The sequence below is a fragment of the Diospyros lotus genome, chromosome 4 (genome assembly GCF_014633365.1).
Source record: "Diospyros lotus cultivar Yz01 chromosome 4, ASM1463336v1, whole genome shotgun sequence".
Taxonomy (NCBI): domain Eukaryota; kingdom Viridiplantae; phylum Streptophyta; class Magnoliopsida; order Ericales; family Ebenaceae; genus Diospyros; species Diospyros lotus.
Window position 1 is genome coordinate 8,221,007 of NC_068341.1, and position 72,089 is coordinate 8,293,095.

The 72,089-nt window shown below is 35.4% G+C and overlaps 5 protein-coding genes across 6 annotated transcripts in view; 2 read left to right on the forward strand and 3 right to left on the reverse strand.

Annotated features, from left to right (window-relative positions):
* Window positions 1-14,950: 14,950 nt before the first annotated feature.
* Window positions 14,951-15,918, reverse strand: LOC127799034 (ethylene-responsive transcription factor ERF021-like). Its single transcript, XM_052332729.1, has one exon. The coding sequence runs from the start codon at window positions 15,647-15,649 to the stop codon at window positions 15,095-15,097; it is 555 nt and encodes a 184-aa protein (XP_052188689.1). The 5' UTR covers window positions 15,650-15,918; the 3' UTR covers window positions 14,951-15,094.
* Window positions 15,919-20,073: 4,155 nt separating this feature from the next.
* Window positions 20,074-23,120, reverse strand: LOC127798813 (pentatricopeptide repeat-containing protein At1g71460, chloroplastic). The gene is made up of 2 exons (XM_052332427.1): window positions 20,909-23,120; window positions 20,074-20,249 (listed from the first exon to the last, which is right to left on the reverse strand). Exons 1-2 carry the CDS (start codon window positions 22,954-22,956, stop codon window positions 20,234-20,236), a joined length of 2,064 nt encoding a protein of 687 aa, XP_052188387.1. The 5' UTR covers window positions 22,957-23,120; the 3' UTR covers window positions 20,074-20,233.
* Window positions 23,121-27,703: 4,583 nt separating this feature from the next.
* LOC127800683 (uncharacterized) lies at window positions 27,704-38,718 on the forward strand. Its single transcript, XM_052335439.1, has 3 exons — window positions 27,704-28,198; window positions 37,899-38,156; window positions 38,349-38,718. The coding sequence occupies exons 1-3, from the start codon at window positions 27,800-27,802 to the stop codon at window positions 38,535-38,537; spliced, it is 846 nt and encodes a 281-aa protein (XP_052191399.1). The 5' UTR covers window positions 27,704-27,799; the 3' UTR covers window positions 38,538-38,718.
* Window positions 38,719-49,970: 11,252 nt separating this feature from the next.
* Window positions 49,971-50,644, forward strand: LOC127800383 (ethylene-responsive transcription factor ERF020). Its single transcript, XM_052334970.1, has one exon. It carries the CDS (start codon window positions 50,002-50,004, stop codon window positions 50,467-50,469), a length of 468 nt encoding a protein of 155 aa, XP_052190930.1. The 5' UTR covers window positions 49,971-50,001; the 3' UTR covers window positions 50,470-50,644.
* A 6,450-nt stretch (window positions 50,645-57,094) lies between these two features.
* Window positions 57,095-72,089, reverse strand: part of LOC127800293 (uncharacterized) — a 25,019-nt gene continuing 10,024 nt past the window's right edge. Inside the window, exons 2-3 of one of the 2 annotated variants that reach the window (XM_052334820.1) lie at window positions 58,552-58,706; window positions 57,095-57,981 (exon numbers count right to left, since the gene is read on the reverse strand). In XM_052334820.1, the coding sequence (XP_052190780.1) occupies window positions 57,331-57,981; window positions 58,552-58,706 (806 nt within the window). In that variant the 3' untranslated portion in view covers window positions 57,095-57,330. Of the gene's footprint in view, window positions 58,009-58,551; window positions 58,707-72,089 lie in introns of both variants that reach the window. The other variant, XM_052334819.1, reaches the window with a different exon arrangement.

The window sequence follows — 72,089 nt, forward strand, 5'->3', positions numbered from 1 at the left end:
TCAGATTTGATTTCTTTTCGCGTCATAAGTCTCGCCTCGAGACGCTCGTCGTTGACATACCTTTTTCCTTAATTATCTAAGCTCTGAGGCGCTCCTTGCTGTTGATTTGGTGATTTATTTTGCTAACAAGCCAATTTTTTTATATTTCGAACTCGTTTAAATTACGTGGTAATCTCACAAAAATATGGGGTATTACAGAGGAGCAAGTCAATGTTGTTGATGACAAGCAAGAAGCTGAAGAGCTCGCTTTGTTGCTAGCACTCAAAGATGACAAGAGAAATGAAAAAAGTTCGTGGTTTTTGAATAATGGGGCAAGCAATCACTTGTGAAGATAAAGGAAACTTTGCGAAGCTTGATGAAAAGATACAATGCGATGTTTCTTTTGGAGATTCTTCTAGGATTCAAATTTGTGGGAAATGTACTATTCTAATTTCTTCAAGAAGTGAAAGCCATATTGTAATGCCCCGCTTTTTCGAGCATTAAATAACCTAGGAATTTTGGAAATATTTTTGTTTTTTATAAATCATTTTCCAACAATCCCGTTCTACCTTCCCAGCATACTAAATAGAAATCAATAAGCTAAGATAGGTAATCATCATAAATGCGGAAGCTTAAAATCGAAACCTGATATGATACATAACTAAATTCACTTAATCATAACATAAGAATCTGTATCATCATATCATCGAATACTTAAATACATGGAGACTTATCGTACAATCTGACTATTCCTCAGAAATATATTAAATCATAATAATTATACATGATATTCAATATAGCATAATCTTCTAAACATGTCCAAAAACATATCCTGAATCCTCACGAAGGAGCATATACCAAAACATCTTACCGAATCCATCAGCCACGTCATCAATCATCCCATTGTCATAGCTATAAATCCTAACTGGAACGTTTGAATGCTCCACGGGCATAACCCAATTAAAAGATAAATCTTTTAGTGAGGGTTTAGAAACATGATACATGAATGTATAATGCAATAACATAAATAATCATATGTCCTAATGTAACTTCTCTGACCCACTAGTCTGGTACGGAACCCTAGGCAGAATCTCAAACCTCTGTAGGATAATCCTAACGTTGTTTCATCATTGCTCTTGGGGAATTACGGCTACACTCTTAGGGCGATATCCCAATCTCATGCACGAGTATCATGTTATTGTACTTTTTGTACATTAGTTTTGATGATAAAGAACATATTTTGTTTAATCCCTAAGTCATGAGTCAAGATTATGGTTTTCAATATAAATCAATTTCAATATCAAGTATTACTTTGTGAGAATAAAAACCAAATGAATTTCAAGTATCGAGATTTCAAAGTCAAAGTCATATTTTTTCTAAGTCTGGAAGATTAGCACCTTATAAGGAGACCTATATGAAAATGTTTTCTTTTTAGAAAACTAACTCCCGCTATTTCAATAGCTAACATTCATTAGTGATAAAATGATTTTTAAAGAATTTTTCAAGAAATAAAAAGTGTATATCTTGTAGGTGGTAAAATCGTAAAATCCTAAGTTTGTACTAAAACCCTTGGTTGACTAACTGTCATGTCTATTTTTGTCTTGGTCGACTAAGTGCCTTGTTGTCTTTATGATTTGGTCGACTAACCTATTTTCTTTGTCGACTAAGCTTGTTATTTTTGCTTGATTCTGTCGACTAACCATTTTCATATGTCGACTAAGTTCTTTTCGTAGAAAGCACAACGACTAGTTTTTTCAAATCCCAATGGTCACAAACGGCTAGTTTCCTCTTCAATCTTCTGGGATGCCTATATATACAACTCATTGATGTCCAAGAAGAAGCTAATGGATGGGAATGAAGTAAAGTGAGCTTAAGGATTATTTCATACTTCTCGACTTACATTTGTGCTTCAATTTTTCTCTCAAAAGGTTTTGTTCTAAGTTTGTTTCATTTGATTCAAGCCTTGTATATTTATTGAGAGTCATTATAACTAAGAGGATATACTCTTAGAAACTCTCTTTTGTATCTTTCTTATTTTTCCTAACTTGTATTGCTAGAGGGCTTGCTTGAAAGCAAGAGGTTGTATATCCTAACTTGGTGCTAGAGGGCCTATCTGAAGTGATATGAGGTTTTAGTGGATTGCTTGCAAAATCCTTAGTGAGGAGCTAAGGTAGTGGATTAGACTTGGGTTAAGCAGAACCACTATAAATCCTTATATTCTTTTGTGCTTGCGTTCTTTGATCTATTTATCTTTCCAAGCATTTCATTATTCCTCACTTAGTTCACTTATTTATCTTTGCAAACTTATATTTGTCATTTTATAAGTTTCACGTTTTTAAATCACGAAAATCTTAATTTGTATCAAAAAGTTTTTCAAATTCAAATAAGTTTTTAAATTATTCAATTCACCCATCTTCTTGGTGTGTGCCATAGCACTTCCCAGTCTAACATATCAATATGTCAATAATATCGTGCTAAGCAAAAATCACGTCTTTCCATGAAATATGATAAAATGATCATAACTTCAATAAACATCATGCATAATGAAGCAAATGTGTCATATATAGATTCTTGGTATAAAACCACTCACCTGATGCCCGAATTTTTGCACGCTTCAAAAAATGTGCATCGTCTCGATTTGCGTGCCCGACCTCGATTTTTGCACAAGTCACTTCAACTTAAGCTTCAAAACACCCTAATCATCATATTTATTTAAATAAGCATTAAAACTTATTTTTCAATAAATTCTTGTATTTTCTTTATTTTTCTCTATTTCTTCTTATTTTTCCTCAATAAATCCAAACTAAATATTTTTCAAATATTTCACTATAAAAATCTATAAAATAACATTCTTGAATTTCTAAATTTTTCTAAAAAATTTTACTCACCTCGACTTAGCCTCTCAGGCTTTCTCAATATGCGTGTCCCAACCTCGAAATATGTGCCCGATTAATTTCTTTGGCTTCGGAACACTTCTCTAGTCCCGAAAAAATTCTCGGAATCATTTTGACATTTTACGAGATTTTTCCACATTTTTTTTCTCTTTTCTTTTTTTTTCTTTTCCTTTTAATTTTCTTTCTTCTCCTACCTCACTTCATTTTCTTCCTCGCGCAGCCCTGCTCGCGCACAGCTTCGCCTCAACCCAGCCACCTTTCCGTGTGCCTCCGCGGGCCACTATAGCCTCGCTGACCGCTGCTCGCACCCTCGCCAACCTCCGTTGCGGTCGCTGTTGGCTGCGCCTACCGTCTTCTTCGGCCTCCTGCTTTGCCGTGGCCTGCTATCACGAGTTCGCGGCCATAGCCGGGCACAACAGCTCGTGCACCTGCTGGCACGAACTAGTCGTCGGTCGCCTCCCACCGCGGTTGCTTCACCTCCCACCGTGGCTGCTTCATTTTCATCGCGGCCGCTTCAAGAGGCTGTCATGGCCGATCGAGCTTGCTACCCACGGCCATGGCCGCTGTCCATTTCCACCCGATTCGGCCAGCATTTCCCTCTCTTTATCTCTCTTTGCTCTCTCCCGATCCCTCGTCGTGGTCTCCCTCTTTCTCATACGACCTCTCTCTGCTTCTTTTTCCCTCTGCATTTCCATTTTCATTCACACACACACACACACACACACATATATATATATATACCCACTTGGAACTACACTTAGGGTGTGTTTGATAGCATGAAAAATGCATGGAAAATGTCCCATCCAAGGAAATGAATTCCATCTTAGGTGTTTGACACACTATATTTTCTATGGAATTGAATTCCATGGTACAACCATTAAAGCATGTTTTTGGCTATTTTCCATGGAAAATTCCATTTAGGGGGAGATGGTTTTTGTTTTCCATGTAAGTTGAAAAACACTTTCCTTTCCACCTAAATGCTATCAAACACACCCTTAGTCATTAATCTTGCCTGACCATCATCTCTTGAATTCCAATTGCACAAACCTCTCGATCTCTCTGCAATCTTTCGGCGAAAGTTTCTCTCAAACGAATAGCCAATCCCATCATGCTTTTGCAATTTCTCATACCAAACTGATTAGTGGTTAATTTTGTAAAATTTTGTTATAATTATAACCCCCGTTTTGATTTTAAATTGGTTTAATTGAATAGTTGTGTAATATATATATAAATATATAATATATTATAATAAATATGTAAATATAATATATATTATAACATAATACATATACTCAATGGAGTGCATACAAGGAGCATTTATATAATATGTAAGTATATAATATATCATATAATATATCATATAAATATATACATAATATATAATTTAATAACACTTAATTGTTTGCTTGTAGGCATGAAGAATGTGGGCTTAGGGACTCAAAATGGATTGAAGAATGAAGAATTAAAGCCTATGAAGAATTAAACTCCATGAAGAATTAAAACCCATGAAGAATTAAACTCCATGAAGAATTAAGGCTCAACTTGAGCAACCCATGGAAGATATCATTTGGAGAAGGCCCAAGTATTATTTTTAATCCTAATGAAGATCAAAAACCTAATTGTAGAATTTTATTTTTAAATATTTGTTTTGTGAGTGCTTTATTATGTGTGTTTTTTAGCTAAAATCCATTTAACTATTAGGTGTGCATTATAGATAAAATCCATTTAACTTTAAGAGTGCTTTATTAGGTGTGTATTTTAGCTAAAATCTATCTAATATTAGGTGTGTATCATAGCTAAAATTCATTTAACTTTAAGTGTGTGAGTGCCCATTAGATATAATTATGTTTAGTTGAATAATTGAAATTGTGTGGTTTGTATTGCATCTTATGGGGTATAAATAGCTCACTTGATTGCATTTGTAAGTATAATTATTATTCTTGAATCAAAGTTTAGTTGTTTGTTTAGAATTATCTCTTTGAGAATTGTTTTTATTTTCTCTATTATTTTCTCTTGTGATCTTACTTTCTTTCTTTCTTCTTTTAAATTATTATGTCATTTATTGTTACTTTATTATTCACAGCCTAAATGGCCGGTTAATTTATACCTTTAAATTTCTGCAATTTTAATTCTTATTTTTTAATTATCCACCGCCTAAATGGCCGGTTAGTTTTTGCTATTTTAATTCCTATCATTTAAATTATGTTATTTAAATTACATCATTTAAATTCCTGTCAATTAACTTTTAAATTGAGATGATTAGCTAAATCTAATCTTAGATTAAGGCAAGGACAATGTCCAATGCCAATGATTCCCAAAAAAACTGCGCTTAAAATGAGTGATATTAATTTAAATTTCAATATAAGTGTGTATTAATTATTGAGAAATCACTAGGTTTGGATTGGAGTGTAAATCTAACTTAGAACTTTCATACCATGTATGGGAGTTACTAGAACTGGAAACGCTATTATACCCAAACTCGGATGATTAATTTAGTTATTTTGTGCATTAATTATAATTGAATTTATGGTAGTTGCTTAAACTAAAATCCCGCATATCATGTATGGGGATTGCTTAAACTAGAACTATCATCATCTCTAATTGCATTTAATAACAAATCCTCATATCTGAAATTAAATTAATGTTGCTAACATTGTCTGCTAAAATTTGGGAATCAACGGGTTAGTGTTGAAATTGTTTTAACCCAAGTACTATCCAATTTCATATTCTCACGTTCAGTATTTATTTCAATATATGTCTTGCTTTATTTCCCAGTATATGTTGGCTAAAAAAAAACCATAAAAAAAATCTTGTTACCAATCCATCTAAATGCGTGTGCGTGTGTGACATTTTTTTTCTTTTGTCATAAATAAATCTCTCAGTAGATGACTTGGACTCATCCAGAAAGTATAAATTTAAATTTGGACTACAACTGCACTCATACACTGACGAGTATAAACCTCTCACCTAAATAAAGAAAAAAATATAAAATTTTTATTGTGTTTTGTTTTGTATTTTAATTGCAAGGTGAGAGTGCAGTCACAAACTCTCAATTGAAGAACCAACCCAGAAATGTTTCCCACGCCTCACACACACATGGATAATTTACACATTAACTCCACTTCTATTCATAAATTTAATTTAGGAATTTTAATAATTGCACTTGGACCCTTCAAATTTTAAACTAATTACCCTTAAACCACTCAAAACCTTGATTTCATCAAAATTAATACTCGACAATTTACTTGATAACGACTGATTTGGCCCTAGTGTCCTCACTGGGTTATAGTTTCATCATGAAACTACTCCACGACACCTTCCGAAAAATTGGAGTCCCTTTAGGGTTAGATTGATTTCTCAGGAATCCCATACGGAAATTCGATTTTTGAGCCTAAATTGTAACTGTATTTTAGTTATACCGAAAATCATTTCTGATCCAATTTCTTTCGATTCCATAAATCTTATCTCGGGATGCTCGTCAATGCCGTATCACTTTTCTTAGATATCTCGGCTCCAGAGCACTCCCTGCAGTTTATTCGATCAATTTTTTGAGCTATTTAGATACCAATCTTCCCCGAAATTTTATTTTTCTAATAAAATGCTTATTCTCCTATAATCCCAATTTCTTGGGTATTACACATATACTTATAACTGATTTATTCTATGTGCCTAGATTAAAAAATAATATTTTGAGTTTGGGGTAACTCCTATGAAATTCATATGAAAGATTGTTATTTTGTCTTAAAGATCAACATGCTAATTTGATTGCTAAGGTGTTTATGTTGAAACATAGAATGTTTATGCTAAATTTGAAGACAATTGTAGTAAAGTGCTTGAAGATGGATGTGAGAGATTAAGCATGGGGTTGGTATATGAAATTTGGGAACTTGAATTTTGAAGAACTCAAAAATTTTGGGAGACAAATACATGGTGAAAGGAATGCTCCCAATCAACCACCAACATCATTTGTTTGAAGCATGTCTACTTGGTAAGCATTCAAGGAGATTTTAGAAAGAAGCTATTTTAAAAGTAACTAAACCACTTCAATTTTCTCATATCAATGAGTGTGAACTGAACAAGCCATTATCATTTGGTAAAAATATGTACTTGTTTTTCATTAATGATTATAATAGAAAGATTTGGGGTTATTTTTTGAAACCAAAATCAGAACCATTTGAAGCATTCAAGAATTTTATGACTCTTGTGGAAATTGAAAGTGGTTACACAATTAAAGCTTTGAGGTCTGATTAAGGAAGTGAATTGACATAAAAAAAAAAACTTTAGTAATTTTTGTGAATCACATGGTATTCATCATCCTTTAATGGTCTTTGGATCACAATAACAAAATGGAGTAATCGAGAAGGAGAATAGAACTATTCTCAACCTAACTCGATATATGTTGAAAACACATAATGCCTAAAGAATTTTAGGTTGAAGCTATTTCTTATGCATTTTTTTTTTTTTTTTTTGACAAACTAGTCTCCAACAAGAAATGTGAAAGACTAAACATCACAAGAGGCATGGAGTGGAAGAAAGCCTAGTGTTGCTCATTTGCAAGTTTTAGCTAAGAAACATTGCATATGTTTATGTGTCACAACAAGAAAGATCCAAGTTAGATTATTGAAGTGTTAAGCATGTCTTCATTGGGTATGATCGAAATTCCAAAGGCTATAAATTGTACAACCCAAGTAATGGCAAGTTTATGATGAGTAGAGATGTTGAGTTTAATAAAGAAGCAATGTGGGATTGGGAGATAAAAAAAGAAAGCACCTATGACTTCTTTTCATAGTTTGAAGATGAAAAGAAAGATATTATAACACCAATTCAAGATACAACTCCACTTCATTCTCTTGCTACTATACCTCATTCTCTTGTTTCTTCTATGCATGTGGAAGGTTCTAGTTGAGGAGCATGAAAATGAGGAGTTTGTATGATATCACTACACAAAAAAAAAAAAAAAAGGCTTTAGCGACAGGAAAAATCTGTCAATGCTCAAAATTCTGTTGCTAATTAGTTAACAATGGAATTATCAATAGATTTATATCTGTCACTAAACAGGTTGTTGCTGATTACTTAGCAACAGATTTTTAAACTCATCGCTAATTAGAGAAGGAAAAGATTCGTTACTAATTAAAGACGGATAAAATTCGTCTCTAAAGCCAAAAATTCCTTCCAAATCCATCTATTACTTGGAAAGAGTGCAATAATATATGCTTCCGGGATTTGGAGGGATTAGCTTTTCAACTAGCACATAAGATTCATTGCGCTGTGTGGGCCCGTCTTGTGACGATTCGGTTTCGGCCTTCTTTCCAGAGTAGTGCTCTACGACATTTTTGGAGGCTGTCGTTTGATCAATCATCTCTTCTTCGTTGAGATGTTCTGCCCCGTCTTGAGGATTCTGCTTGATGTTTTATTTTTAGAGTGTTATGTTGTTATCTTTAGTGATTTTTTGTTCATTTGATGTGCTATCGGATTGCTGTGTTGTGGAGTCTTCTTCTCTCTTGCTAGGAGGAGTGAGTATTGTTCTGATAATGTTTATCGACTTGTTTAGGTGGTCATGTTTTGGTTGTTTTCCCTCTTATCATTTTATTTATTTATTATTTTTTTTATCTTGTATATATTTTCTTTTTTTTTTTTGTTTTTTGGCACAGAAGGTGTTTGTGGTTGTTTATTCACTCTTGGTTTTTACTGGTGTAGGGTTTGCCTTGGTCTTTGTTTGTAGCCGCTTCGGTGTGTTTTTTTGTTTTATGAAATTCTTATTTATAAAAAAACAAAAATTAAATGGGTCATAGAATCAATCACATTTCTGGTTTGAGGAAAAAAAAGCCCTAGAAAAGGAAAAATAGCGACCGAATTAATTCCCTTATGACTCGAACCCAAAACTTGGCATGACTAAAGGTCCTAACATGACTTGCTTGGCCATAGGGCTATAAACTCAATCAATTCCTTATTCGTCCCAATTTATATTTAAACTATTATTTCCTACTTTTTATCATAAAATCTCAACTTTCGATCTGACTCTTGGTCCTTCTAAATTATCATACGCGAAAATATCAATTATTTTATTATAAAATAAAAAAGTCTTAATATAGAGTTTAGAAGCAGAATTTTTCCGTCTCTGAACTCTAATACTTCTACATATGCTAGAATATAAATATTGTTTATATTTCTATTCTGAAAATATAAATACTAATTATTTTATATTCTAAAATTCTAATTATTTTATTACTTTATTATAAAATAAAAAATCCTTAAGATAGAGTTTAGAAATGAAAATTTTTCTATCTCTGAACTTAGATACTTCCACATATGCTAGAATATAAATATTGTTTATATTTATATTTTAAAACATAAATACTAATTATTTTATATTCTAAAATATCAATTATTATCGTGTGCATGCCTTATGTTCTAAAATACCAATTGTTTACATTCTAAAATACCAATTATTTTATTATTGTGCGTATGCTTTCACTTTTGATTATTTTTATTTTATGTTCTTTAATTTGTACGAACAGAAACAGAATTAAGTCTGTCTCTAAGTTAAGGGCGGCGAGGGTAGGGACAGAATTAATTAGTTCCGTCTTTGAGTTGAGGGTAGAGACGGAATTAGTTTTGTCTCTAAGCTAAAGGCAAGAGCAAAAAAAATTTGTCTCTAGTTAGGGAAAAACATATAAAGACGAAAATTTTTCGTCTCTAAATCCATCTCTAAGAAAAAAAAAAAAAAAATAGAGACAAAAAAGATTCGTCTCTGATTCCTCTCTAAATCAAAGACAATTGATTTTCGCCTCTAAATTTGTTTCTAAAACTATTTTTCTAAATTCGTCTCTAAATCCGTATTTATTAGAGACGAAAAAAAAATTTCTCTCTAAAATTATTATTTTTTTGGTAGTGTATTTATGATAAAACTGAAGAAATCATTGATTATAATGTGAATAATTTGTTTTGTCTTTTTGTAGATAGCAAGCCTTTAAACTTTGAGGAGGATGTGAAAGACAAAGGATGTGGAGGCAACCTTTGGAGGAAGAAATCAAAGCAATTGAGAAAAACAACACTACTTTTTCCATTGGTCATAAAGATATTGGAGTCAAATTGGTTTATAAGGCAAAGATGAATACATATGGAGATGTGGCCAGATATAAAGCAAGGGTTGTGGTTGTACTCTCATCCTATAATTAAAACATAATAAAATTTTTATATATATATTTTTATTTTGGTGAGAGATTTATACTCGTCAGTGTACGAGTGCAGTTGTAATCCAAATTTAAATTTGTATTTTCTAGATGAGTCCAGGTCGTCCACTGAGAGATTTATTTATGGCAAAAGAAAAAGAATGTCACACACACACATTTGAATGAATTGGCAACAGGATTTTTTATGGATTTTCAAATAACATATGCTAAAAAATAAAGTAAGGCAGAAGTTAAAATAAAAGTTAAAATAAACACTAATTGTGAGAATATGAAATTGGATAATACTTGAGTTAAGACAATTTCAGCACCAACCCGCTGATCCCCAATTTTTAGCATAAAAGATTAGCAACATTAATTTAATTTCAGATATGAGAGTTTGTTATTAAATGCAATTAGAGATAATGATAATTCTAGTTTAAGCAATCCCCATACATGATATGCGAGATTCTAGTTTAAGCAACTACCATAAATTCAATTGTAATTAATACACAAAATAACTAAATTAATTATCCGGGTTTGGGTATGATAGCGTTTTCAGTTCTAGTAACTCCCATACATGGCATGAAAGTTATAACTTAAGCTTACGTTCCAATCCAAACCTAATGATTTTTCAATAATTAATACACACTCATATTGACATTTAAATTAATGTCACTCATTTAAATCATAGCTTTCTTTAGGAATCATTGACGTTGGACACTGTCCTTGCCTTAATCCAAGATTGGATTTAGCTACTCATCTTTATTACAGAAATTAACCGATCATTTAGGTGGTGGATAATAAAGTAATAATAAATAACATGAGAATTCAAAAGAAGAAAAAAAAAAAAAAAAAAGAAAGATCATAAGAGAGAAAAAAAAAAAAGAACAATAGCAATTCTCAAAGAAAAACTCTAAGAACACAACTAAGTTTGCATTCAAGAATAATAATCATTTTCACAAATGCACCCAAGTGAACTATTTATAGCCCACAAGATGCAATACAAACCACATTATTTAAATTTATTCAACTAGACATAATTATATCTAATGGGCACTCACAAAATATTCATCTAACTAGTGGAAGAAAATTAACTAAAAGACAAAAAATACAAAAGACTTTAGGTGGTGGAATACTCATAAGAATACAAAAGACTTTAAGTGGTAAATCACTCATAAAAATATAAAACAAAGAAAAGTCTTCTACAAGTTGGGCTTTTGTTAGGCCTTTGGTTGGTTTTGGGCATTTCTTATGTTGGATTCCATTTGATAGTTGGGCCAAGTGCACTTGAAACATCCTCTACACTCCATAATTGGCCCTTAAATTTGAGCAACAATAATGAGTAATCCAACGTCTTCGATTTATGCCCCTAATTAATTGTAGAAATCAACTTCCTTGTTTCATCCTAAAATTATTATACTGAAATAATATGTAATACGAATAATTATTTATTTTAAGCATAAATATAAAGCCAAAATAGGGATATAATTCATTAGGATTTAGGAAATATTGACCCTTATCAGGTTGTTGTTAAAGGCTATAAGCAAAAGCATGGAGTAGACTATGAAGAAATGTTTCCACCTATTGTTCGTATGGAGATGATTCGTTTGCTGATTTCTTTGGCAACTCAAATAAAGTGGAAGATTTGACAATTTGATGTAAAGTCGGCTTTTCTAAATGGCTTTCTTGAAGGTGAGGTTTATGTAGAGCAACCAATTGGTTTTGTAGCAAAGGTTATAAAGATAAAGTTTTGAGAATAAGAAAGCATTGTATGGATTAAAGTAAGCACCAGAGGTATGGAATACCCGCATCGACAAGTACTTCCAAGACAATGAGTTTGTTTGTTGCTCTTATGAATACGCTTTTGTGTTAAATCATACAAAAATGGAGATATTTTGCTTTTTTGCCTTTATGTGGATGATCATATCTTTGTTGGCAATAATACAAGATTGTTTGAAGAATTCAAGAAAGCTGTCACTAGGGTTTGAGATGACAGACATAGGACTTGTGTCATACTATTTGGGCTTAGAGGTGAAGCAAATGAAGGATGGAATTTTTATTTCAAAGAAGGCTATGGAAGAGAGAATGATTGAAAAAGTTCAAAATGCTTAATTTCAACCCTACGAACACACCCATGGAATGTGGAATAAATTTGTCAAAGTTCAATGATGGATATAAGGAAGATCCCATTGCATCCAAAAGTCTTGTGGGAAGCACGAGATACTTGACATGTATAAGGCCAAATATTCTCTTTGTGGTTGTGGTGGTAAGTAAACTCCTACTTTTACCCACATAAAGCTACTAAGAGAATTCTCTGATACCTCAAAGGTAATTGACTATATATGGATTGCTTTATTCTTCATCCATTGATTTCAGACTTGTAGGATTTTTTGATAGTGATTTTGCGAGAGATGTTGACGATAGAAAAAACACTAATGGTTTGGTGTTTTTCATGGGAGATTGTGCTATTACATGGAGATCAAAGAAGCAATCAATTGTTAATTCTTTCAACTTGTGAATCTGGATATGTGGTTGAAACTTCTTGCACTTGTAATGCTATTTAGCTTAAGAGTTCATTAAAGGAAAGCAATTGAAATTTGCATTAACAACAAGTCTACACAAGCATTAGCCAAGAACCTGGTTTTTCATGATGGAAATAAGCGTCTTGATACAAGGTACTATTTTATTAGAGAATGTATTGCAAAAATGGAACCAGAGCTTAAGTATGTAAAGACACGAGATCAAGTTGTGGACATTTTTATAAAACTAGTTAAATTTGAATATTTTCTACAATTACGAGCAAGTCTTGGAGTAAGGAAGAAAATATCTCTGGGGCAGTGTTGAAAATTAATTTGAATTATCTATAGACGCATGTCTTGATTTGTGTGTGTGTGCAAGTTCAATGTTAGTTTATTAATTATGATTGGTTCTTTTGGATCATTTTATTAGTATGGTTCATAAATAAATTCATCTACTTAATTAGATTTTTAAGAGTCGTGTTTGTATTTATAAATTCTCTCGTGTATTTGAAATTTGAAAAATAAAAGGGAAATTCCAGTATCCAAAACATTTATCTCTCTTAAAAATGTTTTTTCCTCTTAAATATCCCTCTCCTCTACTCCCTAACAGAAGATGGCCACTACTTTGCCTCCCCTCCCTGAATTACTTCCCTGGCTTATTACTGATAATAATTGTGTTTTGTTCTTTATTAATTAGAAATTAATACTACTGGTGATCAACTTTTTTCTGGTTAATACCACACACGCATATATACGTTCGCATTTGTAACAATGAATTAATTAAGTAATTAGTTTGTTATTGACATTCGTTAATTAGCTTAATTTTAAATTGATTATATTAAGTTAAAAATATGTACAATTTACAAGGAATAAAAGTTTGCCTTTGGAACGGCTAATTAATTAATTAATTAATCAATTAAACTTTGACTTTAGACGAGGCGAAGAGGACGGACGGACGTGGCTAGCTCAGCTGGTGATGGTGCCGAAGAGGCTTTGTAAGCTCAAGGAAGGTGCTTATAGCCCTCGATCGCCTCCTCCTCTCCACTGGGCTTTTCACGGCGGCGATTCCCATCTGCAAAAACCAGAAATTCAGAACATCAATTTTGAGTTACTTGATCCACGCACAGATCTGCATGCTTGTCTTCTTATTCTCCATCCATCGTATATTATTCTCAATCATCCTATCCTTAATTTATTTTATTAGTTTTGGTTGATGTTCCTCCTAATAATGATAAAACTTACTGTAATAATTCTCTAATGAGCTGATTTACCCACACACGTGTACTGTTTCTCTTACTTTTTGTCATTTTCTTTCTTCTGTTCTTTCTCTTTTCTTCTCTGCTTCAAGATCCCTCTTCTTCTTCTTCTTCTTCTTCTGTCGCGTTAAATCGTCCGCGTCCTTCGCCCACAACCAAATCTGGTCATCGCCTTCACCGCCCACACCTTTCTTCTTCCACCACCGACCGCGTCTTCTTCCGTCGCCATCCGTCTCCTCCCGCATCCAGATCTGCTGGCCGCCACTACCGCTTGCATAACTGCGACCATTTTTATTTTTTTTTTTTGTTTCCTTCTTTTTCTTCTGCTGCCCTCTCCCTTCAATTATATAAAATTTTATTTTATTTTCTTGCTTAGAATTGAATTTTATTTTTATTCAATTTTTTAAATACTTCTTAGTTTAGAAAACGAAAATAAATTTTTTTTCAAGATAGATTTGGTAATTTAATACTTTTTTGAAATTATAAATAAGAATTTTTAATTTTGTAATATAAAAAGAGTATTCCTGTCAATAACAATTATTTTTTCAAGATAATTTTGATAATTCTTTTTTTTTTTTTTAACTTCATACTAAAAAAATACATATATATATGTATATATAAAATAAATAGTTTAGATTCTAACGTAATCATCTACGTAGAAAAGTGGGAATTATTATTATCTAAAGGAATTTTTAACGAATCTTAGAAGTCAACGTGTCAAATTTTCTTTGGGTCCACTTCTATCTATCTGTAGTCAGTCCGAGATAATTCTACACCTCACCAGGAGGTACCATTTGTAAGCAAATTAATTATTTAATTAGTGAATAAATAAATTAATCTAAAATGACCCAACATGCGAGAGAAAGAAGACACGTATACAATGGGAAATGATGACTCCATTACTATAACACAAACCATAAACATATATACATATATATATTTTAAGGTAAGGTACAAATACAAGGTAGTCAAATAAATTACATATAATGATGATGATGATGATATCAATTACGCACGAGCGCAGATGGGCACCAAAGGTTGGCTCCACAAAATATTTTAGTCAAATAATTAATTTTGTCTATTCTATATATATTAATTAAAACAATATCGCCACACAGACAAGTAAAAGATGCTGTGAATCACAATAAGATGATATAATTAATATGTGTAATATTAGTGAGCAATTAATAATTAAGATTGACACTATACCTTATCTATATATATATATATTAATTCTTAGTCAAATTAATGGGGGTTTACACCCCGAATTTAATTTAAGGGTCCCAAAGGGAATGAGCAGCCATTTCGTTTTCATCCCATTCATCGCTCATCTCAACGTCGCCTGAGAAGAAGGCCCGGGGATCTTCCACAATGAGAGCGTCCGTCAAGCCCATCCACATTTTCGGCGAATCCAGGGGCGAGTCATTAATGGCCTGAATTTGGCTGGGAGAAAGTCCAACCGTAACGGGTCCGCCGGGAGCCGAACTGGAGCCGCCAACCTCGGCCTCTCCGGCGGGCTTCTTCATGCGCAAAGCCGCCTCGTGAGCGGCCATGCGAATGTCCTCGGCGCTGGAGCTCGCCGGGCGAGGAAGACTGCTGGCCAGCTCCGGAAAATTTAGCCGCGCCTCGTGGCCGCGCAGGTGCAATGCCGCTGCGTCGTAAGCGGCGGCCGCCATTTCTGGCGTCTCGAAGCTTCCCAGCCATATCCGGGACTTCTTGCCCGGCTCGCGTATTTCGGATACCCACTTGCCCCATTTGCGCTTCCGAACTCCCCTGTAGATGGAGCTAACTCCGCCGCCGCCGCCATGGAAATTGCTCGACTGTTGCATGTGGAGGAGATTATAAATATATATATATATATGAACAAGTATAGGTTGTAGCTGCTGGAGTGATGAAAAGTGGATTGATTTGAGACAAAGAATTGAGGGAGGTGGAGATGGAAGCGGGCTATGGATATATATAGATGAATCAATTAAGAAAGAGAAGGTATGAACATAACGTGGTGAAATATAAAGAGGGGAAGGGGAAGGGGAACTTCGAGGCAGCTTCAGAAATGGTGGGGCAAAGAGATGTAGATATGGGGAGGGACTGATTCTAGTCGTCGATGTGTCTGAAGAGAGTTAATTATAAGATTGTGCGGTACAGTTTGGAAGGGACAAATTAGTGAGCACCATGTACAGATTTCCTGGAATTGTTAATTTATGAATAATAATAATAATATACGATATTGGAGATGGGGGTTCAGATATTTGGGGACTGGGAAGAGAGGAAGAAGAAGACTGAGAAGAAGAACAGATATGGTGAAACATTATAGTGTATTTGTACTGTATTGTATTGTATTGTATTTTATTGTGGGTGAAAGAGACACAAACTCGGATGAGGTTTGGTGAGAGCGTACGCTGCGTTTGTGTTCCCTGTTTGAGAACGCGCTTTGGTCCAAGCTTGCTTTGACTTGCTGCAGGGTCCCCATCATATCCCCTGGGCAGCCTTGAAGGTGATTTTTAAATTATTCTATAAAAAAATTAAACATTATATACATATACATATATATTCAACAGATGTGACGTGTCACGAATTGTTTTGCAACTTCTAATTCATACTTAGTTTTCTCGTAATTAATTGTACTACTATGCACCTTTATTCAAAAGGACTAATTAAACGTGATTTTTGGGTTCCCCAACCTAAGTAAGACTAAAGAATATGCCCAAAAATCCCCTCAATTAACTACCGAACACAACATTTTAAGTCGTGGTCAGACACTGGAGGGGACATGGCTGAGCTCTTAGATCACGCTTTTTGGGTTGACGCCAGATTCATTGCACAGGTGGATGGATGTGTCTTGGACCGGAGAGATCCGGGCAGCCGAAAGCAAGGGAAAAAGCATTGAAACTGACCCCATGACTCTTGTTTATTTTAATTTCATTTGTTGATATATTACAAACGGATATATATGGGATTGAGAATCAAAATAATAAAATAAATGAATCTGACGAAGTTCGCTGGTTACGAGATTGTTGGGGAAACTAACTGTTGAGAGGGGGGTCAAAATAGAGTAAGAAAGTGGAAACTAATTAAGGGGGGGGCGTAGGCCATGCATGTTTATAAGTTGGCGAGTCCAGTGAAGAGCACTTATAGGCTACACGACGTGGTGGTGGTGGTGGTGGGTGAATATTTGGTGAAGAAGCTACTCGAGTGGGATAGAATTCACGGTGGTGGTGGAATCAACCAAAAATGTTACTGTGCCATCACATCCATCTCACGCGATTATTTATGCCACTATTTATATATATGTGACCGTGTTTGTATTATTATTATTATATATAGACCATATATATGCATTAATTATGTTAATTTATACCCAGACAACAATATATATATATCTCCATCATCTAAACTTGAATCAGCATACATATTAATTTAATTTAATCCATTAATTGAAACTTTCCCTCCCCAAGTGATGGGCTACTATACAACTTTGTTTACTTCTTCTTTAAGAACCCTAACCCACCCACTAGTTAAAACAAATTTTAGTATATATAAATTCATCCAAATTTACACGAATTATAAGTTTGTTGTGGGTGATTGGGGCAGAGGCAAGTGGCATGTCTAATTTAGTGACACGTGTCCACAACATTTGGCTAGTTAAACTCGATGCAAAACAGCTGGATCATGCTAAGCTCCCACCATTTTATTCACCACACACACACAGAGACAGAGCTACCAATGTCCCAGTCCCCACTTTTATTATATGTTGATGTCACTCATACTAATACTCCCTAATAAGCCAAGCTACAAAAATTCCCAATTTTTTTTTTTTCCTTTGACCCATTTCTTGTAATAATAAATATATACAATATAACAATAGTAAACACGTGAAGAGAAGAGAAAGCGAAGTTAACATCACAACATGATCCACCAATCATATAATTAATCACACTTGTATTTTCTTTATGTTACGAAAATTCAGTACTTGAATTAAAAAAAAAAAGAAAAAAAAACTCTAAAGATGCAATAAGGGTGCTAAAGTATGTAGCAATCATGGATGATTGAAGCATATGAAACGGGAAAGCAAATTCAATATTTTTTTTTTTAAAAAAAAAAAAAAGAGAGAGAGAGAGGGGATTCAACACATGATAATAAGAAGAAGAAGAAGAAGAATTAAACAAATCAAATTCAATGTACCAATGTTGCTTTCTTGAGGAAATCGAAGATCTCAAGAACCTTAATTGTCACCACCGACGCTAAGCGTGTGCTTTGTCTCTGTCCAGTCCCCACCATCGATCGGAATATTGTTAGCAAACAAGCAAGCGTACATCATTCTACATTAAGATTCGATCATATGCCACTTATTATATATAAATGTTAATGATGATGATGATGATATAGAAGATTGAAGTTAAAAACTGACGGCCATAGGCACTGAAACATAAGCTAGCTAATTAATTCGATTAGATTTAGAGATGGAAGAGGAAAACAGCTGCCATGCATAGATATATATATATTGATGGAGACGAAGAAGGGAGGGAGAGCTAGCGGATTATTGTGTTGTGTGGGATTAAAAGATATTTGACTTTTAAAAAGGAAGGAAGGAAGGAAGGAAGGAAGGAAATTAATGGGGTTAATTAAGCTAGCTAGTAATAAGTACATGTGCGAACTTGATAGGGCGAATGAGGGGATGACACGTGGCCAATCAGACCTCTAGGCATGGCGGGGGGGGCCCATCATGCTGCAAATGCCGGTGCCGCTGCTTTTGTCTCACCTGCCTGCCCCCTCCCCCCTCTCCCTTAATAAATATTATTATGATTATTATTATTATTATTACCCTCTCTAAATCTTATTATTTCTTATAACAATGGATATTTGTAATCAATTACAACACCTTGCTGCGCACGACCTATCTATCAACTTAACTTAATCTAGTCCGGGATGACGTCATCCTTCGGCGTACGCCGGCGAACGAAAGTCTCCCACGTGCAACCACACACGTACGAGGAAACAGGTCTTCTATATATATATATATATATATATGTATATGGTTTTCCATCCTATTTTTAACCATCTATAGGCTGCTAATTTGAGGGCGGGTTTGGTTTATATGTTAGAACGAAGGTGGTTTGGCCGCCGCTTGAGAAGGAGAAGGATTCTGTTTGTTTCACTTATCCCAAGCCTCAATAAATAAAAAATAAAAATAAAAACAGAGTTGCCTTCAGCGGCGAACAAAATAAAATGACAAGTTCAAACTTATGTAATTAATTTTTCATGTAGTAAAACAACATTTTAATATATAATTGTTATATAATTACATGCATATTTGAGAATTCAGAATAGTTATAGATTTTCAATTTCAATCTTCTTGACTCCACAACTCTCATCTCAGTGAGTAAAAAGATAAAAGACATTTAATAGTTGAGAAATGACACTGATTTTTTTTTAACAAAAAATTTACAACTTTATTTACACTTTTTTCTCCAGCATTATTAAAATTATTAATATGATAAAATACCCTTATTTTTTTTCTCTTCCATCCCTTTATTTTTCTCTTCTATATGGTGAATTAGACAAAATCCAACCTGTCAATCTATTTTTTTTTCTCTTAATAATCTAATTCAACAATGGCTAAACGGCTGTCACTGAAGAGAGAGAGCTACCAAATTCTAATCGGTTCCCGTACAAGAAAAAAGGGAAAGGAAGAAAAAACGTAAGAATATTTTTATTATATTAAAATTTTTAATATCTGTGAAACAATGATAAATATATATATATATAAACGGGGTTGTAAAATTTAAAGAAATATGTGTCATTTCTGAAATATCAAAAATATTGTTATCTCTTTATCAAACTTTAAACGTATTGAATGTAATATAGCCCATCTCAATTGTTTTGTGCTCAATGCTCATACAGCTTCATCGCAGGTGCCATCTAACCATGATTAACCCATCTGAAGCCTAATAATCAAAACGCAACGCAGGCCTAGGCGGCTAGGCTTAGCGCATTCCTCCGAATATAATGTGGATTCACTTGGAATATAGATATAGTGGGTGGGGGGATAGAGGGTTTGGCTCAATGCCTATATATGCTTGTTTGAACAGGAGAAACTTAAAAACAAATGAGAAGGGGGGGGGGGGGGAATAATATCCTCTCCTTGGTTTCCTCTGTAATCTTTTTGCAAGTTGAAAAATACCTAAGCCAATTTATTGTTGGCGGCGGGGGGGAGGGGGGCAAGTGTCTTTATTTTGGGGAAATATCTCAAGAATTATAGACTAAAAATCTAAAACAATGAAGCATCAAGTCTTAGAGATAATTACTTGATAATGTATTGGAGCCTATCATTGCTAGATTCATCCAAGGATTGAGCTTTTGACTAGCTTTTCTCACCTTTGAAAAGTTCTTATCATACCCGATCTCAAATTTGTCTAGGACTTCCTCAACCTACAAAAGAAATGCGGGGTTTTATCCCCTAGTATATCTTCTGAAGATCAAGTCAATCACAAAACTTAAGATAGAGTGATGCAATAATGATGTAATTAATAAAATATTTGACTCTTAAAATTCTTATCTTTATATACGTACGTTGCGAAACTGATGATGGAGAATCAAGATCGCACCATGTAGACAATCGAATGCCAGCCTGATGGATGACATATAATTATGCCATGTTGATAGTTGGATTTGATGGATTGGTCTTGATGAGAAGTATTGTGGATTGGATCCAAGTTTGGGTTTGATCCAATCATTCGGGTCAGATCTTTCATTTGGGCTTGGTATGCCCACAGGTTAGATCTTAGTCTTTGATCGGAGATCCATGGTGCCCATTGGTATTGGCAGAGATTTGAGATGTCTCAGACTGCATGTTATCTTTAGGGAACTCCCAAAGGCAACATTTTCGTAATTTCTCTTAAAATTAGGATGCCCCATCATCAATAATATTTCCATAATAATGACACCTCTAGAGGAATAATATAAATGCATACATTTGTTTTGCTGCGAAGGTAGTGAGATTAATAAATATAGCTCACAGAGTTTGCTGTGCAGTGATCAAATCGAGTTTTTCTTTTTATGATGTTAGAGATGATCTCAATTGCATATACCTTTGAGCCTCCTCAATGCGACCTACGCGGGTGAGAAGACCAATGATGCTGGAGTAATGTTGTTCCGATGGTTTGATGTTATATCTTCGGGTCATTAAATTGAAGATCTGGCAAGCTTTATCTGCAAATCCACCTCTCTCGCAGAGAGAGAGAACTGCTTTAAAAGTATATTGATTTGGAGAAAAACCACCAGATCTCATCTCATTGAAAAGATCAATTGCATCCTGATAATGGTCATTATATCCATAAGCCTCTATGACGGCTGTCCATGTCAGTGATCCCTTGATGGGGATTGCTTCAAAAGCCAACTTTGCTTTGTCATTTGCTCCACAAGCACCATACATCTTCACGATTTCTGCAGACACAAATGGGATTGACTCAAAATCTTTCTTCAGGACCTGTGCATGTATCTCCTTACCTAGCTTCAACGCTTTTAATTCCCGACAAACACTCAATATCCTTGCTATTGCAACTGAATCTGGCCTGTGCTTTGACAACTGCATGGACCGGAACACACAAAGTGACTCCTCCAAGCACCCGCTTTCGACATATGAATCAATCATGGCTGTCCAGGCAATGACATTTCTCTTCTCCATACCTTCAAACAGTCTAGAAGAATACTCCAATACACCACATTTTGCATACATCATCATAAGAGAAGTAACTACAGATACGCTGGGAAGAAAATCATTCTTCACAACAAAACAATGAACCTCTTTTCCTTGTCTCAAAGCCCTCAACCGTGTACAAACTGGAAGAACAGTAGCAACTGTCACCGCATCAGGCTTAAATCCTTCTTGCTGCATCCAAACAACTGATCTCAGAGCCTGCTCGAGCCTTCCATTGGAGATGTAACCGGACATCAGTGCAGTCCAAGAAATAGCATTCCTCTCTTTTGAGCCATAGAAAACCTTTCTTCCCGAACCCATGTCCCCACACTTGCAATACATATCAATCAAAGCACACTGAACAAATAATTGCGTCGAGTAACTCTTTGTCTTGACAGCATAAGCATGAAGCTCTCGACCAAGTTCACGAGCCCCCAGTTCCCCAATCACCGGAAGAATTGTAGTTAGTATCACAGAATTCGGATCTATCCCTTCCCTTCTCATCCGTCTAACACAATCTATAGCCTCCCTCTGCAACCTATTATGTGCAAAACCGGCTATCATTGCCCCCCACATAACAATATCGCGCTGATCAATTTCTTCAAGCACACGACGGGCAAGCTTTACCTTGCCACATTTAAAGTACAGATCAACCAAACTTGTCCCAAGCATCGAACTGCTTAGCAACCCATTCTTTACCAAAAGGGCATGTGTCTTTAGACCTTGGCCAAGCGCTGAAGCACCTGCAAAGCTCTTGATCAAACAAGAAAAACTATACACGTTCAACTCAATCCCCAACTCTCGCATTCTGGAAAAAGTACGAAGCACTTCACGATATTGCCTTTTACCAGAAACCACACCGCCTCTAAGCAACGCATTCCAGGGGTAGACGCTTCTGCTGGGCATTTCGTCGAACACCCGTTTGGCGTCTTCGATGGAACCACAGGATGTGTACATGTGAACAAGCTTGGTGCACAAAAACTCATTCTTTTCAAGGCCATTGATCCGAATATGGGTATGGATTTGTCTTCCTTCAGTCAGAGCCTTCAAGCGAACGCAAGCGGCGAGAAGGGAAGAGAAGGTGGTGAGATTAACGGGAATCCCGAGCTTGTCCAAGTAATCCAAGATGTAGAGGGCCTCCTTAAGCTTGTCCTGCCTGGCAAATCGCTGGATGTCTTTGTATATAGCGTTTGGATTCCTGGTGTGGAGGGGAAGAGACATTGGGAAAGCATCCGCTTCCTTGAACGGTTTCCTTTTTCTGGGTGGAGATTTCAGGCGGGTGTTGATAGGATGGTGCTTTTTTGTGGGTGTTTGGGACTGTAGAGATGTCTTTGGCGATTTGAAGTCGCGGCGGCGGTAGTGGTGGTCGTGGGAAGGAGTTAACGGCGGTTTCAGATGTGTTCTAGCGAGAAGGCAAGCGAGGCTGCTTAGCGTTTCCATCGATTCTGTCCCAGAAAAGACTACACAATTGCTGCGTCCGTTCTGCTGGTCTTGTGGCAGAAATTTCGGCCTCTTGAACCTAGTGGTTTGTCCGGTAACCCTCAGTCCCACGCCATCAGTCGTCACAGTTCCGGCAATTGCGTGCTGACTTCAGGACCTGGAAAAAAAGAAGCCATTTTACTTTGTGATTAATTTAGGATTTTATACAAGTTTGTAAATATTTAAATGGTAAATAGTAAAAAATAAATAAATCTTTTTATGAATTTATAAATTTATTAAAAAAATTAATTTTAATAATTATATCTCAATTGATTCAATTGAATATAATTTTATCTAACACTTGAGATCAATTTAGGAGATATATATTATTACTGATGTGACACATTATCAATCATAAAAAGTATATATATATATAAAAGTGAAATCTATATATACATATATAAAAAATTAAAAAATAAAATTATACAGGTAAATCTTACTCATTTGTATACATATAGATCTTACTTTTATAATTTTTCATGACAGCTAACTTGTTACTTTAATAATGACACATGTAACTCAAAATGATTTCAAGTGTTAGATAAAATTGTACCCAATTGAACTAATTGGAATACAATTGCCCAAATTTAAATGTTTTGATAAATTTACAATTTGGCTTTGAACTTTTTTTACTATTTGCCCATATTTAAATTACAATGCTTGACCTTTTTTTTTTTTTTGAGTAAATACAAAATTTATTCTTTTATTTTTTATTTTAAATAAATAAATTAATAATTCTGAGAATCTAATTTATTGTTTTTGTAGATTCTCACACATTTGAGGGACAAGGCACAAAAATTCAATCAAAGTTAGTGATCCATTAGTGTACAAATGGTACGAATTCATTAGTACCAATTCCTAACGAAATCCCCTCTTTAACAAACTTTTACTCTCAAAAAATCGTTTCCACGAATCAACCTTTAAAATATAACTAATAACTTTTCAATCTTTCCCAAATAAACCTTATGATATATATATATATATATGTATATAACTTATTTTTTTTTTCTTTTTGAGATTATAGTTTGCCGCACTCAGACGGTTAATGGAGGTGACTTCGTGCCTCCAATTTTCAGAACAATTACCAAAATAATATATTAATAACGTTTAGTATCTGCAAATAGTAGAAAAAAAAAAGTGAACATAACACAAATATTCTTTCTTTTTTTTTTTTTTTTGTTAAACGCTACCCCAATTTTAATAACACCAGAAAGAAAATATTGCAAAAGGCCCCAAATGACTGCCATAATAATCTACTCATGAGAGAGAACATGGCAATACATTTTTACTCTAAAATGATGCTATTAGATTTTGAGAGATAAAACTTTAGGAGAAAGACGATATATTATTATTCAACCCAAAATGAAATTGATTATAATATTTTGTATTTATATTAAACTAACATACTAAAGTTAATGCTAAAATGACATCACTAATACACACACTCTAATACTCCCCCCCTCAAGCTGTACATCTACAGCTTGATATTACATGTATATCAAAAGTACAACAAAAACAAACTAAGAAGAACAACAACCGAAGAACAAAACAACGACAAGAACCGCAGTAGCCATGAACAGTGAAACACTCTAATGAGCAGATTTGATAAACACGCTGAAAACCAAAACTAATAACAATGGGCTGGAATGGACATCAGCAACCAAACAACTTCGACAATAAAGTAACGGTGGCAAATCTTGAAGCGGCAAAATGACAATGGCGGCTATTCTTATTTTGAGTTGATCTAGAAATATGGTGAATAAGGAAGTCGATTTGTGGATTGTCGATCGAAGGAGACCACAATTATAGAAAAAATGGAACTCCAAAATTGATGGACAAAATCGCAAAATTGACGGAGGAAAAAAAAATGATGGAAGAAACACAAATCAGAAGGAAAAAGAAAAAAATAACATGAAGCAAGATCTGGAAAAAAAACAGAACATTGAATAAAATTTACAATGGAACGAAGAAGAATAATAGAACACTAGGCACAAAGAAACACTGAACTGAATGCAAATAATCATAATGAAAGCAGAACATAACAAAATGCTAAAGAAGATTTTCAATCAGAAAAGAGACGCAATCAAAAATCTTCCGATTAAAAAAACATTTAAATCGGAACGCGGAAGAAGCAGAGGAACAAAGACTCGTGAAACAGCGTCACATACCAAAGGAAACCGCAAGAAATGAAAATGGAAATGATGCAAACCAGATGCAAAATAAAAAAATGCAACTCACTTGCAGAAAAAGAAAATAACAGATTTGAGAAGATCTAGAGATAAATCTAAAAAATAAAAAATAAAGGTTGCGAAAACAGAGATTGCAAGAAGAAAAATAGCAAAATCACAAAATAGAAACAGAAACGGGAGAACAGAAAGTTGAAGAATAGATCATCAAAGAATAAATCGCGAAAAGAAACAAAATCCAAAGAAGAATAGCGATCGAAGCAAGAACAGATATCTTGATCGAAAAGAAACAAAACAGAGAATACCTCCGAATAAAAGAGAAAACACAGGCGAACAGAGCGCCGGAAGACCAACGGAGCAAAAAAAAAGCCAACGGAATGAAGCCGACGGATGCGCAGCAAAAGCTAGGGTTGCACTAATACCATATTAGATTTTGAGAGATAAAACCCTGGAGAAAAGAAGATATATTATTATTCAACCCAAAATAAAACTTATTACAATGTTTTATATTTATACTAAACTAACATACTAAAATTAATGTTAAAATGACATTACTAATACACACTCTAATAGATGCGACCCTAAATATTTTTCTATCCTATTCTAGTTATTAATTTATTTTCCTTTCAATATATGGATATTAATTAACAGTCGCATCTTCTTTTTCTGATTGATGATGATGATTGATGAGGAGCTTTCAATCATCTTCCTTGTGAGACTTCGTCTCGGCCGACATTGTCAGAATCCTTTTAGGGTTTTTTGGCTTGCAGACCTGCATTCATTAATTAATAAGTCAGATTTGCCGAATTCATCACCAGTTTCAGTTCTTTATCAGTCTGGAAATCAATAATTTGAGAAACCGAAGCCCTAATTTATGATTTCACATCTTACTTTCTTCTTCGGCGTGCTCTTCTTTATCGTTGCAGTAGTCTTCAAGTTCTCCGGCCTGTTCTTCAGATACGCCCTCAATTGCTGCTCATCCATGTTGTCAATCTCTTTTATCTGTAATTGTTATCGCGAAACGAAGAAATTAGGAAAAAGTTGATCCGATCGGATCGGATTACTGCGTATATACAATACATACCCATGCATTCAGATCTTCCAACTCAGTTTCCAGTTGCTTCATTTCCTCGTCCATGCGCGCCTTCTTCGCTTGCCATTTCGCCATCTCCGCTTCCATGCCTAGCCAATGCTGAACCTTCAATCTGATGATCTTCCTCTTCAATTGAGATCTCAAATGGCAGCCAGAAGCCTTGCTTGAAGCCTAAGCAGGCAGAGAGAGACAGAGAGAGCGAGAGATGGGGATCATCAAACCCACCGGAAAATCCTATTTAATATATGAGAGTTTTCTAAAAAAAATTTAAAAAAAATCACAAAATTTATTTTTAATTTTAAAATCTTATGTTTGGAATTCCAATTCTAAAAATGCAATTTTAGGAATTAAATTTCATCAAAATAAGTTGAATTTGTAAATAAATTACAAAAAATTTTATGGATAAAATTTTGCAACTTTTCTTTTTGCATCTCTTTTTTTAACTTATTATTATATGAAAATTATTTTAAAACATAAGAGTAAATAAAATTTTAATTCTAAATTAATTCAAGAATTGAATTTTATATTTAAAGTGATATTGTATCAAAAATAAAAATAAAATTTATTTGCAGACCACAAATTCTTCCTTTCAAAGTCATTCATTTTATAGAAATTTATTATTTGTATATTATAGGAGGGAGTCCAAAAACACGCATAAATGGCAAAAATATCATTTATTTAATTACAAATTTACTTCCTCTTTCATGATCGTCCCCAGCAACCGCTTGTAATCGCCTTCCTATTATTGCACCCCATCTCATCTTTTGTGCGTCGATCGTTGCTGTATCCTCTTTTTTCCGTAAAGGATGCAATAATAGTTAATGAGCGAGAAATAAAGTAGTGAAGTGAAGGCGGTTGTTAGAGGTAATTACGGAAACAAAAAAGAAATGAGACAACCATGAGAAAGGAAAAGGGTAAAATTATCATTTGCACGTGTTTCTGTAACTTGCGATATACATGTAGCATAATTCCATTTTAAATGTAGCAATACTATTTTTTTACATATAAATTACGTCCATAAGTGAATAGTGATAAACTAGATAATTGTTTCAGTAGACACGACTCATTAGTTTTACATGAAAATTATTTTTAAAAAATTATAAATATATTAAAATTTAATTTAGCATTTGCATTGTTTTATTGAATTATATTTAGTAAAATATAAATTTTTATGTATTTTATAAGTTTTCAATTCTCAGCATTTGAAAACAACAAAATAAGTCCAAGTAATTAGTTAATACAAGAGATTATATTTCTAATTCTTTTAATAAACAGATTAAAATAATATTCAATACAAGAAGTATTTTTAATAGAATGATTTGTTTTTAAATATTTTTCAGAAATTTGTAATATGTTATACTCAGTCATCGCCATATGCAATGCATAGACATGTAATTGATCCCTTCATTATCCATCCATTTTCTGTGGCCATGGATTTGATTTTGGTTTGCCCTCTCTCTCTCTATCTATCTTCGCTCTTTTGCTTCGTACCTTTCTTCTCTCTCTACCCTCTTCGTCTTTGTTCATGGCCACGGCAGCCCCAAAGCTCACTTCCGGAATCCTTTCCGTCCCTTCGCCGCCGAATCCCCCGAAACCGCCACTATTGCTGCCGCTGCGCCGCCCGATACTCGCCCCCGGAAACCCTTCGCCCATAGTTTTGTCGACAATTTCTCGCCGGAAAACAGCGTGCAGAGCCGCCGAAGTCCCCGTGGCCGAGGAGTCATCGGCGTCTGGCGATGAGCGGAAGAGCTGGGTGCCTGTTGTGCCGGTGGCGGCGCTGCCCAAGGGAGAGCGGCGCGTGATAATTCAGGAGGGGGAGACGATTCTGCTGTTGTGGTACAAGGACGAGGTGTTTGCAATTGAGAACAGATCACCGGCTGAGGGCGCCTACAGTGAAGGATTGCTCAATGCCAAGCTCACTCAGGTATCATCTCTCTCTCTACTTTCCCTTGTTTAGCTGTTGCTTCTTTCATTCGTTTTTTGCAGAGCTATGCAAAAATAGTATAATTTGGATGGAATTGATATTTGTTCAGAGGCAAATAATTGGATGCTATTGATTATAATTAAATGGACCCTTCATCAACAAATTAAATTAGATCTTGATTCTGATGTGATTTTCTGAGCTCAGAGAATAATTTAAGTTCGATGTTCCATTTCCATTGGTTTTCTGAGTTCAACAAACCAGAGTTTGTTATATTTTGCAAATTTCTAATCCAATCGAAAATTTTCTACTGTCACACAGTTATCTATTTTAGAAAATACTTAGAATGTAAAAATTACAGTCACACAATTACCATATAGGATGCTCGCAGGGAGGACACGAGCAAGAAACCTTTTCCTAGGCACTTCGACCTTCATGCTACTTGTTGGACTACCACTCTAGTGGTTTTAGATAGCATTTTCTTTGTAATGTTGTCTCTAACGGCACTTCTTATTTTGCTTCTTACTATATTATAAATAATTTACTCTATTATTTTCTTATCTAAAAAATTGTATTTATTTCAACCACATTTTTTATTTTATTCTCTATTTGATTCTTTATTTCATTTATTTATTAATAAACTTTAAGTCTAATTTTTTACCTTACCTATAATTTTTGCTACTACAAAAATTTAATATCTATTTTCTAATTTAATAATAAATATTACTATTTGTTTGTTCGCTTCGACTTCCTTCGCCGCTTGTTCATCTCCACTGCTTTGCTGCTTGTTCGTCTCCTCTTTTGCCGATCTGGTTGTCTTTGTCAGGATCGATCCTAGGCATAAGCTGTCTAGATAGTTGCTTGGGCCCCCCTTTTAGATCCAATGCGTAGGGCCTTTCAGATCAATATTTGGGCTTAGATCCACCAATAGAAAAGTCAAAATTAGTAACAGGAAGAAGAAGATTGCTTTCGGGAGAAATGGCAATTAATGCACAGTGCTATGTCTTCTTCTTGTTTTGCTTGTCTCCATGCGTCCCTCTCAACTCTTTTCTTCCTCTTCGTCTTGTTTTGTAGCAAGCACCGATGACTGATTTCCTCTGCAGAAGGATGAGTAAAATAGAAAGCAATATGATTATATATATATATACTGGTGCACTGAATATATTTATATATCTCTTGAACTTTTTCCTTGTGTTTTTCTATTAATTTGTTTTGTAAATTTTAATTCAAATATCAAATTTAATCAATTTCTATTATTCCTCGCTCAATTACATTTAAATTTGATATTATATTAATTTTTATATTTAAATTGATTTATATATATTGGTATACTAGATATTTACATATTTCTTAAAGTTGAAGTTGATGAAATCTTACATTCGATCAACAATGTTACAAGAAAAGTTTAATGGATTGGTGATGGTGTCTATTGAAAAACATATATCAAAACAAATTGATTGTAATAGTTTAATTGTTGATTTTTCATCTAAAATGCTAAAAAAATAAATTTAAAATAAAATATTATGAATTTTAAACTATTATTGTGGTAACTTTGAATGTTTTTATATAGTAAAATCTTTTTATTTGTATTTGTTACATATAATTATATTTTTAAATGTAAAGAGCCCCATATAAAATTTCGCTTAGGACCCCTAAAGTCTCATGGCCGGCCCTGGTCTTCGTCATTTGTTTGCCTCTGCCTAAAAAGGTTCGTCTCCTGGCATTCGTCACGTCTGTCCATCTCCTCCTTCGTCGCATCTGTTCCTCTTCTTTGACTATGGGATCTCCTTATTCGTCATGTTCGATTGCTGACAATAATTAGTTGTGTCTGTGAAAAGATGTCGAGGGATGGCAATCACTATTAGGGTTGGCATGGTTTGATTTCGATTTTTGTCAAAACTATAATCAAACCAAACTTAAACTATTAAAATCAAAATCAAACCATTACCCATTGATTTTAAAAATTAAAAATCATAATCTAATCATTCAGTTTTAGTTTTAAACATGATTTTTTTAGTTTGATCCATAATCTCCCTCGCAGGTTTTATTTTTTTAAATATTTAATTAGTTATTTTTATTAATAATTATTTGATTGATAAAAATAAAATAATTTAAAATTAAGTTTTATTTTTATTTGTTAATTACTTTATAAATGTTAAATATTTTATGTATTTATAATGCATTAGTTAAAATATTTGTAAAAAAATGCATTAGTCATTATATATATTATGTGTATATATAATATATTAAATAAATAAATATATATTATATATGTATATTCGGTTCGGTTACCCACACATTCGATTCGGTTTCGGTTCGATTTTTGGAATCATAACCAAACTATACTCATTGAAATAGTGTTCGATTTTTTCCTAAATCAAATCATTACCCTAATCAAACGGTTTTTAACTGCATTTACTGATTCGATTTCAATTCAATTCTTCACGATTTTAATTGCAATTGCCATCCTTAATCGCTATATTTGACAAGAGGAAAAAGCTTCGCTATTTGGATGGCGAGCTAACCTCTCAATAGTGAGCTATGTTGGAGCAGCTTCTTCCCTCTCCCCTCACTAAAATTTTAGCTTGGTGAGAAAATGATACCTGCATTAAGTTATCTCCAACCACATTCTCTATTTTATTTTTTATTATATTATAAACAATTCACTACATATTTTTTTTTATCTTGAAAACTATGCTTACTCTAACCACATTCTTTATTCTATTTTCTATTTGATTTTTTATTTTATTTATTTATTAATAAACTTTAATTCTAATTTTTTTTACCTTACATATCATTTTCACTACTGTAAAAATGTAATATTTATTTTCTAATTTAATAATAAATATTAATGTATTAAATTTTAATATTATTTAATATATTTTTAAAATTAATTTACTAATATTTTTTAAATAAAGAGCAACAAAGAGAAGAAACAAAAAGCAATAGTAGAAAATGGAAAATACTCCGCCGTGACCGACCAGAAAAGACCAACCACCACGGCACCATCGACTGAAATTGGAAAAAAAAATTGCAGAAACAAAGTAATACCTCGACGAGGACGTTGTCATCAGCGTGGGTTTCGCCATGACTGACCTCTATTGTGTATGTTCGTCTCCTCCTTTGCCACAACTCTGCATCTTCTCCGACTGTAAGCCTTTTCTTTTTCGTCATGTCCGACCGCCTTCAATAGCTATCTCCAAAGTCGACAACAAATCGACTGCAATGTGCTTTGTCCTCTTTGTCTTCTCCAATGGAGCTTCGTGCTTCAACGGTGATGGTTGCAACTGTGATGACGATAGCAACAGCGATGCCTCCGACGGTGACTGTTGTAGGAAGGCTGTTGAGAACCCAAGAGAAAACCTTAGGGTTTTTCTTTGTATTTCAAACACTGGTGAAAGAAGAACAAAACTAGAAGCACGAAAAATAAACACAGCACAATAAACAGAAACGAAAAACAGAAACCAAGACACGAGAGATTTACCGTGGTTTACCTCAAATTGAGGCTACATCCATGTTGAGCTCGAGAGAGAAGAGCTCACTGCACTATGAGATGAAAGCCCAGATTACACCCACATAAGTCCTCACAAAACCCTTGATACAAAAACTGCACTATGAGATGAAAGCCCAGATTACACCCACATAAGTCCTCACAAAACCCTTGATACAAAAAATGGTTCGAGAAAACAAAAAATGCCAAATAATCACTTAATACAGATTAGAGGCAACCCTATCGAACCATATAAAATGAAATCAAGCTATACAGGATTTACAGGGAATGAAGAACAGAGAAACCAAACCAAAACCCCAGCCTCGAAGACGAAGGCTCTTGCCTTTTCTGCTTCTTTCTCTTTCACGATTTCTTTTTGTCAATCTCGTCTCAAAGTTCCTGTATCTCCTCACATCCCGAGGGGCGGGATTAAAAGCAATGACGAAGGCCCGGATGAATGATCATAAAGTGAGGATGAAAGGTTGGGATTCAGTCGTGCAAGCACGATTGATTATGCCCAACAGAAAATGGCAGACGAGCAGGAGATGATCGGGCAAAGGAAAGGGCGAGATCAGGCGCCAGTTGAAGGCAGTCGATGGTTGCCACGTGCAGCCACCTAGCAGCTGCCAAATGGCAGCGTGCGGTTGCTGAACGTGGCCTTCCAACCAGCTAAGTGCAACGACACCGTTTGGAGCTTCACAGCTAACAATCTCCACCTTGAAGCACCAAACAGGAAGTGTCATCCGAACTTCATGACAAAAGGGCAGCATGCTACAATCCTCTTCTTCATAGCTCTGGTTGATAAGATCAACCAATACCCACATGCAACAAGTCCAAGCAATGCTTGAATTTTGTTGCATTTAGCAACTTTGCACCCATGTCTGCTGGGTTATTTTTCTGTAGGCACTTTTAGTATAGAAATAGTGCCATTTAAAACCAAATCTCTAACATAATGATACCTAACATCCACATGCTTAGTGCGTTCATGGTAGACTGGATTTCTGGTCAACTGAATCGCACTTTGACTGTCTGAATACACCTCAGCCTTTCCTTGAAGCAGGTGAATTTCCCGAAGTATACCTTGAAGCCAAACAGCCTCCTTTACTGCATCAGTCACGGCTACATACTCTGCCTCAGTGGAAGATAGAGCAACCAGAGACTGCAGCTGTGACTTCCAACTAATGCAATTTCCACCTAAGATGAAATATAGAACAGTAGTGGACTTTCGGGTGTCTTTATCCCCTGCAAAGTTAGAATCTACATACCCAACAAGATCAAGAGAATTAAATCTTTTCTTGTAAATTAATCCAACATCAACAGATCCATGTATATATCTTAATAAATATTTAAGAGCATCCCAATGAGGTTTACCTAGGTTGGACATGAATTTGCTAAGGGATGATATAGCATAGGCTAGATCAGGCCTTGTACTAATCATAACATACATGATAGTTCCAATTGCATTAGCATATGGAACCTTTTCCATTTTAATGATTTCAAAGTTGGACGAAGGGCATTGAGATTTAGTTAAGACAAAATGTCCAGCTAATGGAACACTTACTGGCTTGCAATTATGCATGCCAAACCTTTTTACAGCTTTCATTAAATAGTCATTTTGATAAACCTTTAAGCTGGAATTTCCTCTATCCCTTTCTATTGTCATTCCTAAAATTTTCTTAGCTGACCCTAAGTCTTTCATGTCAAAACTTGTGTTAAGCATTTGTTTTAATTCATTTATCTTAGACTTAGACTTACTGATTAATAGAATGTCATCTACATACAACAGTAGATAAATGGGGATATTTGAGAGAATAAAATAGAAACAGTTATCATATTGACTCCTTACAAAACCAATCCCTAAGACAAAACTATCAAATTTTTTATACCACTACCTAGGGGATTGTTTTAACCCATAAAGAGATTTTTTCAGTAAACACACATGCTCAGGTTTATTTGAGTCAATATATCCAGCTGGTTGAGTCATGTAAATTTTCTCTTCTAAGTCTCCATGCAAAAAAGCTGTCTTAACATCTAATTGTTCTAATTCAAGGTCAAATTGAACAACTATTGATAGCATCATGCGAATGGTTTTAAATTTGACTACAGGGGAGAAAATTTCAATATAATCTATACCTTCCCTCTGAGTAAACCCCTTTGCCACTAATCTTGCTTTATACCTAATTGGATCAGTAGGAGAAATACCTTCTTTTAACTTATACAACTATTTGCACTGAATTAACTTCTGTTTCTGAGGTCTTGGCACCAACTCCCATGTGCCATTAATTTTAAGTGAAGACATTTTCTCATCCATGGCCTGCTGCCACTTTACATTTTCCTTGGAGCTGACAGCCTCCTTATACGTGGAAGGCTCACTGCTCCTTAATTCCAGGCCTGCCACAAGGGCACAAAACACTAAGTCTGAATAGGCATACCTTGCAGGGGGTCTTGAAACCCTCATGCTCCTATCTCGGGCTAGATGGTAATCACTGAGATTTGGGGTTGAGCTGTGATGCTCCACCTCAATCTCATGTTCCTCTTCTTGTTCCTCTTGATCATCATCATGATCAGAGGTTTGATTTGGGGTTGTAACATCTTCTAGGTTGGATTCTGTTGGAGCAATTGGAAGAGGATCTTCAGCCTGCTCCACCTCAATCTGAGACCCTCCTAGAATGATAAAATCATCTGGACTTCTATTAATGTTGGTTTCTTCAGAGGGAACTGTTTTGCAAGGGAAAGTTGTTTCATTAAAGATGACATCTCTGCTAATAATGATTTTAATCCCACCAGATTGTCTTTCCCATAATCTAAAACCTTTGGTTCCTTCTTGATAACTAACAAACACACACCTAATGGACCTAGGATCTAATTTACCTTCTGATTTGTGAGCATATGCTTCACAACCAAACACCTTAAGGTAATCAAGATTTAATTTCCTACCGGTCCATTTTTCTTCAGGGCATTTTAGATTTAGGGCAGTGGAAGGACTTCTATTCACCAAATAGGCTGCAGTAGACAAGGCCTCCCCCCAAAAAGATTTTGGCATATTAGAGGTGAATAAGAGGCATCTAACATTTTCAAGAAGAGTTCGGTTCATCCTCTCAGCTACCCCATTTTGTTGGGGTATATACCTCACAGTCCTATGTCTAAGTATTCCTTGGGTATTGCAGAATTCATCAAACTCTTTGTTACAAAATTCCAGACCATTGTCTGTCCTTAAGGTTTTAATCTTTCTATCTATTTGATTTTCAATTATGTTCTTCCAAGTTTTAAACTTCTCTAGAATCTGGTCTTTAGATTTTAGAAGAAAAACCCAAACCTTCCTAGTGAAATCATCAATAATAGAAAGAAAATACCTGTTACCACCGTGAGTAGGGACCTGAGAAGGCCCCCATAAATCTGCATGTATATATTCTAGGCATACCTTTGCCAGGTGGGTTCCCTTATGGAAACCCAGCCTGTGTTGCTTGCCTAGAACACATGGCTCACAAAAATCGAGGGATCCCACTGGCACTGAACCAAGGTAGCCTTGGTTAGACAGTGCCTTAAGACCTTTTAGGCTCATATGGCCAAGTCTCAGGTGCCATAATTCTGTCTTATCAAATTTGACTATGCATGCAGAACTAATATTATCAGAAGAGAAATAACAACCATTCAAAGCATACAATCCATTTTTCTTAGCACCAGTTAGAATTAGATCATCTCCTTTAAACACATACATTGATCCATTTTCTGCTTTATAAGAGAAACCTAGTTTATCTAATGTGCCAAGAGATATTAAATTTCTTTTTAGGCCAGGAACATATCTTACATTAGTTAAGGTTCTGGTTTTGTTATTATGCAATTTGAGAGATATGCTTCCTATACCTTTAACCCTACATGATTGGTTATTACCCATAAACACTGTTCCAGATTCATTTTTATCAAAATTATGAAACCAATCAATGTTAGGACACATATGGAAAGAACATCCTGAATCCATGATCCATTCATTATCAATAGAAGCATTTGAAACAGTAAGAACCCCAGCTAAATAGTTTGAATTACTAGGATTAGCATTTACATTTCCCCCTTGCTTTTGTTTCTTAATGTAGTCATAACAGTATTTCTTAATGTGTCCCTCTTTCCCACAATGATAGCATTTCCACTTTTGTTTACCCTTTTTATCTTTCTTCGTACCCTTTTGCCCTAACCCACTAGCATGATCATTATTACCAGTAGAATGCTTTTTCTCATTCTTCCCCTTTACAAAGAGATTGTTACCAGATTTCTTTGATGTCCCTAGTTCCAATTCTGTAGCCTTAATGCCTGAAATAACAAGGTCTAGACTAGGTACTATGCCAGTATATCTTAATGCATGTTTAACAACATCATAATCATCAGACAATAAATTTAATAGAATCATTGCTTCACTAGAGTCTCCTAATGCTTGATCAGTACCTCTAAGTAATAATGCAAGCTTAGTAAATTCGTCTATGTTCTCATCCATTGTCTTTGATGCATTCATTTTAAAATTAAATAGCATGCCTTTCAGATATACTAAATTAGGTGCAGTAATGACAGAAAATAAAGCATCTAGTTTATTCCAAAGTTCTAAGGGAGTGGACATACCATCTACCTTGCGAATCACACTGTCACCCAGGTGGAGGAAGATCAGATTGAAGGCTTCTTCTTTGATTTCATCTGTCCTCGCAAGTTGGTCTGCTGACCATTTGCGATCATCTGTCTCAAGTGCTATAAGCACTTTATGATGAGAGAGTAATACTCTCATCTTTTTCTTCCAGCTTCCATAATCTCCTTTTCCATCAAATATACCGATTTCAAATCGGGTAGAATTCATCTTCGCCTTGCACGAAGGCAACTTAGGTGGCTCTAGACTCAGAAAAGAATCAACATAGCACACACCCGCTGAAATAGACTCTCTCAGAGAAACCCTAGATCACCCGCAAGATGAGTAAACCCCAGAAATGAAAACCTAACAGATTGAAGTTACAAAAACCCTAAGAGCCGAACTTAACAAGGCTCTGATACCACTGTTGAGAACCCAAGAGAAAACCTTAGGGTTTTTCTTTGTATTTCAAACACTAATGAAAGAAGAACAAAACTAGAAGCACGAAAAATAAACACAGCACAATAAACAGAAACGAAAAACAGAAACAGAGACACGAGAGATTTACCGTGGTTCACCTCAAATCGAGGCTACATCCACGTTAAGCTCGAGAGAGAAGAGCTCACAGCACTATGAGATGAAAGCCCATATTACACCCACATAAGTCCTCACAAAACCCTTGATACAAACAATGGTTCGAGAAAACAAAAAATGCCAAATAATCACTTAATACAGATTAGAGGCAACCCTATCGAACCATATAAAATGAAATCAAGCTATACAGGATTTACAGGGAATGAAGAACAAAGAAACCAAACCAGAACCCCAGCCTCGAAGACGAAGGCTCTTGCCTTTTCTGCTTCTTTCTCTTTCACGATTTCTTTTTGTCAATCTCGTCTCAAAGTTCCTGTATCTCCTCACATCCCGAGGGGCGGGATTAAAAGCAATGACGAAGGGCCCGGATGAACGATCATAAAGTGAGGATGAAAGGCTGGGATTCAGTCGTGCAAGCACGATTGATTATTCCCAACAGAAAATGGCAAACGAGCAGGAGATGATCGGGCAAAGGAAAGGGCGAGATCAGGCGCTAGCTGAAGGCAGCCGATGGTTGCCACGTGCAGCTATCCAGCAGCTGCCAAATGGTAGCGTGCGGTTGCTGCACGTGGCCTTCCAACTAGCTAAGTGCAACAACACCGTTTGGAGCTTCATAGCCAACAAAGGGATGTCGAGGGCTGCGGTGGACGACGAGATCACCAAAAAAGGCGAGGGATTTGGCCTTCGCTGTTTGGATGGCAAGCAATTTTGAGGATGGTGAGCTGCGTTGGAGCAGCTTCGATTGTCCCTCTCGCTAAAATTTTAGCTTAGCAAGGGGAATTTGGCTTGCATTGGAGACAGCCCAATAATGTATACTGATATTATTACCCATCCCTAACATAGCGTTCATCTTTTTGAACCCTGTCAATATTAAATGATTACTCTTTTTATTTTTTTTTTTGGTTAAAGAAAATATTTTTCATTAATTACTTAATTCTCATTTTCGGAGAAGTGTTTGCTTGCCAACTTCTCTTGATCAGAAAACGCTGAATTACTATATATTTTCTCTGCAGGATGGTTGTATTGTATGCCCAACAACTGATAGCACATTTGATCTTCAGACTGGTGCCATCAAGGAATGGTATCCTAAGAATCCTGTGCTGAGAGTCCTCACACCTGCTTTGAGAAACCTATTTGTTTATCCAGTGAAGATTGACGAAGAGAATATTTACATCAGCATGGGAGGTGTGAGTTCTGACGCATCTGCAGAAATCATCTTTAGTGGAAAGGCTCAACCTGGTGTAACTGCATCTGATGTCAATGTTGATGAGGTAAAAAATGAGTTTACACTTAAATTACTCTAGCATGTCATCCAAAAATAATTTAGAGGGGTGTGAATGTTACTTGATACTCTCCATAAAATGTTAATTTTGGGTAAATGTAGTAGTCCATGAAGCTTTCCTCCCCTGCATGTCTGCCGCGGAACCATGCATATCAAGTCCCCTGTTTTAATCTGTTTGCAGGTGAAAATGGTGGTTGATGAGGATGTAGGGGGCTTTGGATTCACGGGGAAGAATGAAGTGATAAATGGTAAGGCAGCTGTAATAGGCTTCCTGCTGCTGTTAGATTTTGAGCTCTTGACTGGTAAAGGGCTCCTCAAAGGAACAGGTTTCTTAGACTTCATTTATTCTATATCAAATGCTCTCAAGTAGATAACTCCAATTTCTTCAGCGTCAAATGATAACAATTTGTAAAAGCAGACAAATGACATGTTTGTTCAGTTAGACAACATTTCTTGTTCTTTTTTTGTCTTGTATTTTTCTTCTGCAGTCTTACTGTTATTTTGGTTAACTATGTTGGTATCAGAAATCGGATTATGTTGATCTTTGTCTACATTATACTAGTGTATATATCTTTTATGCTGCACAAGCTTTTGTAGCAGAAGTAACAGGGTACGGCCATTAAAAGTTGAGACTATGTAAATGCATTAAGCAATATCAGTGTACTTGAAATTTTCCTTTTAATGCTATTCTTGCTCTTTGAAAATGTCAAAAATGATGCTATAACTAGCCAAAATACTTGATGATTGTAACCTAGTACTTCTCTTAACGTTTGCAAAGGTAAAGATACACATTTTTTCTGTTGTTTTGGTAACATTCGGTGCAATTCATGCTCTCCTTTCTGCTTTCTGCAAGTGCATAATATCTCTGTTTCTCGTTTAATAGTTAAAATTGCACTCGTTTGCCAGCTAGATCCCTCTGTTAATTCCACTCATGGTCTCACGATTTGGGGTCTTAAAATTTGCTTCAACTTGCAGTTTTTCTATATATGCTGGGTCTGGTTGCCTTACTCTAATGTTTTTTATGCTCTGTTATCTCATGAAATGCAGGAGCCAGGAGTTTGGCTTTCTAATATCAGCCCCCTGGTAAATCCTAACATGCTTGTCTTGTGAAAATGCTAATTATTATGATACTTTGTGTGCGGGGATATGACTGGTAAGGGTTATGGTGTAGTAGATAAATTAACTTGGGTGTTGGTGAATGGCAGTGATCATATAAAATATCACTAATAATAAATAACTTTGTTTACCTGGACCAATGGCAATTGGCAATGCCACCTGGTTCCGATCCGCACTCGGTGTTTCGATTCCTTGGTCCGTTGAAACCTGCGATAAATAAATAACACAAAAACAGAGAACTACCCTAAAATGGACTCCAGAATAATGTCCAGTACTTAAAAAGGAAAAAAATTAATGCAGAGTAATTAACAAAGAATCTACGAAAAATATTCGTGAGAGTAATTTAGTTAATAGATTATTGGGTTAGGGCTTATGTAAATGATGGTTTAATGTCCATACATATATAGGAGCTTGTAATTTCCAACTCTTCAGATGATCCTAACTTGATAAATGTTGGTTCTCTCATATTATCGTATTTATGAGTTTGGGTAGGACTATTTTTTGTCCCTCGTGGAATTTGGACTATTCATTCAAGAGTCATATCTAAGGATAGAAGAAGGTTGAACTGAGCTGAACGGAGTGAGTTGGCATGGCATAATAAAAGGTCAGAAGGAAGGCCGGCGGGGGGGGGGGGGGGCAAGGCAAACGTGTTTAACATCCCTAAAAAGTCTAAAATGAGAACTCATCTATGAAGGGTTGATTCTACAAGGGGAAACAAATACATTCGTTAGAGAGAGGCGGTGGGGCTCGAAGAATGAAGACTTCAACAGCCCGCCTCTCCCCTTTCAAATCAATAATGTGGAGCTGCCTTGAGTCACCTCTGAGCCGGCGGGGAGTGTGTGGTTGTGGTGGATGCACACGTGCTTTTCAAGACTTGAGAAATGACCCCAAAGTGAACTATCAGAATCATTTGACAATTGTTTGCTTTTGTTTTTTTTTTTTTTTCCTATATTTTGTTGGCTTACAGCAGTTGGGGTGATATATATATATATATATATTTTATATTATGTCCAATAGTGACGGTGTCTGTCTTTAAGTATTATAATAATTTTATTATAATAAAATAGCTGATATTATTATTGCTTGTCGTCTCAACGTGTTCGTTGACAAACAAATTCCTTTTTTTCTTTAAATGTTATGAGGGCGATGACTTGATCAGCAGTCCCAAGTCACGTTGGCCACCAGCTGATTAACAGTTGGCTCCCTACCGACATCAATGTTGTTTTCAGACAAAGGATTTCCTTAATAATTTTCTTGAATTTGCTTCACGAAACTGGTGATAATGATGAGAAGAATGCGTTGATCACAAGGGAGACAAACAATCAGGCGGTGAGAATGGCGTAGAAGGATCATGTTGCTAATGAGAAGGAAGCATCGGTGACGAGGGAGGCAAATGGTGAGAGAGATGGATCGCAAAGGCAACAGTGGCGACCAGAGCCAGCCCAACAGAGTTGGGAGTTTTAGGCAAAAAGATTTGTCGAGGCCTTCAAGTATTAATTTCTTTTATAAAAAATTAAATAATACACTTTTTTACATAAATATTTTATTATTTTATTAAATAAAAAAATTAAAATTCAATCAACTACAAAATATAATAATCTCTTAATAATAATAAATTTTCAACTAAAATATAATATTTCAAAGATAAGAAAAAAAAAGCCAAACAACTTATAACAATAAACAAAGAAAAACAAAATTATTTTTTCTTGAAACTTTAAAAAGATAAGTGCGAGCAAAAAATTATACATTCATGATTATTTTATAGAAATAAATAAAACAAAACATTAAACTAATAATATTAAAAAGATAAAATTTATCAATAATGAGCAACTTTTTATTCTATAAATATGTGGGTTTTATGGGATATTGGGATTTGGGAACACAAAAGCAATGGTTAAAAATTAAAAAATGGTCGAGGGAAGTTAAAAAAAAATTATAATGTTTTATATTTAATTTTTTAATAAAATATTAATTATTAAAAAATAAAAAATATACATAAATATTATAAATTTTTAAAATTTGGGGCCTCGTAATTTTGGAGGCCTAATGCCATGGCATACATGGCTTAAGGGTTGGGCCGGCCTTAGTGGCGACATCGATAGCTCTACCTTGACATGAAATTCAAATATAAAATTATGCATCGGTGACGAGAGAAGCAAATGGTGAGAGAAATGGATCGTAAAGGCAAGAGTAACGACATCGATAGTTCTACCTTAACATGAAATTCAAATATATAATTATTTAAAAAAATTTCTTCCAACAAAATCACGGAGAGTTAATCTAACATATATTTGTTGATCTTAATAATTTCACATTTATCAATATAAATCTCTTTTGATAACTCCACCTTCATCTAAATTCATCCATCCAAAATTACATGATCTTAACCTGCAATATTGAAAATCAAAATATTCTTATCCAATAATGAAATATCATACTTTAAGATCGCCAATACAAAAATCAAATAACCCCAAATAATACCAAACGATCAATAAACAAAATTCTAATAGAAAACAACCCAAAATATCGGATCTAGGCAAAAATAGATCTGAATCTGGGTTGGCAGATTGGCTTGTCAGATATAGCCTAATGGGTAAACCCTGGGTTAACCAAATCTGAAGCAAGTCTAGACCTGGTGGTTCGGATCTAACTAGATCTGGATAAGGATCTGGGTGTGCTAAAACAATGGTCTTCTACAATGGAGAAACCCAATCGACAATGGCAGTTGTGTTGATGGATGACAAGTAGTAAGAAAGGATGATGGTCAACGGTAAAGAAGTAAGGTAACAAAGGCTAGTTGACAATCGATGGTGGAAAAAATAGCAGATCGAGAACAAGAAGCTCGACAATGATCGACAATGTTCTAATCGACGAAGGGGCGAACGGTGAAAGACAAACGACCGACAAGGTGGAGGAAGATGACTGCATCTGAAGCGACGGTGAGGGTAAGGGTGGTCAACGGTGAAGGCAGGGTTGTTGGCAATGGAGGACGAGGTAGACGTGCGGCAGCCAGGGCCGGCCTTGGGCTAGGGCCACCAGGGCTACAGCCCAGGGCCCATAATTGAAAGGGGCCCAAATTCCTTTATAAATTTATGAATATATATGTATATTAAAAAAAAAAAAAAAAAGCAGCAGAAATTGCTCTGCCAATGCCGCCCTCTCACGCAACCTAAAAGTTGAAACTCTGCCCAATGCTCATTTTTCCTCCCTCCTTCTTCTTCTTCTTCTTCTTCTTCATTTTGCTGGTTATTTCTCCTTCACTGTTCTTCATTTTGCTGGTTATTTCTCCTTCACTGCTGACACACACTCGGTTAAGTTGCTGCTTCATTTTAGTGAGTATTTTCATCTATATATATATTCTGTTCTTTATATATATTAGAAAAGCAATATGGTAGCAAGTTGATAAATGCATAAAAGAGGAAGCAAAGATGATGAAATCAGTGTCATGGCTTCCTGGGTTTGAACTTTGATTGGTTGTTAGGAGTATTTAAATCATATTAGTTAAACCCATTATTATTATTATTTGCTATAAGCTGATGATTAGAGCATTAATTAAGCTTGTGGCTTGTGGCCAGTCGTTGAAGTTGAAGTTGAACTGTTGAAGTTGGTGTCATTTAATATATATATATATATATATATATATTACTATTACACTGTATCTGTAGTATGTGTGTGTTCTCTGCAACTGTATATATTGTATGTGTGTGTGTTTTCCGTGAGCGTGACTGTGTATAATATTATATGTGTGTGCAGTGTGTGTTTTGTGATTATGTAAGTGTAATGTGTATCAGTGTATATAATATATAATTGTATATACATTGGAATTATATGTGTGTACATTGGAATATATTATTCATACTGTTTCCATTCCATTTGAACTATATATTCGATGTTGTTGTATAGTATGAAGCAAGTTTTTATTTTATTTTTGTTAAAATTAGTATGGTTTCTGTTTGGTTTTTATTTGGATTTGGTTTCTTTAAGTGTTATTAACCTCAAGCATATAAGGAAATAGTCTTTAAAATTTTCTTTTATTTACTCTATAAATATCAAAACTGGTGCTTACAAAATTATTTATATCAATAATATGGCATATTGCATTAAGGCATATGAATATCTTAAAGTTAATAGCTAATTTGAAATTTTGGCTTTGTTTTGAAAATTATAAATTATGAACACTCGTTATTGGCAATTTACTATTCTTTTATTTACTTACAGATTTATTAATTTAATTCATAGGTTTGTTTGAATGTATTGTGAAATTTATGTTTATATTTATTTGACTGTATTATTGAACTTATGTTTATTGTTTATATTTGAATTATTTTGAATGCATTTGACTTATTCTTCTTTATTATTTGATTCAACAGAAAACTTGATTGGGATTCTTGTTCTTTATAATTGGAAGTTTCAAGTGGAAGAAAATATGCTCAAAATCCAGGTTTTATTGTTCTTTGTTAATTAGTTTTATTTTTTTTTATTGTGTTGTGTTTATTATAAAAATTAAAAAATGTTTCCTAAGAAACAACTTTCCAGAAATCTCAAGAGACAAAGAAAGAAAAAAGAAGAAGAAATTGCTCAAAGTTTAAGAGGATCTTTGAATAAATATTTTGTTAAACAAATCAATACTTCACTTGAAAATTTAGATGAAAATTTACCAAATGAATGTGAACAACCAATTCAATTGGAAGAATTAGTAGAAAATGAGAATGAAGGGAATGAAGAAATTTGTGATCAAGATGAAAATGAAAATATTGATGAATCTTGCCATGAAAATGAATGTCCTGAAACAAGATTTGATTTGAACATTTATGATCCACGAGTTTGGGATAATCTTGATGCAAAAATGAGAGATTTACTTGTAGAAAAAGGTCCCATAAGAGAAACTAATTTCAAATTCCCCATGGACGAACACAATAGACATTTTTCTTCAAATTATTATATTCGTATGTTACCAAATGGGGAAACTAAGGATCGAAAATGGCTAGTGTACTCAAAGGAGTTGGATAGAGTGTTTTGTTTCTGTTGTAAGTTGTTTAAAACAATGAATTCTAGAAGTCAGTTAACTAGTGAAGGAACTAGAGATTGGAAACATCTTGGTGAGAAGCTTAAACAACATGAAAGCAGTATTGAACACCTCACTAACTTGAGGTCTTGTATTGAATTGCAAATCAGATTGAAAACAAATCAAACAATTGATACAGAATTACAAGAGTTAATCAAGAAAGATACACTACACTGGAAAAATGTTATTGTCAGAATCATTGCTATTGTTAAATGTCTTGCTACACATAATTTAGCTTTTCGTGGAACAAATGAAAAAATTTATGAAAATGGTAATGGTAACTTTTTAGGCATACTTGAAATGATTGCAGAGTTTGATCCAGTAATGCAACACCATTTTCAACTCATTCAAGATAAAAAGATTCATTATCATTATCTTAGTCATAAAATTCAAAATGAGTTGATAGCTATTTTAGCATCAAATGTTAAACATGCAATCATTGAAAAAATAAAAACGGCTAAATATTTTTCAGTCATTCTTGATTGTACTCCTGATGCAAGTCACAAAGAACAAATGACTTTAATATTGAGGTGTGTCGATGTTTCAAGTACTCCAATAAATATAGAAGAGTACTTTCTAGAGTTTTTAAATGTGGAAGATACATCTGGATTAGGAATTTTTAATGAATTGCAAAATGTAATTGAGTCCCTTACACTTAATATTGATGATGTGAGGGGACAAGGTTATGACAATGGCTCTAATATGAAAGGAAAAAATTTAGGTGTACAAAAAAGATTACTTGATATAAATCCTAGAGCATTTTACATGCCATGTGGTTCTCATTGTCTCAACTTAATAGTTTGTAATATGGCAAATTCAAGTGTTAAAGCAAAATCTTTTTTTGGAGCATGTCAATGCATATATACGGTATTCTCTAATTCAACAAAGGGATGGAATGTGTTACTTGATTACATAGATGGTTTGACTTTGAAATCATTGTCAACTACACGTTGGGAAAGTCATATTGAAAGTGTCAAAGCAATAAAATCTCAAGTTTCCCAAATCAGAGAAGCTTTATTTAAATTAACAGAAATTAGTGAAGATGCCAAATTGAGTAGGGATGCTCAAAGTTTAGCATCAGGAGAGCTTTCAAGTTTTGAATTTATATTAAGTTTGGTTATTTGGCATGACATTTTACATAAGATTAACTTAGTTAGTAAAAAATTACAATCTGAAGACATGCGTCTTGATGCTGCTGTAAGGCAACTAGAAGGACTTGTTTTATTTTTTGAAAACTATAGAATAAATGGGTTTATTTCTGCTATGATTGATGCTAAAGAAATTTCCCTTGATATGGGAATTGAGCCTGTATTTCCCAAAAAACGTCAAGTTTGTAGAAAAAGGCATTTTGATGAGGTTTCCAATAGTGATAGGGAACAACAATCAGCTGAAGAATCATTTAGAATTGATTATTTTCTTGTTATAGTGGATATTGCTCTTGGTGAATTGAAGAGTAGGTTTGAACAATTGCATTGTTTTGAATCTATTTTTGGGTTCTTATTTGATGCTGTAAAGTTGACTTCGTTTCATGATGATGAATTGAAAAGCTTTTGTGTGAATCTTGAAAATGCTTTAAAACATGGTGATGTTTTTGATGTTGATGCAAGAGACTTATTTTCAGAATTACAGGTGTTGCAAGTGATGTTACCAAAAGAAGCATATGAAACAGATAAACCATGGACATCTATTAAAATTCTTGAGTTTGTAAAGAGTGTGGATATGTTTCCTAATGTAATGGTTGCTTATAGGGTATTATTGACTATACCTGTGACTGTGGCATCTGCTGAAAGAAGTTTTTCTAAATTAAAATTATTAAAATCTTACTTGCGGACCACCATGACTCAAGATAGATTAAATGGATTAGCGATATTATGCATTGAAAAAGATATGTTAGAAAACATTAAATATGATAGTATAATTGATGATTTTGCATATAAAAGTGCAACAAGAAGACATTTTAAATGATGTTTTGTGGTTGAGATTTCATTGTTATTTTTATTTTGTAGGTATATTTGATGATTTTTTTTGCTTCGTTTAATTGTGGAGGATGAAAGGAAGATTGATCAAATCAAGAAATGTTTATGGAGATTCAGGAGGAAGTATGTAAACTCAAATATGTAATTTTTGTTTTTTAATGCAATGTTTACAATACGGGGTATTCTTTTTCCTTCATTTGAGGTTTTATCCGATTGAATTTTTTTCAAACAAGATTTTAATGAAGTCCCAAAGTATTATTTCTTATCTTTTGTAAATTTTTATAATTTTAATAAAATTAATTAATTAATAATTTTTATTTTTTTATTTAATTTATATAAAAGGGCACATTTGATAAAATTTGCCCTGGGCCTTAAAAATCCCAGGACCGGCTCTGGCGGCAGCGACGGGGGTTGAACGTGTTAGGCAACCTGAAACTAACTGATGCAGATTCAACGGTTAAGATCTATCAAATGTTGATAGTTTGATCCAATAGTTCTGATACTAATTTATTACAAAATTGAATCGACAACAAACCCCAATCAAACCAATCAACCACACATGAACACAGAATTTAATGTAAAAAAACTCAAATTGAAAAAAATCACGGGTAAAAAGAACAAAATATCACTAACTAAATATTGATAATACAAAAGTAATATAGGTACAACTAATTTCAGAGTATTGTACATCTATTTATAGAATTAAAATCATCTATAAATGTACATAAAAAATCATATCTTAATCAGAAAATGATTCTATATTCCTCTAAATGAAATAAATTTCACATAAAATCGAATTTGACAACATCATAATCATAGTCAAATTCAAAATCATATACACAATTAAATTAAGAGTTTTAATCTCAATCAAATTTGAATCACGGGTCACAATTATAACAGATAGCAAGATGGATGAATGTCGTAGGCGACATCGATGGTAAGAGGGACATATGCTAGAAATGGCATTGATGGCGAGGGGACAAAGATGGTAAGATGACCTAAGGTTAACAAATCAATAAATTGAAAAGAAATGAAAAGATTCAAGACTAACCCTGAACCAAGCTTAGAGACATAAATTTTTCATCACTAATTTCATCTTTGAGATAATTTTTTCCTAAAGATAGAAAATTTTCATCTCTAAATTCGTTTATAATAAAAGTCAAATTGAGCCACGAGTTTATTTGTAAATTGAATTGAGCTGAACTTTATCTTGTTTAAGTTATAAATTGAAATTCAACTTGTTTATAACATGAGGTTAAAATAAACAAATTTTTACTGATTTGAATACCGAGCTCCTCAAAGGTGACCAAAGCCTTTAAAGGTAAGGCAAAAGTCACCTTACCAATAAATTAAAGATAGTAATTAAATTAAAAAATTAACTATGGGTTTTGAATACTATTTATAATATTTATTTATAACTTAATTTTAAACTCAATTAATTAAAAATAAGTATTATTTTTTTATCAATACTATTAATTAAAAATATTTAAAATATTATCTTTGATTAATTCCTCAATTAATCCCTCAATCAATCAAAAATAAATATTATTTTTGAAGAATATGAATAAACAACTTAAACTATTAATTAAGTTATAGAAAATTACTTATTTGTATAAAATAAAAATAATTTTTATTTAATACTTATTATTCCAAAATAATTGGAGATCTCCTATAAAGTATCTTGGAAGTTTTTATTATAAATTAAATAAATATTATTAATAGAAAATTTGAATAGACAATTTAAATTATTAATTAAGTAATGTATAGATATATAATTTCTCAATGAATTAAAAATAAGTATTTTTTTATAAATATTATTAATCAAAAATATTTATAATATTATTTTTGATTAATTCCTCAATTATTAAAAAATAAATATTAATGTATGAGTTTTTTAATGTTAATTAAGATTTAATAGATCATATTTGCAAGACTATGCAAGAAAATTAATACATAGTGAAAGAAAAATAAGTCAAAATTCATATTTTTAAAGTTTTGTTATCATGCAAAAATTAAATTTCAAGATCAAAAATCAAAAATTAAATTTTTAATTAGTATTGAAAAATCCATGTTTCCTTACATTTTGAAGTTTTAATTTATATTTATATTTATAATTTATAAATAAATAAATAATATAATAAATAATTTTATTTTAATAATTAATCAATAACAAAGCATGAGTTTTTCAATAGTAATTAAGATTTAAAATATTATATTTTCAAGATTAATATATAATTTTTTTTATATTAATTAAAATTTAAGTTTTAAATTTATTGTAATTACACCCGTGTGCATTGCACGGGTGAACATTAATTTTTTCTTAAAGATAAAATAATTTCATCTCTAAATTCATCTATAATAAAAGTCAAATTGAGCCACGAGTTTATTTGTAAATTGAATTGAGCTAAACTTTATCTTGTTTAAATTCTAAGGGTGTGTTTGATAGCATTTACTTGAAAAGGAAAGTGTTTTCTAACTTGTATGAAAAACAAAAATCATCTCTCTCTTAAATAAATTTTTCATGAAAAATAGTCAAAAATATGCTTTAATGGTTACATCATGAAATTGAATTCCATAAAAAATATAGTGTGTCAAACACTAAATATAAAATTTAATTCTTTGAATTTGACATTTTCTATACATTTTTCATACAATCAAACACATCTTAATTAAAATTCAAGTCATTTATAACACGAGATTAAAATAAACAAATTTTTATTGACTTGAATACCGACCTCCTCAAAGGTGACCAATGCCTACTCATCTGCAGTTTAAAGGTAGGGCAAAAGTCACCCCTCCAGAAAAGCTCAATTTTTTTAGTTTGACCGACCAAAACATTGATGTGAAAGTTCAAGTTGCAAGTTGTAACTAGTGGCTGAAGTCTCTTTAATATTTTACAGTATGTTAATATTAATTAATAAAATATAATACAGTTACTTCCTTTATATGGGAGATAAAAAGTCTTTGATACTGCAATGTTGTATTATAATAATAAAATTAATGTTTGATAATTAAGTGTGGCATTATGTTTAATAATAAAGTAATAAATGAGTCATTTTTTGTTTTTTGTTTTTATTTTAAAACAACTTAACTTGTGTTTCTATAAATAAGTAGTTGTGGTTTAGAAATAAAAGTGTGCTTTTACCAAACATTGGTTTTCTAAAACTTAACCAAAAAAAAATAATAATAATAATAATAAAAAAAGCAATACCAAAAGGCTTAAAGTTTCATAATAAAAATGAGGGAAAACATTAATAAATAATTTTATTATTTTTAATATTATGACTTATCTGTAACATATTGGAAACCTTATGTAATAAAAACAAAAAGAAGGGGGGGCCTAGATGTAACGTATCCATAATTAAATTCTACCTGCCCCTGGTCATGGAGGAAGACCCGATTTGAAAAATTCAAAAAGGAAATCATTTATCTATAATAATTAAGTCTATCCATTAACTAGATTGCCGCTTCATTAACCTATGGGTAACCTAATCCATCAAATTGCAGGGCACGGTCCTCGCTCCCATTGGTTCCATGCCTTGACCTTATTAATTGTACCGTCTTTGACCTTTGAAAATTTTGACTTTTGAAGCCAGGTCAAAATCTTTCACTTCCTTCATCTCCACCATAAAAGCCTGCCATCTTTCCATCAGGCTTTCCGCACAGAGGGAACGAAGATGAGCAGCTCCAGCGAAGGTAGCGGCAGCTCGACGACAGCCGATCCGACCAAATCATACAGAGGTGTCCGGCGCCGAAAATGGGGGAAGTGGGTATCCGAAATTCGCGTTCCGGGGACCCAAGAGCGCCTCTGGCTCGGTTCCTACTCGATGCCCGAGGCCGCCGCCGTGGCCCATGACATTGCGTCGTACTGTCTCCGGGGGCCGGCGTCACTCCAGAAGCTTAACTTTCCGTTGACTTTGCCTGCCGGGGCTCGGCCTGGGATGTCGCCGAAGTCCGTGCAGAAGGCGGCGTCGGACGCCGGCATGGCCGTGGATGCCCAGTTTGCGATGAAGCAATCGAACGGGAGCGCTCGTAATGATCAAGTTGATGTTGCAGATCAGCAGAGTAGTTCGGATTACCATTTTCAGAGCGAGTCGAGATCGCAGGGGGAGGCTTTGAACATTTCGGTGGAAGATTATCTGTGAAGTGTTCTTCATGTATTGGATTGGTTGGATGATCCATAAGAGTCTTGCAGTAACAATTAATTGTCAGCTAGGCTAGCGATATTGTCAGCATGCATATTACCTCCTGATCATGCATGCAAAATGTTTATATATACATGATAGAGTACTGCTGCTAATTAATTCATAGTTAATTACAGACCAATATTACATATATATATATATATTGTTCATCATCACGTGTTCATTCATTTCATGGCATGGGCTAGCCGTTGAATTTATCATCATGATGTGCCCAAACAAGGGGACGAATGGCATACGAAACAAAACCAATGATAATCAAAAGCATATGGCCATTACTAATCAACCAAGCTCAAGCGAAGCTTTGATGTTAATCATACAGTATCGTTCCCCAATATCACCAATTCTCTTGATCATTATGTAGCAGACGACCTTTTTGTGGTCAAAACGAACTTCTCAATCAGATATGGTCAAAGGTCCTTTTCCCCCTGGAAGTACACTATAACACAAGTCCTTTTTATTTATTTTTCGAGTATTATATATTGTGGCAAGTTGACTTGGTCCCGCTTCTGTCTTCTTGAGATTTCATTGTAATATGTCACGTGGGTAAAAGAAAAATAATAACAATAATAATTGAAACTAAAAATTAAAAATAATAAAAGGTATAGATTGGTCAACCCAAAAGGAGGTGAAGGTGGGTTGACCCAGAAAATGGGCAAGAACCCAAACCAGCTGCGACATAGGCAAGAGACCCCCGTCTAGTGACGGCAACGTAGGCAGGAGATTGTTTAGCAACGACGGCAGAGGCGGGAAACAAGGGCAGAGCCACATAAGGCTCAGCTGCCCCCATTGGGCCAATTTTTTTTTTGGTTTTTAAGTATTTAAAAAATAATAATATTTTATATTAATAAATCAAACACTCAAATAGCTTTTCTTAAACTGTCTTTTAAAACGCATTCATAAGCTTAAACTCCACCTTAAACAATACCCAACAAAACCTTAATCATATTTTAATACCATCACTGTAAAGTTTTCTCTATGATCTTTTTACTAATTTAGTATTCTAAAAGTGTTAATATTTTGAATGCGATTTCTCATAATAGTGTGAATATTTTGAATGTGATTTCTCATGATAGTAATTTGATTGATATTACTCTTAGCAAGATAATTAGCTTTGTTAAGATTTAGAAAGTTCCAATAAATAGATCTTCAGGAAAATATAAAAATAAAGATTTAGATATAAGATATATTAAAAATTAATTAAAACAAGCAAGTAAATAAAATTAAATAGAAATCATTTACTTCTCTCTAACCAAGATGTTGAAGACGATCAGGTAGACACAATTGATAGCCTAATGATAGGCAAAGATGGCAATGGATTAAGGATGAGTCCTAAATCAAAACTTGCTTGAAGATGCCAAGATGAACTCATAAAATATTCTTTGTTAGTGTCGAGAAAAGGTTACTGAGCACATAAAATCAAATCATAAAATATTTTGTAAACGAGAAATACTAGGACTAAAAAGCCCAATTAGAAATCAAGATGATTTCCATGTAAAAAATCGTCCCAAAATCATATATTTTCTAATAAAAAATCGAGATGATTCATTTTAACTTGTAAAAAGTTTTTGCATTTTAATATATCATTATTGTCTTATTTTTAAAATTATATTTTTTGCATTTAAGTTCGCCCTCAAATCAAAACCTCGACTCCGCCCCTAGCAGGAAATCCACCGTCTCCTGCCCCCTCTTTCGGCGACAACAACGCACCATCTCGACCTTTCGAAAACTCGTGACGAGGGACCATTCATGTCTTGTGAGGATGGTAAAATTGTCAGATGTTTTCCTTGTGAATCGAGAGGGAGTCCCACATAATGCACAAATTGGACAACTCTAGCATGATAGACATCATCTGTAACAATCATAATCTTAAAGGACTTAGAATTGCTCCATACTCCTCTATAAATAAGTAGGGTCTTAGTACGTAGAATTGCTCCATACTCCTTTATAAATAAGCAATCTTCAAGTCTTTAACATCTTTAACGTTTGACTTAAATATCGGAGTATTTACGCGAAGACTTCCATATGCCCTCTAATTGTTTCTTCTCTAGCAGGCTCAAGTAACTTGACGATGATGTTTTTAATCGAATAAAGTTATTATTATATCTCTGCAACAACAATTGACACAATTTGTGAAAAATGTCCAAAAAGCCTAAGGATACTATAATGGTTCTCACACGGTCTCAAGTTGCAGGTAATAGACACGATGAAAAGGGCCTTCCAATCCGAGAACATGCATGAAGCACTTAAGCAACTCCATGAAGAAAGTACGAAGGCCCTTCGAGAGAAGGCTAGGTTCTTCCACCTTGTCGCAAACTGCATTACCCCATACACTATAAAACTATATATCTCAGCCTTAGGAAAATGAAGCCCAAGCCCAAGAAGTCTTAGGGAGACTGACAAAAGATCACAGGAGACTGTTAGAGAACTGCAGGAGACTAAAAAAGGTCTCCAGGAGATCACTCATCCAAGAGTCCCACGAGAAGAGAATCAAGAAAGAAGTCCTTGAGAGAACCCCCTTCGAGGACCTCTACAGAAGACTGCACACCATGAAGGCCATCGAGACCGTTTGGGCAAACCTCGAGGAACACTAGTCCAAAATGAAAGAACTCTCCCTCAACCCGATGAAAGGTACCACGAAATAGTCGAAAACACGGGACCAAACACAGCCTTTAAGCATCAGCTAAGTCAATCCATTCCCATTATTGAGATTCTGAAGATATGAAAAGGATAGTGGAGCAAGTCCTAGAGCAAAAGAAGTTAGTGGTCGCGGAAAAAGACCTAAACGGAATGAAAACACCTTTCACCATGGAAATCATGGAGAAGCAGCTTTCTCCAAAATTTAAAATGCCCCAAGTTAGTTCTTACTCGAGCAAGACAGACCCTCACTATCATATAAAAAATTACGAGGCCGTCATGATGCTCCACAATTGGAAAGATGCCACTATGTATCGAGCTTTCTCATTGACCTTGACTAACCATGCTCGAATTTGGTTCAATAGCCTCAGCGAGGGATCTATCTCCTCTTTCAAACAACTACGAAAAGAGTTCATAAAGACCTTCATCATAAACTATTAACGTAAGAAAGACTCTACATACTTAGTATCGCAAGGAAGCAAAGAAACTCTAAGACAACATTTGGATCAATTCAAAAATGCCACTTTGAAAATTCGCAACTTACATGTTGGGATGGCAGTCATAGCAATATTGCTCCAAGGCACTAGGTTTATACAACCATAAGAGTCATTGGCTCTTAAACAACCAACATCATTAGCTAACCTGTTTGTGTGTGTTAATGAATACATATTGCAAGCTAAAGTAATGAAAGTGGTTACTACTAACGAAGAAAAAGACAAGAGAAAAGAAAGAGATTCTGATGACTATGAAGGCAATATAGAAAATAAATCTAGGAAGAATAACGGTCCCTCAAAACTACAATACAAGAATTACACTCAGCTTTCTGAGCCCCAATCCCACATCATGGAAGCCATTGAAAGATCATATCTGTTGAAATTTCCCATAAGAATGAACTAACCCATGGAAAGATATAAAAACACTTATTGCAGATTTCACAAAACATATGGGCACAACACGAACAGGTGTCGTGATTTGACAAATCAAATTGAATCCCTGATCAAGAATGGAAGACTTCAAAGATATGTTCAAACAAAAGACAAGGATAGGAAGAGACATGAAAAAGAGACAAAGAAAAAGGACAAGCACACTAATGAAAGATAGTATGATGATAGGAGAAGAGATCGAAGAAAGACAGAATCCCTCACTAGACAACAAACCAATTAATCAAGTTATCTATGTGATATCAGGGGAAGAAACCATGGCATGCCATACTTTGTTGTCAAAGAAAGTCTATGCACGACAAACCTACCAAGTTAATTATGTTATGTCCATACAAGACAATGAGGAAGTTATCGCTTTTATGCCAACAGGTCAAGGGGAAATCATAATGCCACATGATGATCCTTTAGTTATCTTATATGTGATCGCTAAACATCCTATTAGAAGAATACTGATAGACAACGACAACTTAGTTAACGTGATATACTAAAATTGGTTAAAAAATATGAATATTTCCATGTAATGCTTGAAAATTGTCCACTCTCCTTTATTTAGTTTCACAAGGGAATTAGTCACTATAGCGAGAGCGATACCACTAACCATCACCTTGAGCACAAAGCCCCAGAACACCACCAAACAAGCCAACTTCATAGTAGTCAAAACACATTCATCAAAATATAATGTCATATTGGGCATCCATTCTTGAATGATATAAGAGCAGTGATATCTTCAAGGTACCTGTTAATAAAATTCTCGATAGCTAATGGAATAGGGCAAGTCCAAGGAGAATAGAGAAAAACCTGCAGCTATTACATCTCCTCTACAAATAAGATGATACAAAGAAAACTCTCACTATTGTGGAACAGTCTGTAAACTAGCCCCAACCTGTGAAGAAGTTAGAAGTGGTAACTTTTCACAAAGATGATATGAAAAAGTTAGTTTATGTAGGGAGTCAACTACCAGAAGAAACCAAGGAAGAAATAGTAAATTGCCTAAAAGAGAACACGGATATCTTTGATTGAACACTAATGGACATTCCCAAAATAAGTCCAAAAGTAATTTCATATCATCTGAATGTAAATCCAAACATTAGACCCGTCAAGCAAAAGAAGATAAACATCGCCCTAGAAAGACAACAAGTTCTAGACAAGGAGATCAACAAGTTACTAGCTACAGGGTTCATTCAAGAAGTCTATTACCTTGAACGGTTAGTCAACATGGTCATGGTGAAGAACATGAATAGAAAATGGCCAATCTACATGGATTTCACTAACCTGAACAAAGCGTGTCCAAAGAACTCATATCCATTGCCTTGAATTGACAAGTTGGTTGACGAAACATCTGAGTATAAATTACTGAGTTTTCTGGATGCTTTTTTCGAGATATCACCAAGTCATGATGTATTCACCAAATGCTAAAAAAAATGCCTTCGTCGTAGAAAGAGGGACGCACTGCTACAAAGTTATGTCTTTTGGTTTGAAAAATGCCGAGTCCACATATTAGAGAATGGTAAATAAAGTCTTTAAAGACCTATTAGAAAATACCATAGAGGCATACGCAAATGATATGATAGTGAAAAGTAAAAGCAACGAAACTCATGCTAAAAAATTAACAAGAGTTTCTAACGTGCTTCGAAAACACGTTAAACAAGCAGGATTAGCATCATCTATAAGAGATAAATATCATCTGTAAGAATGCTAATTATAGAGGATTTAGAATTGCTCTATATTCCTCTATAAATAAGCAGGATTTCATTCTAGAAAATGTACGTCACTAATACTGGTATGAATACAACCTTCAAATCTTTAGCATCTTCAGTGTCTAAATTAAATATTAGCGTATTTACGCGGGGACTTCCCTACATCCTCTGACTGTTTCTTTTCTTATAGGTTCAGACTATTTGATGATGATGTTTCCAATTGAATAAATTTGTTGTTGTATCTTGACAACACTACATTGATATGTAATTATATCCTCCTCATGTTCCACATTTTCTAACCAAAATTTTTAGTCTTACCTCTCTTTTATCACAAACATTTATTATTATCATTATTATTATTGTTGCTGCCTAATGACAACAATAAATTTGTTTGACTAGGAACGTCTCGTCAAGTTGCCTGAAGCTATAAACAAAAAAAAGTCAAATGACTCCTAGAGGTCCCTATATAAACACTCTAATGCTTAAATCAGCCACTAAATATAATGAATATTTTATTGAAATTAGTATCAAAGACGTACTTTTTTAGAAATAAATGACTATTTATTTATAGAGAAATATGAAGTAATCTTAATTAATTCAGGATTAGTATTTTTGTAGATAACGTTTATCTTGAGTCATCCTAATCTTGTTAAAATTAAGATTCTTATAATTAACGTTTATCTTGGTTTTTTCTAATCCAACTGAGATTTGAATTGTTATAGATGACGTTTATTTCTTATAAATGACGTTTATCTCGTCCTTTTGGAGATCAAATTTCTTATAAATGATATTTATCATAATATTTTGAAATTATTTTAAAATTAAAATTTTTATGGATAATTATCTATTATTTTTTTGAAATATTTGAAAGAATTTTTGAATGTCAAAATTATTTAATTTGTGCATTTTGTGTACGAAAAATTTATACTTTTTAGCCCAAAAAATTATTTTTGACTTTTAAACTTTTTTATCTTTTAATAAAATTTTATCAATAGCACAACAATTATTATTATTATTATTACTATCAGTAGAAGTAGAAGTAGAGCAGCCTACCAGCCTAGTGCAAGAGAATAGGATCAAAAATTGTGGCCGGAACATTTGGAAGAAGGCTGGCCAAGAACAACGCTAATTGGCCCAAATTAACAGTCTTATAGGACTTTATTTTCGGCTCATTTTACCCTCTGGAATTTTGGAAAAGATTGGTTCCAGCTGGCAAAAAGAAGCAAGCAGAGTCAGAGCGTTAGCTGGATGGTCAATAAAAACAGATCTCCAGAGGAAATTCACTCCCAAATGAAAACAATATCAGCTAGGAAATTAAACCAGGTTGGTCAAATAAATTAAGGGTATAATAATTACATTCAAGAACAGCCATAAGTTACCAAGTTTCTATCCAAGAAATTAATAGCTAATCACTTCAACTCTGCGCCAACATTTATGTACATTTGAATTCACAAAATCCTTGATCCTTCATGCATTGTTTACCCAGAGCAGTTCGGTCTCCCAAGTGATTTAAGCAGAGCAGACAGCAGCTACATGTCTTGCTTCGGCTTCCGGCTCAGTTCTGAATAGTGACCTCCCATTAGCTGCAAAATCTCTCCCCACAAACCCTCCGATGGAGTGATTGTTGAGGCTCCAAATATCAAATTTGGACTACATGCAGCTACGTACCAATAATCCGATTCGATCTCGTCTCTCAGTTGATCCAGCTGCCACCCGGCATACCCGACAAAGAACTTGAAGTCTTGAGGCTTAAGCACCCCTTTCTTCACCAGCCCAGCAGCTTCGTTTAAGCTGTTCCGAGCTCCATAACACAGGCCTGGTAGTACCTCTTCGAAAGCGGGAATTTGGGATTTCTCTCCCGTTTTCAGCAAGAACATGTTCGCCTCGAGGGGTCCACCAAAATGCAAAGAACAATCGGGAAATGTGGTTGCCAGATGAAGATTGGTTGGTTTCATGTGCCTAATCCTTTTATTTAGTGGCCGGTTTATGACAACCCCAAACGGTCCCTCTTGGGGATGCCTGGTTCCAGATCTGAGGAGGAGGACGACTGTCCTTTCAAATGTTCGAACTCCATCGAGCTTTTCTGTGGCGACAAGAACGCAGCCCCTCTCCGGTGACGAAATTGGGTGGGCCCACTTCGGACCAAGAGGTTTGGACTCGGGCTGAGCCCCGTCTTGGTTCTGTGAACCAGTCCCCACAGTATCAGCCTGGTAAAATTCTCAAAAAGTAAAATTCACCATTCAAAGAGCAAGCATATTAGATTTCATAATCGCTATCAACCATGATGCTCTATTATTTCAAAATTGCTCATTCTCCAAAATTAGCAATAAAATTGGAGGCCATGGCCCATGGTTAATTAACCGTGAAGATAGAATAGGTACTTCAAGATGGTTTCTCAATTATCTTACTCTTGACCTATAACCCGCTTAGAAAGTACTTGGTAAACTTTATTCTCGTTCCCAATTGTAAGCCACCCTCTCTACAGCATAGTGTTCTAGCACTCAATAAACAAATAGGCATCAATTTGGGAGGCGAAAGAACAGGATCAGCAGGCGTATCAACCATTTAATGAACTCACTGTTTAACTGAATTGAAAATTTCAGCGTATCAGTGAAATTACAGAGCATATATTTTTAAGAAAATTAGCCCTGAAATTTCATAACAAGCAGTTCATTTTAGGGAGAAACAAATGACAAATAAATGAAAAAATAATGACAATAACACTGATGATATGCTAATAACAGCAGTACCTGCTCCCGAGCAAAAAGAGATGCTCTAAACTCTCTCCAGTCCAAAATTTTATGATAGGACTTCTGGGAGGTAGAGTCATTAGATTTGTGGCTCTCTGATGAAGAGTGGTTTCCCTTTGCACCATCTCCTTCTGGAATTGGCTGGTCACCATTCCCTGCAAATGTGTAACATCAATACAAGCCACACGCTATTTATGTTTCAGTCTGCAGAGGTTAATGATATTTCTAAAGATACCGTAAGAATAATAGGGATCTTTCTCCAATTTCAGAAAGAGATGAGTATTTGCTAACAGATAGAGGGAAGTCATTTCAGCTAAAATAATACAAAAAAGGTGTTCTATTTGTGTGCATAAATTTGATCCTTCTCTAAACAGAAAGCTCCCAGTAGATTTTCTAGCTTACATACAAACTAACAGTGAGTGAGCATGGAGTCCTTAAGGTTGTATCAAAATGGTAGAATTTCAAAATGAACTGTAGGGGTACAAGCCCAGAAAATCAGACATACAGCACCATAAATAAACACCATTTCATGCCCATGCAGCTAAGAAAACTTAGTTAAGCAAGAAACAATGTTCATATTTGATGAAGATTTTGGAATATAAATGGAAGATGAGTATTTTGGGGGCTCTGCTAAGCTCAAGCAGTATTGTCCTAAGTGAACCTATTTCCAGCATTGGGCGAAATAGTCATAGGAATGTGAAGCAAGATCCAGAAGAGTAGCTGTCTGGAACATGAGCCTGACTGTAACTTCTTTGATGAGAGAATTGAAAGAGAGGGAAACATAGAGAAAAAGGAGGGGGAAATAGGGAGAAAATAGGGAGAGAATTGAAGGGAGAAGAGAGAAACTGATCTTCTGATATTCCAATAATTCTAATGTGATTCCCAGAACTGTGCATAGCATTATATAAAGTTATCTGGCAGTTATTTAGCAGCAATTACCACTACACCACTACTTCCCCATTACTCCATAACTGAAAATTAATTGTAAATAATACCCAATTACTCCTAAAGCATAACTGTAAATAACAACTAACTAAATATATAACAACATAATTGCCTAATTCACTTGGGGTCGTGACATTCCCGCCCCTTAAAAGGATTTCTTGTCCCCAAGAAATCACAACAATGGCCATTGTTCTTCATCCAATCCCAGATTTCACTATCTGCTTCATCCTTCTTAGACTAGTCCTTCCAGTGATTTCACTAGAAGTGCCTAAGAGATCAACAAAGTCAATTAGCAATTAAGCATAAATTTTAACTCCTTTTTCCTCCTCCTCACTGGCATTATCCAATAAATCTCCAATTACTAGCTTTGCATTAACATCAAGTATTGAAGGGGTACCTATTCTTTCAAGAATAGCAGGCTTGAAATCTTCAAAATCTGAAGTTGGTGTAATAGTAAACTCCTCCAACTTCACAGCATCTTTTGCTTCCTAATCCAGTGTACTTCTTACAGACTGGAAGTCTTAAATAGGATTAAAGCTCCTATTGGAATCCGTACTATAGTAGATCTTGAATAAAGATTCATTGGTATACTGAGCTAAAACTTCTTTGAAATCAAATCTAGTAAGTCATCTAGCTTTTTATTGAATTCTTCCTTGAATACTTTCTCCAGTGACTGCATTCTCTCAAGAGTTCATTTGGCCATCATTTCATCAATCAAATTCTTCTGACTTCACTCTGAACAGCAATTGGAACTGCTGCCAATAATCGATACCTGCCTTTGAAACAGCTTCCAGAACCCATCTTGTACTGCTCGCCTTAAAAATCTGATCAGAAACACCTAGATCCAGCCAAGAACCAGACTGATCTGATACCAAATGTTAGGAACCTAAGTCTGACCGTCTTATTTGATGAGAGAATTGAAAGAGACGGAGAAATAGAGAGAGAGGAGGAAATAGGGAGAGAATGGAAGGGAGAAGAGAGAAACTGATCTTCTGATATTCCAATAATTCTAATGTGATTCCCGGAACTGTGCATAGCCTTTATATATAAAGCTATCTGGCAGTTGGTAGTAGTTACCACTCACCACTACTTCCCCATTGCTCCATAACTGTAAATTAATTATAAATAATACCCAATTACTCCTAAAACATAACTGCAAATAACAACTAAATAAATATATAACAACATAACTGCCAGATTCACTTGGGGCCGTGACAATAGCATCTTATCAATTGTGCTCCTCTGCGGTGTCTAACCCACCCATTCTTTTCTTTCTTTTTTTAAGTTAACCCACCCATTCTTGGTGGAGGGTAACAAAATATAGGACCCTGAAAAAGAAAGAATCCAAATTTAGTTGATAAGGATCATGAAGCCTCTGATTGATTAAGTTATGAGGCACATTAGGAAATTCAACTGTTTTATGGTAGTCTCTATTTTTTATTATTATGAACCAAAAGTCTTGAAATTGTTTGTAAAGATAAGAGCAAAGTACAATGTCCGTAGTTCAACAAGAGATGGTAAGGAGAAGGGGGAATCTCCAATTTTCTATCTCTATAAAGATTTGTTTAATCTTTAGAAATGTGAAGGTTTGTAACCACCTAAAAGAGAAAGAGGTAGTTGAAAATTGAAGAATCACATGACAGATTTGGTTCTCCTACAAAAAACCAAGTCCAAGATACATCAGGGAGTTAGTTGGATGAAGTGGTATTATGGGCACAATTCCTACAAGGAGTATTCTTGTTGATTGACACGCAGTATGCTTACCAGGCCAGACATAGCTGACAGAAGTACTCATCTTTTTATCAATGCAGAAGACAGTTTTGTTTGGTCTTTTTACCAGGTTGGTCCCACAGCATGTCATAGGAGAGATATGTGGACCGAGCCAGCTTCAGCAAGAAGGATAGACCTTGGCGGTTTAGAGGCAATTTCAATGTTATTATGTTTACTCATGAGATACTAGGCTGGGTTTAATCACTAGATACTAGAGTGAAAAGGTGTGAGGATAGTTATGAGAAAGTTAGGTTGGGGGGATGAGAACATGAAGCCTAGGGTGGAGAGTGCAGTCAAGATCATATTGGGTTACATTTAGTAGGACGGAATGGTTTTGAATGGAAAATGAATGGGAATGGAATGAAATGACTATTATATTCCCATCGTTATTACGTTTGGTATGGACAGGAATGAAATGACCATTCCATTTCATTATGTTCGGTGCACCTTTTCATGGAATAGAATGGTAAAAATAATTACTTGACAAAGCCCATTTACATTATAAAAATTAAAAGATCTTATAAAAATGAAATTTAATTCCAAAAATCATATGATTACCAAATATGTCATAGACCAAGGGTATAGCTGTAATTAGAAGGTATGATGGCAGTATTGTAATAACTAATAATCCAGTAGGGGATAATTCAAATGGCACACGCATGGGCTGGTTTCCTAACTGCCGCGCCAAGCCGTGTAATCCTTCTATAAATACAGATAAGTTGAGGATGGAGAATTATGTGAGGATTATACCACAAATTTCTTTCCCTCTCACTTCTCAATTCACACTTCTCTTGCCTATTTCTTAATCTCTCTCTCTATCTCTCCCTCTCAATCCTTCCCGCCTAAACCACTTCCTTCTAGAGGAAGCCTCTCGTCAGATCCGAGCCTGACAATATGTTAAAAAAATTATTTCCCCATTTAGGTAAATATATTAAATAAAAATAAAATTTTGTTTAATTTTCAAATAAAATTAATTTAAGCGGCGACAACGGGCAAACAACAGCAACAAATAGTGGCCAACAACAAGTTTATATACTTGGCACTATAAAGTTTGAAGAAAAATGTGAGGGTAAAAATGTAATAATACGCATCATTTTATGAAATGGGAAAGCTTTCCATCCATTTTGTGATTTTCGCCTTTACATCATTTTGAGGGAATGGGTCATTCAATTCCTTCATAGCAACCAAATAACCTTTTGTGAGAATTCCATTCCCTCGCCCTCCATTCCGTCCAACCAAACATAACCTTAGTTTGGTAGAATAGTTACAAGGTCAGCGCCTCTTTGAATGTTAAGACTACCTAGTAAGCTGAAATTTTTCAAGGTTGGTCTTAAGAAGTGGAAAAAGACCTATTCAATAATGTAAGTTAGAAGGTAGAGTATTTTTGGTTGAGATTATATCCATAGATAAAGAGAAGGGACAGAACTATGATAGGATACTGAAAATGGAGAGAAAAACAACTGAAAAATTAAGCAAATGAAAAGAAAATGGACTTTCGAGAGGTCCACACTCTCCCAATATCCTCACTAAAATATTCATTGCCTTCTACTCTATTTGCTTCTCTATTTATAGGAATCTGTTGCCCTCACATGCCCCCCCCCCCCCCCCCTCTCTCTGCTCTTCCCATTCTACCCCTTAACTGAATTTGTTAGTCTGCACATGCACCAATTGGCCTTCTCCTATTTCAATTCCTATTCTATCCTTATTGCTTAGGTTATTGGTAGCGGAATGTTATGGGCTGCCTATCAAACTACTATTGGAGAGTAATTTATTTAGAAGGGATGAACTAAATTGGAAGTGGCTAAACTCTTGATCACTCAGAGGAGATTAGTGGAAGGAGAAGTTTAAATTGATCTTTTGAAGGAAATGCAGAGGAGATTAGTGGAAGGAGAAGTTTAAATTGATCTTTTGAAGGAAATGCAGATGGGAATGCTAGGTCCTTTCATAGGTTGGATTCTGCTCACATAAGAAACAATTGCATTGGGAAACTTGTGTCAAGACCCTAGTCTTGAATCTAGGATTTTTAGAATAGAATTGAGAAGAATAGAGGAAAGAAACGGAGACAGAATAGAGAGAGAGTGGAGGAAAATAGAGAGAATTTTAGAGAGAGAATAATTGAAGGTAATAGAGAATAGATAGAGAGAAAATGAGAGAATTTCAATACAATTTCCTTGATTCCTCGGCATAGTGTAGTATAGCTTTACATAGGGCTATTTCAGCAGTCCAATAGTTATTTACAATACTTACCACTACTACACAACTATAAAATAACACCCCATTGCTACATAACAATAAAATAATACCCTACTACACATAACTGCTCTGTTTATCTCCTAATTCCTCTCATAATTCTTTGATTCCCAACATTTCCCTTACCTTCAAAATTTTCTTGTACTCAAGAAAATCAAAGGAACTGAGCAACTCGAGGAAATTGAGCTAGGAGATCCAGCAGAAATTCCCAAGTATTGTTATCCAAGTGCATCTTCAAGGAAATTTTTATCAGCCACTTCAATTTCTTCATAAAATTTTTGTATATCAAGATAAAAGAGTTGACACTCATTAGTATCTATTATTGTTGAGTCGAGACACTCTAGTAAGAGCTTTTGACCATCATCTAGGGCAACATATCTTGTTTGCCTTGGCTCCATTCGCTCACAGCTACAGCACCGAGGAATCCCATCATGCTCATGAAAATGACAGTACTTCTAGAAGTAGAAAGGATGTGCTCCATATTCAATTAACCTAGCAACATTTGTTGGTATAAAATGCTTGCAGATGTCACATTTTGGGTGATAGTGCTCCTTGTAGCAAGACTTGTGATAAGGATAATTCCCAGATAGAAAACTCATAATCGCAAATTGGTTGATTGCAAGCATGGCATCTGAAACATTCTGGATGCCAAAGTGCACCCATGCAATTCAGGAATCTTCCATGACCAATCTTAGTGTTACAGCCAGCACATATCCTGAACCCTATTGAATAGGGAAAGGTATAGGTTGATAAATAATAGCATTTTTGTCTTGGGATGGAGATCCAACATTCAAGCTTTCTCGTATAGCTTTGGCAGGTTGTTCACCTTCTTTCAATTGGGACTCATTTCTTCTGGAAAACATCTGTAAGAACCCATCAAGTCTTTTAGCCAATCCATCTATCGAAGCATCTAACTTGTTCTCCAATAATTGAATTGCCTAGTGATGCTTACTCGATCTTTCTTCCCAGACCTCCATTCGATTTTGCAGAATAGTCACCATGGACTTAACTTGGTTAACCTGCGCCTTCAATTGTTTCTTTCTAGTTCCGTCTGCCATCTTTAATAGATCCAAACTTGCACCTCCAATTGTTTCATTCTAGTTCCATCTATCATCTCTAATAGATCCAAACTATCAAATTAGCAGTCCAAGAATCCATTGCTCTGACACCGATTGTCAAGACCCTAGTCTTGAATCTAGGATTTTTGGAATAGAATTGAGAAGGAAGAATAGAAGAAAGAGACGGAGAGATAATAGAGAGAAAGTGGAGGAAAACAAAGAGAATTTTATGGAGAAAACAAAGAGAAGAACATAGGGAAACATAAAATAGATAGAGAAAAAATGAGAGAACTTCAATATAATTTTCTTGATTCCTTGACATACTGTGGTATAGTTTTATATAGAGCTATCATAGTGTCCAACAGTTATTTACAGTAGTTACCTCTACTACACAACTATAAAATAACACTCCACTACTACATAACTGTAAAATAACACCTCACTACACATAACTGATTTGTTTTATCTCCTAATTCTTTGATTCTCGACAACTTATTGTATATAGGCCAAAGTTGATAGGGATTAAGATAATTCAAGTGAAATTGTGCACTTCAACAAAACTCTCTTATTAAGGAGGATGAAGAGTGGAGACAAAACCTATGCAGGTTAGCCTTTAAGACATTTGGTTGGAAAGCCTTTTTTAGAAGAGGATGCACTGGTTAATGATAGACATAGCTAGAGATACAGCTTTAGACTTTGACAGCTTTTCCTAGGCCCTTTTTAAGCAGTCTGAAATGTTTTGGAAGGATATCTTCGCCAAAGTGCAGCTCTTTTCAATAAGGACACTTTGAAAGGGGTATCAATGCTTTCTCATTGCCTTCATTCTCAAAGGGTGAAATCGGCCTATTAGCCTGGTGGGCAGTTTGTGTAAGATAATGCGGTCTCAGAGACCCAAAATGCTCTCGTCTTGGCCTACTAGATACTTGGCGTGCTTCTGGAGACCAATGAATGTGTCGATTCTAGAGTCAATACTAAATCTCCAATGATTTGTGCAAGTTGTAAACAGAGAAAACCTACGGCCACATTTGCTAAGGTACCCTCGCTCATGTTAAAGAAAGATGGGTTCAAAGAAGGATGAAAGAGGTGGGCCTTCTTTTACCTCCGTTATAATCTCCATGCCAGTTAATGGGGTCACTAGGGGCTTCTTTGATGGTTCTAGGGGAGCTGAGGCAACGTGATTGCTGCTCCCCCCCTTTTGTTTATTCTCGCTATTTGTCATGCAAATATCAAATATCATGGTGCAAAAATTAAGGGAGAAAAAACATTTCAATAAACCTCCTATTATTTGTGACAAGACCCTTTTGCTTTATGGGGATATCAAGAGGTAAAACTTTAATGTATTTTTTCTCTAGGCAGTTTTCTATTTGCAGATCAATCTGATAAAGAGTTAGATTATCACGGTTCAGGGAGTGCAGGAATTAGCGGCATATCTGGGATGCAGAATTGGCACTTAAGCCAACTCCTATTTGGCATGCAATAAGGCTCTCCATTTAAGGTTAGAGTTGTTTGGGCAGTGCTATTGAGAGGTGAGTGTGAACTGCGAAGCCCACATTTTTGGTTGTTCAAAAAAAAAAAAAAGAATACTAACAAATAAGGGGTCAGCCCAATTGCGTTAGCCCATTGTCAGTAATGATGTGAAGAAAACACATGGGGCGGACCAAATATGGTACCTATGTGCTTTGTATAACCCTCTTAACCAAGGTGTTAAGCCTCGGATCTGAGGCTTGCACAATTTGGTAATTTAAGTAGCGGTGGAAATTTGAATTGCGTGAGAGAGAGAGAAATAGAATGGAGGGAGAAATTGAGAGAGAGATTGGAGGGAACAGAATTTGGAGAGGGCAAGAATTATGTCCAATTCATTCATAATTCCCATCCTCGATGCCTGTTACCTTCTATAGGCTGTTGTTAGTTACATTGCCCAAGTACAAGTGGCTTATAGCTATAACTGCAAGTGGCTATAGTGTGTTATTATATGTATTCGTCTACTAACGACTTTACCCCTGCCTACTAATTACAATCACACCCTTGGCCCGTCTTTGGGTCGTAACAAATTTTCCCCCCGTTGAAGCCTTTCTTGTCCCCAAGAAAGGATAAGAGATGAGCTGCTATGGGGTACTATTTCAGCAATTCTGGAAGGTACTCCCAAGTAGTGTTGTCTGGGTGTAGGTGGCTCCATTGGACAAGTACTTCTATTAATGGCAGTGTATCCTTGTAAGTAATCCTCTTATCCATGATAGCTTGGGGCTCCATAGTTACCTCTTGATCCTCATCCATCGCTGGAAGTGTCTGGCTAGTTGTAGTTGTCAGTTCCACTGCTTTTTTAAGCAGCAATACATGGAACACTGGGTGATTAGTGTTCCCCTCAAGCAATTGTAGTCGATAAGCTACCTTGCCTATTTTGGCCAGTACTGTATAGGGCCCAAAATATTTAGGGCTCAGTTTAGATATTGGGGTTGTTGAGAGAGAGTGCTGGAGAAATCTTTGAACTTTCAAGTAAACTCTGTCCCCCACATTGAATTCCCGAACACTTCTTCCCTTATCCACCGTTTGCTTCATTCTGTTTTGAGTTGTTATAAGCTCCTTCTTTAATAGTTGTGTCATCTTCTCACGTTGTTGTAGATAGTCCTCTACTACCACTATAGTGTTGGGTGCATTCCTCAGGGCAGGTAGGGCGGGAGTTTTGTACCCAAATAATGCTTCAAAGGGAGACCTTTTTAGGGCGCTATGGTAGTTAGAATTGTACCACCATTGTGCCATAGACAACCATCGACTCCAACTTCTCGGCTTGGCAAAGCACATGCATCTTAGATAGGACTCTAAGCATTGATATACTCTCTATGTTTGTCCGTATGTCTCTAGATGGTAGGTTGTGGACATGTGTAACCTTACTCCCAACCCTTTAAACAACTCTCGCCAAAAGTGGCTAGTAAAGATCTTATCTTAGTCGGACACTATTGTCTTTAGGGACCCCGTGTATCTTTGCCACCATGTCTAAGAATTGTCTTGCTACCTCCTAGGCTGTGAACGGGTGAGTGAGGCTCACAAAGTGAGCAAATTTGGTCAATCTGTCCACAATCACCATTATGACATCCCTGCCCTTCGATTTAGGTAATCCTTCAACAAAATCCATAGATACCCCTTCCCAAGCTTGTTCTGGAATCTCCAGTGGTTGTAATACACCTGGTAATGTCACATGCTCATGCTTGCATCTCTGGCAGGTAGGGCAAGCTAACACAAACCCCACTACTTCTTTCTTTAACCCGGGCCAAAAGAAAAGTTGACTTACTTTGTGATAAGTAGCTCGAATTCCCTAATGGCCCCCAAGGGGTGAATCATGGAGGGATTTAAGAATTCTGCCTTTTACACTTGGATCATTTCCCACTACTATTATGCCCTTGTACCTAATCAATCCTTTTGATAGTGTGTATCCCCTACTCCCCGTTGGATCCACGACCCATTGCTCTTGTAATTCTTTAAGCCATTCAGTTTGTTGATAACTGTCAGTAATCTCCTTCACCCAATCTGGTATTATGGTAGTGATGGCATTACAGCAGACCTCTCCTTCCCTTCTCGAGAGTGCATCCGCCACTTTATTCTCCTTTCCTTGCCAATAGTGTATGGTATAATCCAGCCCAAGCAGCTTGGATACCCTTTTTTTCTGCAACTGGGTGTGTAGCCTTTGTTGTAACAAGTATTTAAGGCTCTCACGATCGATCTTTATTATGAAATGGTTACCCTCCAAGTAATGCCTCCATTTATCTGCTGCCACCAAAACTGCTAATAACTCCTTATCGTAAACACTTAATCCCATATGCTTCTGGGCTAAGGCTTGACTAATGTAGGCTAACGACTTTCCCTTTTGCATGAGCACTGCACCCACCCCCAAATCGCTAGCATCAGTTTCCACCGCGAAAGTTTTTGAGAAGTTCGGCAGAGCTAAGACCGGAGCTTGAGTCATGGCCTTTTTTAGCATTGTGAACACTGCTTCTGCCTTTGGGATCCACTAGAATTTATCCTTCTTGAGCAATTCTGTAAGCGGCTTGTTAATTACCCCATAATGATGGACAAACCTCTGGTAGTACCCTGTCAATCCCAAGAAACCCCTCAATTCCCTCATCATGGAATGCCTTGGCCAATCTATCATTGTCGATATCTTTTTTGGGTCTATACTTACACCTTCTCCAGAAATTAAGTGTCCCAAGTATTCCACTTCCTTCTTGGCAAACAGACACTTAAGACATTTTAACATACAATTGATTGAATTTAAGGATCTGAAAGGCTATCCTTAGGTGGTTTAGGTGTAGCTTCAGGTCAGGACTATATATAAGGATGTCATCAAAGAACACCAATATGAATTTTCTGAGGTAGGGTGCAAACAATTGGTTCATCAGGGCTTGAAAAATGGCAGAGGCATTGGTAAGCTCAAAGGGCATTACCACAAATTCATAAAGGCCTTGGTGGGTCCAGAAGGCTGTTTTCGAGATATCCTTGGGGTGCATGCGTATTACCTCGATCTTAGGTCTAGTTTAGATCCATCATGTCTTCTATGATTGGTATAGGAAATTTGTTTTTGATAGTGAGGTCATTTAACTGACGGTAATCCACACAAAACCGTCAAATCCCATCCTTCTTTTTTACTAATAAGACCGGAGAAGCAAATGGGCTTTGGCTGGGTTGAATTAGGGAGGCTGAGAGCATTTGTTTCACTTGTTTTTCGCTCTCAAATTTTTGCAAAGGCAAATAATGGTAAGGTCTGACATTAACAGGCTCAGAATTAGGTTTAAGGGGAATGGAATGGTCTAGGTTTTGATAAGGGGGAAGTGAGGCAGGTTTAGCAAACAGATTCTTAAATTCAATCAAGAGTATATGGAGGGAGTCTAGTGTGGTTACCTCATTTGGGAGCAGTGTGTCTGTCAATGTCAACTTTCCCTAGTCACTCTCAATCTGATCTTCTTCTTCTGTTATCTCTCTGGCTTGAATAGAGAATAACTGAGAGATGTGAACTTTCCTCTTATTCCATAATTTTTGTAGTCGCTTTCCCGATATGAGTTTGCATTCCCCCATTTCCAAACTTCCTACCTGGGTTAATTTTTCACCATCCACCTCCACTGTGACTTCCAGTTTGTCGAAATCAAATGTCAGAGGACTAACCGTCCTCATCCAATCAACTCCCAATACCATGTCGCATCCTTCCAATTCTAGGACCCTCAAATCAATTGCAAACTCTTTCCCATGCATAAGCCATTTGAAGTCAACACACCTATAATGGTTGTACATTCGGTTATCGTTAGCTACAGTAACAGACAATGGGGTAGTAGCCCTCAATTCACACCTCAGGTCAATAGCTATGGCTTTACTTATGAAGCTATGTGTGCTACCATTGTCTATAAGGATAATCAACTTCCTTTTCCCCTCATGTCCCCTCACATTAATGATTTTCCCCGTAGGCTCCCCTTTGAGAGCATGGAATGATATCTCTCCTCCTTCATCTTCTCCTTCCTCTTCCATTTCTACCGCTCCTTCGTTATCTTCCCCTGCATCATTATCTGCCCCTTCTTCTTTGCCTTCCATTTTCAATAGATGTCTTCTGCATTGATGGTTTGGGCCATATTTGTCACCGCATTTGTAGCAGAGTCCCAACTATCTTCTCTACTCCATGGTAGTCCCTCTAGCCCCGTCATGATTTGTTCTAGGAGGTCCCAATGTTAATCCGACACCCGTTCCCCTCGCATTCATCCCCCGTAGATTGTGGGGAATGCATGTTACCCTTAGGCCACGCCTTGCCTTTGCCAAAAATGGCCTCCAACGTCAATTCCTATAATCTGGCCTTTTCTGCCACCTGCCTAACGACAGTGGGCATTATCATCTGGACCATGGACCATAGTTCTCCCTTCAAGCCACTCACGAAATTGGATATGAAGTACTGTTCCATGAGATGTGGTTGTGTATTCCACAATAATGCTCGCAACTCTTCAAATTTATCTAAGTATTCCACCACCGATCTTGTTTGTCTCAACATCTTGAATTCTTCAATCACATCAGACATATTCTTCTCCCCAAACCTCACACATAATGCTTCTGCAAAATCATTCCAGGCCGCCTCCACTTCCCTTGCCTTAGTCCATCCCTGATACCAGGAGTTGACAATATCATTGAGATATGTCGCTGCCATGGTCACCTTCTGGATCTCAGGCACATTATATAATTGAAAAAATCTCTCGCACCTACGGATCCATCACCTAGGCTTGGATCCGTCGAACATGGGGATCTCCAAGCGAGGCATAGGCGTATGATTACTAACGTGAGAATTGAGGCCCCTTACTAGTACTCCCGTGTCCGCTTCTGAAGGCTCACTTGACTCACCCAATTCACTTGGTCGTGGTAGTATTCCCTGGTCGGATTGGCTGGGAGTTGTCGTTGATCGTGGTGGAAACTCAAGTGGAAGCCTGAATTGTGGAAGAGCAAAGAGCATATTGAATATGTCGTGGATCCTCTACCTATATTGGTCGATAGTCTCTCGTTGTTTCTCCAATTCTCGCTACATAGCATCTCTGGTCGCAACTTGATCTTCCCTTCCCTGCGCGATTGCTTCATGAGTCTGGTTCATTCCAAACTCCAACGCCTCCAGACGTGTCTCCAACTGCTTCATGCGTGTGCCTTTCACCATTGATCCTGCTCGAATGATTTCCTTCGCTGATCTCCGAGAACGTCTAACTCTAATACCAAAATGTTAAGCCTCGAATCTGAGGCTTGCACAATTCGGTAATTTAAGTAGCCAGGGAAATTTGAATTGCGTGAGAGAAATAGAATGGAGGGAGAAATTGAGAGAGAGATTGGAGGGAACAGAATTTGGAGAGGGAAAGAATTATGTCCAATTCATTCATAATTCCCATCCTTAGCGCCTGTTACCTTTTATAGGTTGTCGTTAGTTACACTGCCCAAGTACAAGTGGCTTATAGTTATAACCGCAAGTGGCTATAGTGTGTTATTATATGTATTCGTCTACTAACGACTTTACCCCCACCCCCCCACCTACTAATTACAATCACACCCTTGGCCCGTCTTTGGGTCGTAACACAAGGGATTGCCTCATTTTGCACATAACACACACTTATAAAGATATTATACACTTGCAGAAAAGAGGGAAATCAATGGAGTAACCATTTTTTCAAAACTAGACCTACTGTCAGGATACCATGAAATTAGAATAAATCCTGCCGACACCCCTAAAATAGCTTTCCGCACTCACCAAGGCCTATATGAATTCCTTGTCATGCCTTTTGGGCTTACCAACGCCCCAACCACTTTTCAAGTCTTGATGAACCAACTATTTGCACCCTACTTGAGAAAATTTATACTAGTTTTCTTTGATGACATACTCATTTATAGCCCAAACTTTGAACAACACCTTACCCACCTAAAGACAGCTTTTGAGATTCTTAAACTCAAATCAATTATTTGTTAAGCTATCCAAGTGCCAATTTGCAAAAAAGGAAGTAGAGTATTTGGGGCATG

Bases quoted from the DNA above. Each gene is read 5' to 3' on its own strand.
- LOC127799034 (XM_052332729.1), bottom strand. From the start codon at position 15,649: ATGCAACAGTCGAGCAATTTCCATGGCGGCGGCGGCGGAGTTAGCTCC.
- LOC127800683 (XM_052335439.1), top strand. From the start codon at position 27,800: ATGGCCACGGCAGCCCCAAAGCTCACTTCCGGAATCCTTTCCGTCCCT. The intron at 28,199-37,898 runs GTATCATCTCTC...TTTTCTCTGCAG, and splicing joins TCAATGCCAAGCTCACTCAG to GATGGTTGTATTGTATGCCC. The intron at 38,157-38,348 runs GTAAAAAATGAG...ATCTGTTTGCAG, and splicing joins CTGATGTCAATGTTGATGAG to GTGAAAATGGTGGTTGATGA.
- LOC127800383 (XM_052334970.1), top strand. From the start codon at position 50,002: ATGAGCAGCTCCAGCGAAGGTAGCGGCAGCTCGACGACAGCCGATCCG.
- LOC127798813 (XM_052332427.1), bottom strand. From the start codon at position 22,956: ATGGAAACGCTAAGCAGCCTCGCTTGCCTTCTCGCTAGAACACATCTG.